Source organism: Salvelinus namaycush, chromosome 3, assembly GCF_016432855.1.
Source record: "Salvelinus namaycush isolate Seneca chromosome 3, SaNama_1.0, whole genome shotgun sequence".
NCBI lineage: Eukaryota > Metazoa > Chordata > Actinopteri > Salmoniformes > Salmonidae > Salvelinus > Salvelinus namaycush.
The window spans coordinates 86183391-86235875 of NC_052309.1; the positions used below are offsets into that span (position 1 = coordinate 86183391).

The window sequence follows — 52485 nt, forward strand, 5'->3', positions numbered from 1 at the left end:
TCAACACTAGGGTTAGGGTACACCCTCTCTCCTCAACACTAGGGTTAGGGTACACGCCCTCTTCTCAACACTAGGGTTAGGGTACACCCTCTCTCCTCAACACTAGGGTTAGGGTACACCCTCTCTCCTCGAGACATACAAGCTAGGGCATGTTAGGGCCATACACAAACATACACACACACGTCCATGCGACTGTGTACAGTATGTATGAAGTGTACACATGTGTTTGTTATACAGTGTTGTTAATGTTTGTGAGTAGCATATGTGTTTGTAAGTCTTCATGATTTGTGATTGACTGTTAGCATGTATTGCTAGTGTTTATGAAAATCCTACACAAAATCCTACACACTATGAAATGACCTATCAGATACTGACAATATTTTGAAATGGAAAAATACTCCATGTTTTCTCCTGTGCTGTTCTTTTAAAGTGGTACTTGTATGTGGTACATCCAGTGGTTTAGCTACAGTACTGCTACAGCAGGCCAAACAGTCTGAGAGAATCCTACTGGGCGTATAACTGTAGTTCAACCTTATAGTATGGGCCTGAGAAGAAAATAGTTGGAGGGAAGACAGAATATTGGGAGGCTGAGTCATCGTGGGCTCAAACAGAACGATGGAAACCGGGGGGGGGGGGGGGGGTGACATGATCTGACATGATCCTGACGTACCCTCAAAGGGACATTAAAGATTGATGCTGAAGTCCAGACTCACTCCACCCTAAAAAAGCGACATCAGCCAAGGCCCAACTCAATCACCCACTGTCACCACCACTATAATCACCAACGAGACCTGTCGTTGATAATCTTAGATTTGTGCATGCTGGCATAGGGTGTTGCCATTATTCTCTCAGTGTGTTTTTATTTTTCTGTTGTTAACAGAAGATGAGTGTTATTATCAAATTGTGTGTGTGTGTGTCTGTGTGTGTCTGTGTGTGTCTCTGTGTGTGTGTGTGTGTCTCTGTGTGTGTGTGTGTGTGTGTGTGTGTGTGTGTGTGTGTGTGTGTGTGTGTGTGTGTGTGTGTGTGTGTGTGTGTGTGTGTGTGTGTGTGTGTGTGTGTGCGCGTTTCAAGCCATGGTTACAGTGAAGATTCTGTTTTGTTTGTTTCCTTCCAGGTAAGACGAGAGAAAACTAGCAGTCCAAGCATCAGAGCACATCAGGATGAATATGAAGGAGACCACCTTAACATACAGCATCACACATCAGAAGAACTTTCCAAGTTTCTCATTGCTGACCTCAACCCTTTTAACACAGTCAGAATGATATCAAGCCTACCTTAATGATACAAAGGACCTACCAAAGGAACATATTGTAGTGACCTAAACCCTTGTAATTTCTGACTCTGTTGAAACAATATCAGTCCTACCTTACTGAATGACATCAACCCTACCTTACTGAATGACATTAACACTACCTTACTGAATGACATCAATCCTTCCTTAATGAATGACATCAACCCTTCCTTACTGAATGACATACACACTACCTTACTGAATGACATCAACAGTACCTTAATGAATGACATCAACAGTACCTTACTGAATGACATCAGCCCTTTCTTAATGAATGACATCAACCCTACCTTACTGAATGACATCAACAGTACCTTACTGAATGACATCAAACCTTCCTTAATGAATGACATCAACCCTACCTTACTGAATGACATCAACCCTTCCTTAATGAATGACACTGCATCTCAGTGCAAGAGGTGTCACTGCAGTACCTGATTTGAATTCAGGCTGCATCACATCCGGCCATGATTGGGAGTCACATAGGGCGGTGCACAATTGGCCCAGCGTCTCCCGGGTTCGGCCGGGGTAGGCCGTCATTGTAAATAAGAATTTGTTCTTAACTAACTTGCCTAGTTAAATAAAGGTTAAATAAAATTATTTAAAAATACCTTAAATGACATCAACCCTACCTTAATGATACAAAGGACAACATATTGTAGCGACCTTAACCCAATGTCTAACAACCTCATCAAGAGGTTCGGATATCTTGGCGTGACAGCTAAGGTGTTGAGTTGACAGTTGCTGAACCTGGGTTTGTATCTTGGTCGGGCTACCCCCACATTTGCTATAATATTTATTTTATTATTATCATAGATATTGGATTTTGAGTACGTTATTCTGGAAAAAGCTTATTGAAATGGCTGTCTTTAAAGGCCTTTCTTGGGCCGGAGAAGAGGCCCTCAAACATAGCAGTCTGACGTTCTCTCACTTAATATATATCTCTCTCTCTGTCTCTTTCTCTTTCGCTACTTGTTTCTGTAGAGAACAGAGCTCGAGGAGAGGCCAGGCATGGCTACTGCTGCTTCCATAATGTCAGTACAGATCATGACGGCCACCATCACACTAACAGCCACGAGCAGGGCCTCATCCCACGTGTGTCCAAGACCAGTCATCGGGATTGGAGACGGATCAGTGTGTGTCTCCTGGTAAAAGCCTCCTTGCTCCGGAGCTTCTCCAATGCGTCTGGAATGGCCTGTGTCTCAAATGGCACCACCTTATTCCCTACGTAGTGCACTACTTTTGACCAGGGCCCAGTAGTGCACGGTGGAGAAAAGGGTGCCATTTGGGATACAGACATGGGCTGTCGACACTCCCTAGCCTTTAATGTACGATCTAGAAAACCTTAAACTCGTTACTCTCTTCGACGATCCTCCCTAGTCTCGTCCTAACTGCTTTCATATGTTTAGTAACGCTGCCTTCAGATGTCATTAGTTCCACTAAGATGCAGAAGGAGAAAAGTGGTGGGGTAGCTCCACTACTTCACTACCATTACAGAGATCTTCCAAGAGCACTTCAGTGAAGAGTTGCAATAGTACTCAGTATTGGAGGTTGACTACAGTTAATGTTTATGCATCTCAAATATCTCCGGACAGTAGGCACAATCATTATATCAAAGGGAACTGTAAAGTTAACTGTCTCTGTGGAATCATGTCTTCTCATATAATAAACACATTGCGAATTGACATCTTTATGATTAGTTACCGTATCTTTGTGGCAATTGTAATGCAATACTTTGAAATGGTTCAGTTACTTACACATTAGGAAACTAAATCAATAGTTTTACATATGCAGTGCATTGGGAAAGTATTCAGATCCCTTGACTTTTCCCACATTTTGTTACGTTACAGCCTTATTCCGAGTCGCTATAGAGTTACTCCAAGCGTCTGCCGACGTAACTCCATCCGTTGTGCAGGCCGGACGTCGGAGCAGACGCTTCTACTAGCCCCGGCCCTGCTAACTTTGAACGCCGTGTCTCCCGCTTGCTAGCGTAGCAACGACTACCCAACGGCTTCCCTGTTTCATCTATTGCTGTTCACTGGACCCTATGATCACTTGGCTACTTAGCTGATGCCTGCTGGACTGCTCATTAATCACGGTACCCCATTTTGTTTATTTTTTGTTTATCTGTTGGCCCCAGCCTCAAACTCAGGCCCTGTGTGTAGTTAACTGACCCTCTCTGCCCATTGATCGCCATTTTACCTGTTGTTGTTGTCTTAGCTGATTAGCTGTTGTTGTCTTACCCATTGTCTTAGCTAGCTCTCCCAATCAACACCTGTGATTGCCTTATGCCTCGCTTCATGTCTCTCTCAAATGTCAATATACCTTGTATACTGTTGTTTAAGATAGTTATCATTGTTTTAGTTTACTGCGGAGCCCCTAGTCCCACTCAACATGCCCCAGATACCTCCTTTGTCCCACCTCCCACACATGCTGTGACCTCACCCAGCATAACTAGTGCGTCCAAAGATGCAATCTCTCTTATCGTCACTCAATGCCTGGGCTTACCTCGACGTACCCACACCCTACCATACCCCTGTCTGTACATTATGCCCTGAATCTATCCTACCACGCCCAGAAATCTACTCTTTATTCTCTGTCCCCAATGCACTAGATGACCAGTTTTGATAATCTTTAGCCGTACCCTCATCCTACTCCTCCTCTGTTCCTCGGGTGATGTGGAGGTTAACCCAGGCACTGCGTGTCCCCATGCACTCTCATTTGTTCTGTAACCAAAAAAGCCTTGGTTTCATGCATGTTAACATCAGAAGCCTCTTCCCTAAGTTTGTTTTACTCACTGCTTTAGCACACTCCGCCAACCCTGATGTCCTTGCCGTGTCTGAATCCTGGCTTAGGAAGGCCACCAAAAATTCTGAGATTTCCATCCCCAACTACAACATTTTCCATCAAGATAGAACTGCCAAAGGGGAAGAAGTTGCAATCTACTGCAGAGATAGCCTACAAAGTTCTGTCATACTTTCCAGGTCTATGCCCAAACAGTTCGATCTTCTAATTTAAAAAATGTATCTCTCCTGAAATAAGTCTCTCACTGTTGCGGTGACCCTAACCCTAACCCTAACCCTAACCCCAACCCTAACCCTAACCCTAACCCTAGACCCCCTCAGCTCCCAGCTGTGCCCTGGACACCATATGTGAATTGATAGCCCCCCATCTATCTTCAGAGTTCGTTCTGTTAGGTGACCTAAACTGGGATATGCTTAACACCCCGGCAGTCCTACAATCTAAGCTAGATGCCCTCAATCTCACACAAATGATCAAGGCACCCACCAAGGCACCCACCAGGTACAACCATAAATCCGTAAACATGGGCACCCTCATAGATATTATCCTGACCAACTAGCCTTCAAAATACACCTTCGCTGTTTTCATTCAGGATCTCAGCGATCACTGCCTCATTGCCTGCATCTGCTATGGGTCCGCGGTCAAACGACCACCCCTCATCACTGTCAAACGCTCCCTAAAACACTTCTGCGAGCAGGCCTTTCTAATCGACCTGGCACGGGTATCCTGGAAGGATATTGACCTCATCCCGTCAGTCGAGGATGCCTGGTTGTTCTTTAAAAGTAATTTCCTTACTATCTTAAACAAGCATGCCCCTTTCAAAAAAAGTACAACTAAGAACAGATATAGCCCTTGGTTCACTCCAGACCTGACTTTTCAGGGAAGTTAGGAACCAATACACGCAGTCAGTCAGGAAAGCAAAGACGAGCTTTTTCAAACAGATATTTGCAACCTGTAGCTCTAACTCCAAAAAGTTTTGGGACACTGTAAAGTCCATGGAGAATAAGAGCACCTCCTCCCAGCTGCCCACTGCACTGAGGCTAGGAAACACTGTCACCACCGATAAATCCACGATAATCGAGAATATCAATAAGCATTTCTCTACGGCTGGCCATGCTTTCCTCCTGGCCACCCCAACCAAGGCCAACAGCTCCGCACCCCCCGCAGCTACTTGCCCAAGCCTCCCCAGCTTTTCACCCAAATCCAGATAGCAGATGTTCTGAAAGAGCTACAAAACCTGGACCCGTACAAATCAGCTGGGCTAGACAATCTGGACCCTCTCTTTCTAAAATGATCTGCCGCCATTGTTATAACCACTATTACCAGTCTGTTTAACCTCTCTTTCGTATCGTCCGAGATCCCTAAAGATTGGAAAGCTGCCGCGGTCAGCCCCCTCTTCAAAGGGGGTGACACTCTAGACCCAAACTGTTACAGAACTATATCCATCCTGCCCTGCCTTTCTAAAGTCTTCGAAAGCCAAGTTAATAAACAGATCACTGACCATTTCAAATCCCACCGTACCTTCTCCGCTGTGCAATCCGGATTCCGAGCTGGTCACGGGTGCACCTCAGCCACGCTCAAGGTACTAAACGATATCATAACCGCCATCGATAAAAGACAGTACTGTGCAGCCGTCTTCATCAACCTGGCCAAGGCTTTCGACTCTGTCAATCACCGCATTCTTATCGGCAGACTCAACAGCCTTGGTTTCTAAAATGACTGCCTCGCCTGGTTCACCAGCTACTTCTCAGACAGAGTTCAGTGTGTCAAATCGGAGGGCCTGTTGTCCAGACCTCTGGCAGTCTCTATGGGGGTACCACAGGGTTCAATTCTCGGGCCGACTCTTTTCTCTGTATATATCAACGATGTCGCTCTTGCTGTGGGTGATTCCCTGATCCACCTCTACGCAGACGACACCATTCTGTATACATCTGGCCCTTCTTCGGACACTGTGTTAAAAACTTCTTCGGGATAGGGGGCAGTATTCGGAAGTTCGGATGACTGAGGTGCCCAAAGTAAACTGCCTGTTACTCAGGCCCAGAAGCTTGGATATGCATATAATGGTAGTATTGGATAGAAAACACTCTGAAGTTTCTAAAACTGTTAAAATAATGTATGTGAGTATAACAGAACTGATATGGCAGGCAAAAACCCAAGGAGAATCCATCCGGAATCTTTTTATTTTTAGCTGTCTGCCCATTCAAATGCTTGTTTATGGTAAAATCAAAGGAATACCTCCCAGATTGCAGTTCATAGGGCTTCCACTAGATGTCAACAGTCTTTAGAAAGAGTTTCAGGCTTGTTTTTTGAAAAATGAGCTAGAATTTGTTGTTTTTCTAGGTGGCTCTCATTTTGACTGTAGTCTTGTGGCGGGCGTGGATGAGGGCGCGCACTTCGTTATTTATCTCCAGTAATGAACATAGTATTCTCCGTCTTAAATTGTATTGTTTATTTACATAATAGGGTACCTGAGGATTGATTAGAAACGTTGTTTGACTTGTTTGGACAAAGTTTATTGGTAACTTTTGGGATTCCTTTGTATGCATTTTGAATGAGGGAAACAAGTGGATTACTGAATCAAGCGCACCAACTTACTTTTTTGGGATATAAAGAAGGACTTTATCGAACAAAACGACCATTTGTTATGTAGCTGGGTCCATTGGGATTGCAAACAGAAGATCTTCAAAGGTAAGTGATTTATTTTATCGCTATTTCTGACTTTTGTGACGCCTCTGCTTGTTTGGAAAATGTTTTTAATGCTTTTGTACGTGGGGCGCTGTCCTCAGATAATCGCATGGTGTGCTGTCACCGGAAAGCCTTTTTGAAATCTGACAAAGCGGCTGGATTAACAAGAAGTTAAGCTTTTAAACAATGTAAGACACTGGTAGTTTCATGAATGTTTAATATTACGATTTTTGTATAAAAATTTTTTTGCGCTCTGCAATTTCACCGGATGTTGTCGAGATGGTGCGCTAGCGCCCTACCTATCCCAAAGAGGTTTTAACAAACATCCAAATGAGCTTCAATGCCATACAACACTCCTTCCGTGGCCTCCAACTGCTCTTAAACACTAGTGAAACTCAATGCATGCTCTTCAACCGACCGCTGACTGCACCCGCATCACTACTCTGGATGGTTCTGACTTAGAATATGTGGACAACTACAAATACCTAGGTGTCTGGCTAGACTGTATACTCTCCTTCCAGACTCATATTAAACATCTCCAATCCAAAATTAAATCTAGAATCGTCTTCCTATTTCGCAACAAAGCCTCCTTCACTCACGCCGCCAAACATACCCTCTAAAACTGACTATCCTACCGATCCTCGACTTCGGCGATGTCATTTACAAAATAGCCTCCAACACTCTACTCAGCAAACTGGATGCAGTCTGTCACAGTGCCCTCCGTTTTGTCACCAAAACCCCATATACCACCCACCACTGCGACCTGTATGCTCTCGTCGGCTGGCCCTCGCTACATATTCGTTGCCAGACCCACTGGCTCCAGGTCATCTATAAGTCTTTGCTAGGTAAAGCTCCGCCTTATCTCAGCTCACTGATCATGATAACACCCACCCGTAGCATGCGCTCCAGCAGGTATATCTCACTGGTCATCCCCAAAGCCAACACCTCTTTGGCCGCCTTTCCTTCCAGTTCTCTGCTGCCAATGAATGGAACGAATTGCAAAAATCGCTGAAGCTGGAGACTTATATTTCCCTCACTAACTTTAAACATCAGCTATCTGAGCAGCTAACCGACCGATTTTTTCCTTTGACTAATGAATCAGGTACAAGGAAGGAGTGAAAACCAACAGACACCGCCTTCCATGGAATGAGTTGGACACCTGCACTTTAGGAGAATTGTCACCTATACCTACCAAAATGTGTGTGGTTGACCCTTTTCATAGTTTAGTTTAGTCTCTGCTGTGTGGTGCACTGCAGACATACGCTCAATAAACACATCACTTTTAAGTTGCTGAGTAAAAATGGTTCCATAAATGTGCAGTGCTGGACATGGGATTGTCTAGATCTAATTCTCTACCTAAAAGGGGCTGGGTCATGTTATGTTCTGTTAATTACTGATGTCCCCTTTAAGAATGGAGCACCCTTGGTCCCGTGTGGCTCAGTTGGTAGAGCATGGCGCTTGCAACGCCAGGGTTGTGGGTTCAATTCCCACGGGGGGACCAGGGTTCAATTCCCACGGGGGGACCAGGATGAATATGTATGAACTTTCCAATTTGTAAGTCGCTCTGGATAAGAGCGTCTGCTAAATGACATAAATGTCATGCGCAGTGTTGTTATTCTGGTACTAACTTGTTTTAGTAAATGTGAAGCTCCAGTTCAACTCCTGGTATTCAGAGTCTTTCTTATTATATAAATAAGTAATAAGAGCTAAGACACTACAGGTCAAACGCCAGGTGTTGTATCCTTGAGCACCCAGCAGGGCTAGCTATGACTCAAATCCCCCCCACGTTACTTCCAGCTGTATATGTTAGCAGCAGTTGTAAGCCCAGTGAGTCATTTATCAGCTCCACAAATAAAGTGTGAGGTGCTGTACAGCTATGCTGACTCACAGTGAAACCATGCTGGCTAGGGCCTGTCCCAAATGGCACCCTATTCCCTACATGGTGCACTACTGTCGACCAGGGCCCAAGACCATGTGTTGTAACTTTAATGGGTTACAGAGTTACTGTTTGAGTTAATTCATCGAGCTCTATCTAAAGATGTTTGTAATTGTATTAGAATTTGTGTGTTGGAGATTGAGAGAACTACATACATATTTTGTACTGGTTAGGCTTTTGACAACAAGTTCCAGAATGCCTTGCGACAGGAAGTAGAGAGACAACGCGCAAGTTAAGTGCAATTGACAGGTGATTATCCTGACTACCTTTCCGCTAGCAACTCATTATTCATTGTTCTGTAGAATCTAAAGTTTGTAAATGTAACGTGAACAAGTATTATTACTAAAAGAAGCTTTCATATCAAACCCGACATCCCGAGTCATTACTTTGAAGATAGTTATTCTATACCATGCAAGCTAGAAAGCTCTCTCAGGTTAGAATAACCCACAGTCATCAGGCTCTCTCAGGTTAGAATAACCCACAGTCATCAGGCTCTCTCAGGTTAGAATAACCCACAGTCATCAGGCTCTCTCAGGTTAGAATAACCCACAGTCATCAGGCTCTCTCAGGTTAGAATAACCCAGTCATCAGGCTCAGGTTAGAATAACCCAGTCATCAGGCTCTCTCAGGTTAGAATAACCCAGTCATCAGGCTCTCTCAGGTTAGAATAACCCACAATCATCAGGCTCTCTCAGGTTAGAATAACCCACAGTCATCAGGCTCTCTCGGGTTAGAATAACCCAGTCATCAGGCTCTCTCAGGTTAGAATAACCCACAGTCATCAGGCTCTCTCAGGTTAGAATAACCCACAGTCATCAGGCTCTCTCAGGTTAAAATAACCCACAGTCATCAGGCTCAGGTTAGAATAACCCACAGTCATCAGGCTCTCTCATGTTAGAATAACCCACAGGCATTAGGCTCAGGTTAGAATAACCCAGTCATCAGGCTCTCTCAGGTTAGAATAACCCAGTCATCAGGCTCAGGTTAGAATAACCCAGTCATCAGGCTCTCTCAGGTTAGAATAACCCAGTCATCGGGCTCAGGTTAGAATAACTCACAGTCATCAGGCTCTCTCAGGTTAGAATAACCCAGTCATCAGGCTCTCTCAGGTTAGAATAACCCAGTCATCAGGCTCAGGTTAGAATAACCCACAGTCATCAGGCTCTCTCAGGTTAGAATAACCCACAGTCATCAGGCTCTCTCAGGTTAGAATAACCCACAGTCATCAGGCTCTCTCGGGTTAGAATAACCCAGTCATCAGGCTCTCTCAGGTTAGAATAACCCACAGTCATCAGGCTCTCTCAGGTTAGAATAACCCACAGTCATCAGGCTCTCTCAGGTTAGAATAACCCACAGTCATCAGGCTCAGGTTAGAATAACCCACAGTCATCAGGCTCTCTCATGTTAGAATAACCCACAGGCATTAGGCTCAGGTTAGAATAACCCAGTCATCAGGCTCTCTCAGGTTAGAATAACCCAGTCATCAGGCTCTCTCAGGTTAGAATAACCCAGTCATCAGGCTCTCTCAGGTTAGAATAACCCAGTCATCGGGCTCAGGTTAGAATAACTCAGTCATCAGGCTCTCTCAGGTTAGAATAACCCAGTCATCAGGCTCTCTCAGGTTAGAATAACCCAGTCATCAGGCTCAGGTTAGAATAACCCACAGTCATCAGGCTCTCTCAGGTTAGAATAACCCACAGTCATCAGGCTCTCTCAGGTTAGAATAACCCACAGTCATCAGGCTCTCTCAGGTTAGAATAACCCAGTCATCAGGCTCTCTCAGGTTAGAATAACCCACAGTCATCAGGCTCTCTCAGGTTAGAATAACCCACAGTCATCAGGCTCTCTCAGGTTAGAATAACCCACAGTCATCAGGCTCTCTCAGGTTAGAATAACCCACAGTCATCAGGCTCTCTCAGGTTAGAATAACCCAGTCATCAGGCTCAGGTTAGAATAACCCACAGTCATCAGGCTCTCTCAGGTTAGAATAACCCAGTCATCAGGCTCTCTCAGGTTAGAATAACCCAGTCATCAGGCTCTCTCAGGTTAGAATAACCCACAGTCATCAGGCTCAGGTTAGAATAACCCACAGTCATCAGGCTCTCTCAGGTTAGAATAACCCAGTCATCAGGCTCAGGTTAGAATAACCCACAGTCATCAGGCTCTCTCAGGGTAAAATAACCCAGTCCCCCCCCACATGCCTAATTTATTTACCATCACAATTACACCCTGCTCTTCCCCTGTGGGCCATGTTCCAATTCCTTCTGTTTTGCTTCTTCTTTTCAAATGGAAGATCTATGCGTGTGGTCTCTGCAATGGTTTGGCTGACACACACACACAGAGAGACAAAAACACACACTCATGCACACACACTCCATTCAACTTTCCCCTGGCCTGTACCTCGAAGTCCCATTCCTCCCCTCCCCTCCTAACTAAACATCGCAGGACAGCAGAAGGGAACTTCAAAGTGTCCGGAGGGGGTACTCCTTTTTTCCTGCCACTTGTCATCATCCAAGGGCCTGGCTGCTCCCCTTATTACTCTAATTGCTTCCAACTGCTCCAGGAGCCTTTGATGGGGGGGGGGGGCGAAGCCAGCCAGAGAGAGCATGCTGCAAGCACCTGTTGTTGCAAAGCCAGACACAGGTGGGCTGTAGTGTGGCGGTGCTGTATAAAAGAGTGAGGACTGCACTACTGGGGTGTATTCATTTATGCAAAACTTTCTGGGGTGAAGGTTCCCAAAAACATAAAGATCATCTTTAGAGCTAAGATCATCTGACGTCAATTAATAGGAAATGTACAAACAATGACCTTAATGCATAAGACAATCATATCTGTTCCACACAATTTCTATCTAAATGTTCTGTAATGTTTCTTAGTCCTGAACATGGCCCCTGGTTTCTGTTTCTATTGTATTAAATACATATAAACATATTCAGTGCCCTCCGTAATTACAGGGACACATTATTTTGTTGTTTTGGCTCTGTACTCCAGCACTCTGAATTTGAAATGATACAATGACTATGAGGTTATAGTACAGACTGTCAGCTTTCATTTGAGGGTATTTTCCACATTAATGTGGACGATACCATGATTACAGATAGTCCTGAATAAATCATGAATAATGATTGGTGAGAAAGCTGCACAAATATCATAACCTCCCAAAAAATGCTAACCTGACATTATTGTAACGGTGTCGTATTATTATTGTTAGCATTTCTTAGGGTTATGATATTTCTGCATCTAACTTTCTCACCAATCATTATTCACGATTAATTCAGGACTATCCGTAATCATGGTATCCTCCACATTAACGTTGAAAATACCCTCAAATTAAAGCTGACAGTCTGCACTTTAACCTCATCATTACTCACGATTCATTCAGGACCATCCATAATCCTGGTAGCATCCATATTAATGGAGAAGTGTTTAGAAACATTCTACTCTTATTTACAATAAAAGTGACTCCAAGTTGACACAATACATTATTTACCATTCACTTCTATTGGGCACAAAATGAATCTGAAACACAACCAATACGAACAGCAAATGCATCCTACAAGTTTGTTGAGTCACAAGCTTGATGTAATCATTGCGTGCTAGGAATATAGGACAAAATACTCAACTTTTGACTACTTTAATACACAACTGAATTTGTCCCAATACTTTTGGTCCTCAACAAAGAGGGAACTATGTACAAAAAAAACATTAATTTCAAAGCGTTTCACCTGATATGAATTTAAAAACTTTCAAATGAAAGCGGCCCGTCTGCACCTTAACCTCAGTCATTGTATCATTTCAAATCCAAAGTGCTGTCCCAATAAGGTCACTGTATATGTTTTATTGTCAAACACCAGATCCTCCCCCAGTGCTGCTGGAGTACTAGATGGGAATTCCTGTCACACAACTGACTAGAATAAAGCACTTTTAGGTTTTCAATACATGTCTCCCCAAGAAAATAGGTGTCACAGACTGATGTAAAAAACATTTACAGCATGCAACAACTTTTATGAGTTAGCAATGGTTTCAAATCATTTCAAACAACAAACGGAGGCAAAATGTACAGAGTTCATTAGAGACCGTGTGCAATGTAACTCAAATAATTACAATATAATATCCTAAATGGGCTGAATGGAGGACTGGGGGAAGAGAGCACCGCTCCTACCTCTCTCCAACCATCTCCAAGCATGAATTAAGAAGTAGAGGAGATTCAACCACTCTTGGAGGACAATGGAAGTAAATAAAAGTGCTTATTTACTTTTACAAACAAAACAGAAGCCTTTTTCTTTACTTCCATTGTCCTCCAAGAGTTGGTCAATCTCTCAAATTCTGAATGGACGACTGGATAGCTCTCTGGCTCCATCTTCTGGCCTGAAGTCATACTAGAAATCCAACAGCTGGGGAAGAAATGAAATATGTTATGACTGTTGATTCTTATACTGTCATTCCATGACAATAATAGGAGAGGATATTTCATAGAATACAGGGGTATATTTACACACCAGTTGAGGCAGGATCTTCTCAAAGTGTTCTATGTCCAATCTGTCACAGTCCTCTGCCTCAGCCTGTTTTATCGTTCTTTGTGCAGCTTCTGAGCAACAAAGAGTCAGGGTCTGTATTCCTAAAGCAACTCGGGGTAAAGACTGCTGATCTAGGCACAATTTTGCATTCAGCATTTTATATCATAATGAATACGATTATATGGATAGGGGGACATCTGATCCTAGATCAGATTTCAGATCAGATCCTAGATTGATTTCCATGTACATTACAGCCACAATCATTCGTTTGAACTTACCTTGAACAAACACATGTAGCATCTCTGCCATAAGGATGACAGCATCGGCACCGACTTGAGAAAAACAAAGAAACAAAGGTCAAATGGCGATGACTTAGCTATATGCCTACAACTGTTGCTTCATTTGACTAAACATGATCAGGTCCAAATCTTTTCCAGGATAGCTACATTAAACAACTCCACTAGCAAGCAACTCGCCTTTAGTTTTCTCCTCCTTGAAGAAGCTTGACAGGAGTTTGCTTACCGTCTCCTAAAAAGAAAGAGAAAACCCATGATTCTGAATAACACTATGCTCGACAACAGTACGTTAGTTACTGTAGTGAATTGCTTCCAAAAACAACTGCCATTGTTGTCAAAAGTATCCAGTAGGCTGATCATTTAGCTAGCTACCCCGCTGAATTTGCTCCATACAGTCCGCTCAGTCTAACTTGAAAATGAGGGTTGTGATCTTGCTTTAGTCGAAATGATGTGACTCACAACATAGAATAATTAATAGTATTTTGGGTGCTTTCTCTTACATTTTTGAATGTGATTTCCGCGCTGCTTTCCGCCATTTTCAGTTCTGTCGATCAACGCTCTCTCAGCAGTGATTGGCTGCATCGAGTCCGTGATTCTTTACGTAAAACGCATCGCGCAACGCAAGAGGGAGTGACCACTTCTATTCCAAAGGAAAAATAGTACCAAATAGAAAAGTAGAAAATAGTAAATGTCTTAAGAAAATGTGTGTGCTTGCTAGTTTAAAGTGCATTTACAGTTTTAACAGATGTAACTATCCAAGCAGAAGAGAAATCTCCTTCAACCAAACTCAATTCAATATCACGTTTGAAATACAATAAATAGCCTAGCCTATATTTTAAATGTATTTATTTATTAATAAATAGCCTACTAACTTTTCGACAAGTTAACACATTACATGTTGGATTAACGTGTCCAACTCAACAATACAAGTTAAAGAATGCTATTAAACTAGTGGCTCAGATGGAACTATCCAAGCAGTAGACACATCTTCTTAATATGTTGATATGTGGTTGCCTTGTCAACCAAACACAATTCAATAATACTTTTGTAATACAGTAAAGAGCCTAAAGTTAAGGCTATCTTCTAAATTAATGTAACAATAAACCTTAAATGAGTAACACACCCATAGTTAATGTAACAATACATTTCTTCTTATATAATCATATAAAGCGTGCAGGTTGATAGCGATAGGTTGTTGAAGGTTTGTGGAGATCTTCACAAATGTGAAAATAATCTGTGCATTTTGCACTTTTAATGTAATTTCAACTGTAATCCAGGTGATTTGGTTCTGCTATTAAATGAAGCACAGTGATAACACATTCATCTGTTGTATAAACAAAATATCATTGTTTTCCCATTTGAACTTTGCTGTGGTTTTAAATGGTTGAAAGCGCAGTGATAGATATTTGGGTGACTAAACCAAAAATCAGACATTGTTTTTCCATTGGAATTTTGTTGTGCTTTTAGATGGTTGTAAGCATAGTGATACAACATTGGAAATTCAACCAACTTCTAGCTGTCTTTTTGAGTGGGTAATCTCATTGATTAACGTCTCAACCCAATATTAACCAATTATCCACGTTGAAAATATGTGGTGTGCCCAGTGGGATACAGAGGTGAGTGTATTTCAGTGTGTGTGTGTGTGTGTGTGTGTCACAGCAACGGTTTTACCAGGTAGGTGTGACAGGGTTTGAATTTTATGTGTTTGCCCTCGACACCTCTTCTGACAGGTGAACCTTGTAGTGAAATATCTTCATATCCACCTTCAGAGACACAGAAAAGTCACAGGGTTAGAGGAGAGAGAAAGAGAAGATGAGAGAGGGAGAGCGAGCGAGAGAAAAGAGGTGAGGGATGGTTGAGTTTCATTTTACAGCCAGTAGGGGGTACAACGGCTCTCCTGTAAAGTCCTAAGATTATCCACAAGACGGCTTTCCCAAGGAAAACCAGTCAGATAAACATGCTGTATTAGAGGTAGAGAATTACACTGGTCAAGAGATCACAGCAATCACAGCCACCAATTATCATACACCATCTAACCGCTCACTTCCTCAGGCAACAGTTCAGACCACCAGACTGAGGATTCATATTTTCCATACACAGAAAATTGCAAGTCTTTCCCAGGCATCCCAAGATTTCCGTTCATACGGGAAATGCTATTTAAAAGTACACCAGACCACACCAAAAAAATTGACATAATCGGACATAATTATACCACTGTAAATTGAGAAATATACACAGGGAACTAATTGTTTGTTGTATTTGTTGCAAATTCATCAACTCAGTTCTCTCAAAGTCCAAACTATTTTTTTGTATGTAGCCTAGTTTTAATGTAGGCCCATGAACCACTGTTGGCCGACTGGTAAGATATTATGAGGTTATTATAGCCTAGTGAAAATGGCATTTATTAGCTAATAACCCACTAATTGTGTTGACTGGTGAATATCCCATGCATGCTGTGCTAAACAACCAGACAAGCAAATGACTGCTATAGTGGAGTTTCAGCACCATGGACAGAGGTCAATCAATTACCCACTAATCTGACTACAGTTAGATCTGTGCTCTCGCTTTTATTAGTAAATGTCTATTTCCTATTGTAGAGGAGAGTGGGGTAAGTCGAGCAACGTTTTTTACATTCAGCATCACCCCATCAAGGGAAACATAGTATTCTTTCTAACAAATATATTTGCATATATTTCAGGATCATGTGTATCCCTGGAAATAATCAGAATTCATGTAAATATTACAGTTTTGAAAACATAGCTTGTTGAAAAAAGTTATTGTGGAACAATATACACCTTACCCAGGGTAAATTAAGCTGCGGGACAGGGTAAAATAAGCTGCTTACTTGGTGTAAATGTGTTTTTAGGACACAATGTAAAAACAGAGAGTGGGAGCTCGTCTGAGCGGTTGGGTTCTGTTTGATGTCATATTGATATGTTAAACAAATGTGTAATTAGTGATTCCCTCGAACCTGCACATGAACCTGTTTTTCATTTGTTTATTGTATATTAGCTGTGTTCTCCTTCACTTTAACCAGGCTAAAAAGAGAGAAGCTTGAATGATTCAGGTTTTATACTAATGGTGGAGGAGAAATACAACTTGTAAACTGTTATAGACTTATTTATTTTGCCACTCAACCCAAAGTTTAACAACCCGTATGTGTGTTAGGCAGAGCGCCCCATGCTCTTGTATAAACCTGGGGTGGCATAGTGTGGCAGTTTGACTTGTGCATTTGGTGTTCTTTCAGATGAGCTAACAGTGGCATTTTCTGATGCTATCAAATAAAAATCAAATCAAATTTATTTATATAGCCCTTCGTACATCAGCTGATTTCTCAAAGTGCTGTACAGAAACCCAGAAACCCAACGTGATTCAACATGATTCTTCTTTGCTTTCACCACAAATGGGAAGAGAATAAAGACATCTCTGCATGAACCAGAGAGCGTACATTGCTCCAAAACATTTTTCTCTGCACATGTACACACAGGTGTGAAAAATTACATGTTAAGCTGTATCGGCCCTTACCCAGAATCACCAACCCACATTTTTAATGATCATGGTCACAGTATGGATAAGGTCCACATGGTGCAAAATACATTGATCCTTAGTGGTTTTGGAACACTCAGCATTTCATTAAAACAAACAACTAGCAACATCTGAGAGCTAATATGCCCTTTTAACCAAAGCAGTAGAGCAGAGCTTCATATTTCACTACCTAACCAGTTTGTCCAGAACCCATAGCCTATGAAAACCCTATTAGTACCATGAGCATACCACTGTGCAACCCGCTGCTGGCTTGCCTATGAAGCCAAGCAGGGTCATTCCTGGTCGGTCCCTGGATGCTGCTGAAAGTGGTGTTGGAGGGCCAGTAGGGGGCACTCTTCCTTCTAGTCTTAAGATCAAAATCCCAATGCCCCAGGGGAAGTGATGGGGACATTTCCCTGCGTAGGATGCTGTCTTTCGGATGAGACGTTAACGTGTCACCTTACTCTCTGTCACTAAATATCCCATGGCACTTATCGTAAGAGTAGGAGTGTTAACTCTGGTGTCCTGGCTAAATCCGGGTGGCAGGTAGCCTAGCGGTTAAGAACGTTGGGCCAGTAACTGAAAGGTTGCTGGTTTGAATCCCTGAGCTGACTAGGTGATATCTGTTGATGTGCCCTTGAGCAAGGCACTTAACCCTATTTGCCCCTGTTCTGGATAAGAGCATCTGCTAACATGTACATTTCCATCATGGCACACATAACCTTCCCCTCATTTCTAATTGGCATGTATCACTCCTCACCTCTCCAGCTGTGGTGAGCGTTCTGGCACAAATGATTGTCATCATCTGGAAAGGCACTATATAAATGTTGGGCCCTATAAAATATGTATTTTTTTGTGCCTGATTCCGATTAGTCTTTTTCCAAATTCCGTTTCCTCCATTTCGTTTAAGGTTTCTGTTCCCCCGCTTTTTCCCCTTCATTTTATCAAGAAAAGAACCCAAGAAAAAAAAAAACGTTTTAATAGAAGACAACTAAATTGGACATGGTCCAAGCACACCAAGAGAGTTGTGAACAGGGCACGACAAAACCTATTCCCCCTCAGGAGACTGAAAAGATTTGGCATGGGTCCTGAGATCCTCAAAAGGTTCTACAGCTGCACCATCGAGAGCATCCTGACTGGTTGCATTACTGCCTGGTATGGCAACTGCTCAGCCTCCATCCACAAGGGTAGTGCGAATGGCCCAGTACATCACTGGGGCCAAGCTTCCTGCCATCCGGGACCTCTATACCAGATGGTGTCAGAGGAAGGCCCTAAAAATTGTCAAATACTCCAGCCACTCTAGTCATAGACTGTTCTCTCTGCTACCGCACGGCAAGCTGTACCGGAGCGCCAAGTCTAGGTCCAAGAGGCTTCTAAACAGCTTCCACGCCCAAGCCATAAGACTCCTTAACATCTATTCAAATGGCTACCCAGACTATTTGCATTGCCCCCCCCCCCTTCTCTACACCACTGCTACTCTCTGTTGTCACCTATGCATAGTCACTTTAATAACTCTACCTACATTAACATACTACCTCAACTAACCGATGCCCCAGCACATTGACTCTGTATCAGTGCCCCCCTGTATATAGTCTCGCTTTTGTTATTTTACTGCTGCTCTTTAATGACTTGTTACTTATTCTTATCTGTATTTTTTTTGTAACTGCATTGTTGGTTAGGGGCTCATAAGTAAGAATTTCACTCAAAGGTCTACACCTGTTGAATTCGGCACATGTGACTAATACAATTTGATTTGATGTTCTAAGTCTAAAGCAAAACAACATCAAGAGACCACTTTTGAGGTCTGGATTAATTTAGCAGATTTTTGATTTTGGGGTGTATTTACCCTTTAATTCCAGTGTGCACCTACAGTAGCAAGAGGCAGTTTAGAAGTGTTTTTGGAGTGCGCACGTGATGGCAGAGTTCGCAAAACAAATACCCACTGTATTGATTGGTAAGGTAAGCATAGGCTACTTTGTAGTTAACATCTAATTGAAAAGGTTTATGGGAAAGCCTTTCCATCTACCAGAAGACTTTTCATTAGAATCTTCGCTAACAGCTACACAAAGTGGCAGGCTTGCCCACCACACATACAGACAAGGAATTCAAATCAAATCAAATGTTATTAGTCACATACACATGGTTAGCAGATGTTATTGCGAAATGCTTGTGCTTCTAGTTCCGACAGTGCAGCAATATCTGCAATAACAAGTAATCTAACAATTCCACAACAACTACCTTATGCACACAAATCTAAATAAAGGAATGGAATAAGAATATATAAATATATGGATGAGCAATGACAGAGCGGCATAGGCAAGATGCAATAGATGGTATAAAATACAGTATATACATATGAGATGAGTAATGACTAAAGCTAAAGCTTGTATGTAAACATATGTAAACATTAAAGTGCCATTATTAAAGTGACTAGTGATCCATTTATTAAAAGTGGCCAATGATATCAAGTCTGTAGGTAGGCAGCAGCCTCTCTGTGCTAGTGATGGCTGTTTAACAATCTGATGGCCTTGAGAAATAGCTTCAGTCTCCCGGTCCCAGCTGTGATGCACCTGTACTGACCTCGCCTTCTGGATGGTAGCGGGGGGAACAGGCAGTAGCTCGGGTGGTTGTTGTCCTTGATGATCTTTTTGGCAAACCTGTGACATTGGGTGCTGTAGGTGGTGTCCTGGAGGGGAGGTAGTTTTCCCCCGGTGATGCGTTGTGCAGACCGCACCACCCACTGGAGAGCCCTGCGGTTATGGGCGTTGCAGTTGCCGTACCAGGCGGTGATACAGCCAGACAGGATGCTCTCAATTGTGCATCTGTAAAGGTTTGTGAGGGTTTTAGGTGACAAGCCAAATTTCTTCAGCCTCCTGAGGTTGAAGAGGCGCTGTTGCGCCTCTGTACGCAGAGGAACTTTAAAAAAACTTTACACCTTCTCCACTGCGGTCCCGTCGACCCAGGGCCTCAAGCTTAATGATGAGCTTGGAGGGTACTATGGTGTTGAATGCTGAGCTATAGTCAATGAACAGCATTCTTACATGGGTATTCCTCTTGTCCAGATGGGATAGAGCAGTGTGATGGCGAATGCAATTCTCATTGCCCTCTAGAAGTTTGCAGAAAATATGAATCACTGATGCATTGTGTTTTGGGCAAATGTATTAATTTTCAATAGGCTACATTTTGTTGATCCTTACTAAGTTATATACATTTTTGAACATTGATAAATTCTGTTTTAATGTCTGGATTCCGTCAGCGTCCATATCGCAGATTTACAGGGCCCTATAAATGCAATCAATCAATCAATCAATCAATCATTACTACTACTGCTGTCACTATCATAAATACTTCTAGCAAACACACATTTTCTTTAGGAAATGTCCCTTTCTAGTAATATCTTCGGTTATCCTACTAAAAGTTAAACCTACTCGAATTACAAAACAGAATATGATGCAACATAGGCCTTATAATGTTCACAACATTGAAAACAATTGGCATTTCATTACAAATCAGTAAATCAAGGTACGTAAGACATCTGAAAACAAATTGTTACAATCAAACCAAATCATATGAAAAAAAAACGTATAATCTACATTTATTTTTCAACAAATAATCCATGTATCCCATCCAGTTTGGATTTCTTTTAAATAATGTAGGTACAGTATCATCCGGCCTCTGATACATTCTCGAAGATGCTCAATTGATGAACAGACCCATGGACCGTCTGCGGATAGACCTGGCTGGGATGACCTCAACCTTCTGGGTCATCCATCTATATGAAAGATTAGATTTTAGCATGGTAAAAGAGTTGCAAAAACAGTGACTTCTGTTGGACTCTTGCATATGACTTTAGACTTGACTCAGTGTTTTAATAGTCAAGGATTGAATCAAAGTATATTTTTAAACAAATTGACCTTTGACCTAGAAGAGTCTACGCAATGTTAACCTGCATGGATCATAACACACATCTGTTTATGAAGAGAGAGACTTGAGATTTGACTCAGACTCGCCCTGTTGAGACTTAAGACTTGACTGGTGCTGAAAGACCTGTGACCCAGACAGTGACATGTTGATAAGACTGGCTGCATGTGCTGGATAATAGCAACCTACACACAACCGTGTCAACGCAACACTCATTAAAACATGTTTTCAATGTGTAATCACAACAACAAAAAAGTCAGAGGATTAAAGTGAAAAAATACAAAATTCCTAACGTTGATGATTTTTGTAAATCCAATCAGTTTTCCACGTTGATTCAACATCATCATATTTACTTTTTTGGTTGATATGACATAGAAACATTGCTGATTCATTCAACAAGTCTTTGCCAAATGTTCTGTTTTGATTTACCTTCAGACTGACAACTCTCTTGACCTCCACTTCCATTCCTCCTATATAGTGAGGACCCGCCCAGTCTGCCGTATCTGCCTCCTCCTCAGAGGAAAACATCACGAATCCGAAAGCACTGGCACTCTTTGAGTCAGAGTCCTGTGGAGTCTTCTTGATCTGTTTTCAGAGGATGGACCATCACCATAACCAATAAAAACACCAATAATCCAAAAAAATACTTTGATTTAAAGGGGTCAATATGTGATAGCTACATCCATTTATGGACTTTTAAATGACTGATATAGAGCCATTGATTCTTGAAGAATATAACTTATAAATACCTGGTGAGATTAGTTCAACTGTCTTACTGTCTTGTCCCATTAGAATGCAAAATATAAGCTTGTTTTACTCCACTGACTGGAGCGTAAAAAAGGTGGAGGGGTGAATGCTATGTTGTTTAAAACTAGAGGTTTCCCCTTTAAAAAGGTATGGTTTAGGCCTTATCCACGTGAGGCTAATATTACAATAATTGATATAATGACTTATCAGCCTACCGTGCATGCTGTAATGCTGCCCCACTGTCGGAAGTAAGCTTGTAGGTATCCTTCATTTATGTTAGTGATCAGATCCTTAATAAAAAGCCCGTGATCCTGTCCAACAGATACAAAATAAAGCCAGTCATATTTTAAAATGTAATCATAGTAAAGTAACTATATCGTGTGTCTGTAATAGGAATACTATGAAAATACACTACATCCATTCATAGGCTACTAAGAACTACAGATGTCAGACCTTAATTTGATAACCCTGTTGTTGCAGCAAATCAAAGACTTGATTTGGCATAACTAAAAAATGTCCATTAATTATAATCCACATTTCCTGTTGCTGCAGGATTATTTTCCTGCTGTGACAAACTGGTCAAATTAAGACCCTACACCTGTAAGTGTGTTTTAGGATGGTCAGAAAAATAAGTGTTTGTTACCAGTTTACACTTTTTGGCCAAAGCAGCCATGTATTTTTTAGGGAGGGATATGTACACTCTCCTTTGAGGCTCCATTTTCTCCATAACTAGAGGGAAACAGAATAAATCAATATTTAATTTAACCCTGTGAAAAGCTGTAGTCTTTGGATATTTGCTTTAGACAAAAATCAAAATCGATCAGTGTAACTTCTTCTATGCTTTATAAAATATATTTAAAAAAATTATCATAATTAACTTAACATGAAAATAACCTGTTAGAGTAAGATAAAACTAATGTTTCATTAGTAGACTTTACTTTCTGCAATAAAAAGCCCAAAATGTGATCTTTCACTAGAAGTATAATGATATATATATTGTCTTACATACCAACAGAGGTCGTAGAGATGTACTTCCACCCGTTTGTTTGGTAGCCCTAAGAGCATTGCCTAGGTAAACCCATTCTAAAATAGAATTCAACAGGTGGATTTGGGGTGGGTACAAAGTTTCTCTTCCTGCTTCACAAGAAGATGTTGCAATCCTACTCTTGGCTTTCTACAAGTTCCATGTTACTCACCCGGCAGCATAGCTCACATATTACTGGATTGAATTCCACAGAAATGTCTTAGTAAAAGGGCATTGTTCCCCCTCCTCCCCATTGTGATATGTTGTCTCCTAGGAATGAATGTTAAGTAAAAATCTAGGTAATGATGAGGGTCATCTCGGGGTCATGATAGGGGCTGCACCAAATGATTGATGTATTCTAATAATTGATTATGATTATGTTGTATTAATAGAAGGGGAAGGGCTATAATACCCTCCCCCACTACATTTATAGGGTCCTGGACCACAGATTAGCAATATATGCATTATAAGGTTTAATAATGTTCCACAGTTCTTTTCTAGTCTCTGCCTCTTATAAGAAACGGTCTGAGCAGATGTGTGAGCCATTGCGGTCAAAACAGGGTGTCTGTGAGAAAGCGCCTCAAGGCTAAAAGAGATACATAGACACAGACCCCTGCAGAGTAAATAGATAAGAGACAAGTCAGACACACCACTGTAAGCCACACGGGAATGGAAAATTACTGCTGAGCCCTTAGAAAACACAGGACTATTGTTTTCTCCTGCAAGTTTGTATAACTGCATATGCATGGGCTTGGTCTCATGAGTAGAAGGTGTTGACGTAGGCAGTTACATCACTAGGGGTTGACTGCAAGCATATTAAAGCAACTTTTACCTTTTATATTTTACAGAACTTACTCTGAAACATGCGTGCTGTGTTTCCATTGTCAGCTTCTGTCTGCAGTTGCATTAATACAGGTTTGATTGATTTACTTAAAGAAGATATTTTCTGATTTCTGATTTCACCAATAAGCCAATGATTGACAAGGAACAAGGAACCTACCCCAACAGTAACATTAGGTGACAGTAATGTTAGGTGACACCAGAACTGGGATTACTCACCACGGACTGGAAGAAGCTTTTTCCTTTAACGAGTCCGACGAGAAAGATATACTGCTCTCCCGGGAACAGGCCCAGATCCACATAATTTGCGTGAAGGATGGAGGAAAAGAGGACGCAGATCAAGCTGCCTTTTGAGATTCCGTAGGCGAGCAAGTCAACTCCCATTGCCATCAATTCTACTTGCAATCATTGGAAAATAAAATGGATGACCTACAATTATGATTATCCTACCAACGGGACATTAAGAACTGTAATATCCTATGTTTCACATAGTTGTGGCTGAACAACGACACGGACAATATAGAGCTGGAGGGATTTTCAATGCACCGGCAGAACAGAGAAGCTACGTCTGGTAAGATGAGGGGTGGGGGTGTGTCTTTTTGTCAATAACAGCTGGTGTGCGATGTCTAATATTAAAGAAGTCTCAAGGTATTGCTTGCCTGAGGTAGAGTACCTTATGATAAGCTGTAGACCAGACTATCTACCAAGAGAGTTCTCATCTATATTATTCGTAGCCGTCTATTTACCACCACAGACCGATGCTGGCACAAAGAGCGCACTTAACCAACTCTATAAGGCCATAAGCAAACAAGAAAATGCTCACCCAGATGTGGCGCTCCTAGTAGCAGGGGACTTTATTGCAGGCAAACTTAAATCAGTTTTAACAATTTTTTACCAGTATGTCACATGTGCAACCAGAGGATTTAAAAAATATATATATATTTTTAACTCTGGACCACCTTTACTCCACACAGAGATGCATACAAAGCTCTCCCCCGCCCTCCATTTGGCTAATTCGACCATAATTCTATCCTCCTGATTCCTGCTTACAAGCAAAAACGAAAGCAGGAAGTACCAGTGACTTGCTCAATACGGAAGTGATCAGATGGAGCGAATGCTATGCGACAGGACTGTTTTGCAAGCAGACTGGAATAGGTTCCGGGATTCATCCAATGGCATTGAGTATACCACCTCAGTCATTGGCTTCATCAATAAGTAAGTGCATCGCCGACGTCGTCCCCACAGAGACCATACGTACATATCCCAACCAGAAGCCATGGATTACAGGCAACATCCGCATCAAGCTAAAGGCTAGAGCTGCCGCTTTCAAGGAGCGGGACACTAATCCAGATGCCTATAAGAAATCCCGCTATGCCCTGAGACGAACCATCAAACAAGCAAAGCGTCAATACAGGATTAAGATTGAATCCTACTACACCGGCTCTGACAGGGCTTGAAAACTATTACGGACTACAAAGGGAAACCCAGACGCGAGCTGCCCAGTGACGCAAGCCTACCAGACGAGCTAAATGCCTTTTATGCTCGCTTCGAGGCAAGCAACACTGAAGCATGCACGAGAGCACCAGCTGTTCTGGATGACTGTGTGATAACGCTCTTGGTAGCCAATGTGAGCAAAACAGGTCAACATTCACAAAGCGGCAGGGTCAGATGGATTACCAGGACGTGTACTCAAAGCATGTGCGGACCAACTGGCACGTGGCTTCACTTACATTTTCAACCTCTCCCTGACTAAGTCTGTAATACCTACATGTTTAACTTCATAGTGATAGGGGGCAGCATTGGGAAGTTTGGATGAAAAGCGTGCCCAGAGTAAATTGCCTGTTACTCAGACCCAGAAGCTATGATATGCATATAATTAGTAGATGTGGATAGAAAACACTCTAAAGTTTCAAACACTGTTAAAATAATGTCTGTGAGTATAACATAACTCATATGGCAGGCAAAAACCTGAGAAAAATCCAACCAGGAAGTGGGAAATCTGAGGTTTGTAGTTTTTTTAAGTGATTGCCTATCCAATATCCTGTGTCTATGGGGTCAGATTTCACTTCCTAAGGCTTCCAGTAGATGTCAACAGTCTTTAGAAGTTGTTTCAGGCTTGTATTGTGAAAGGGGAGAGAATAAGAGCTGTTTCAACAAGTGGTCAGGCTGAAAGCCTTTAGTTTAGTCTCGCGCGTGGCCGTGAGCGCGCCGCTCGTTCTCTTTCCTTTCTAATGACAACGGAATTGTCCGGTCGGAATATTATTGAAGATTTATGATAAAAACATTCTAAAGATTGATTATATATACATCGTTTGACATGTTTCTATGAACTTTAATGGAACTTTTTTGACTTTTCGTCTGGACTTTGTGCCCGTGCTTTGTGCATTTGGATTACTGGACTAAACGCGCGAACAAAAAGGAGGTATTTGGACATAAAGATGAACTTTATCGAACAAAACAAACATTTATTGTCTAACATGGAGACCTGGGAGTGCCATCAGATGAAGATCAAAGGTAAGTGATTCATTTTAACGCTCTGACTTTTGTGACATCTCTCCTTGGTTGGAAAATGGCTGTATGGTTTTCTGTGACTAGGCGCTGACCTAACATAATCGCATGGTGTGCTTTCGCCGTAAAGCCTTTTTGAAATCGGACACTGTGGCTGGATTAACAAGAAGTTTATTTTTAAAATTGTGTATAATACTTGTATGTTTGAGGAATTTTAATTATGAGATTTCTGTTGTTTGAATTTGGCACCCTGCAATTTCACTGGCTGTTGGCGAGGTGGGACGCTAGCGTTCTGAACGATCCCAGAGAGGTTAGAGCAGACCGCCATAGTCCCTGTGAAATGCTTACTTACAAGCCCTTAACCAACAGTGCAGTTCAAGAAGAGTTAAGAAAATATTTACAAAATAAACTAAAGGAAAAATTATAAAAAGTAACACAACAACATAACAGTAATGAGGCTATATACAGGGGGTACCGGTACTGAGTCAGTGTGAGGAGGTACTGGTTAGAGGTAATTTGTACATGTAGGTAGGGGTGAAGTGACTATGCATAGATAATAAACAGAGAGTAGCAGCAGTGTACAAAACAAATGGAGGGGGGTGTCAATGTAATAATCCGGTGGCCAGGCCTACCCATGACTGTGCCCCTGCCCAGTCATGTGAAATTCAGATTAGGCCTAATGAATTTATTTCAGTTGAGTGATTTCCTTATATGAACTGTAACTCAGTAAAATTGTTGAATTTGTTGCATGTTGCATTTATATTTTTGTTGAAGCTTGAAAGCGGTGACAGGCAGCCCAGATACAATAAATATATTTTAAAAAATATATTCAGAAAAGGCAATTAGCCATTTATGGCCCACATTGGAAATACCATACTATTACAAAACACACCTACGATGGTCTTGAATACATATCAGTCTCAGTTACTTTACATTCCGATATTCTTGAACACATATCAGTCTTAGTTACATTCTACAAGAAATGGCTCAATGTCCTTCACCACACACATCACTCCACTTTGAGTTCACTTTGACTCGTTGATAGCAGCCAAATATCCTTGATGTGATGGGAGTCCAAAATTCAACATGCAGCATCCAATGAAGACTCCGGAATAATTGAATCTTCCATCAAAACATATTAAACCTGAAATGACATAAGGGAAACCGATGTAATATTTAAAAGAAAACTCCACAAATAACCTGAATCTGTTCAGACTAACATATCAACCGGAATCTGTTCAGACTAACATATCAACCGGAATCTGTTCAGACTAACATATCAACCGGAATCTGTTCAGACTAACATATCAACCGGAATCTGTTCAGACTAACATATCAACCGGAATCTGTTCAGACTAACATATCAACCGGAATCTGTTCAGACTAACATATCAACCGGAATCTGTTCAGACTAACATATCAACCGGAATCTGTTCAGACTAACATATCAACCGGAATCTGTTCAGACTAACATATCAACCGGAATCTGTTCAGACTAACATATCAACCGGAATCTGTTCAGACTAACATATCAACCGGAATCTGTTCAGACTAACATATCAACCGGAATCTGTTCAGACTAACATATCAACCGGAATCTGTTCAGACTAACATATCAACCGGAATCTGTTCAGACTAACATATCAACCGGAATCTGTTCAGACTAACATATCAACCGGAATCTGTTCAGACTAACATATCAACCGGAATCTGTTCAGACTAACATATCATCCGGAATCTGTTCAGACTAACAAATCATCCGGAATCTGTTCAGACTAACAAATCATCCGGAATCTGTTCAGACTAACATACCAACCGGAATCTGTTCAGACTAACATACCAACCGGAATCTGTTCAGACTAACATATCAACCGGAATCTGTTCAGACTAACATATCAACCTGAATCTGTTCAGACTAACATATCAACCTGAATCTGTTCAGACTAACATATCAACCGGAATCTGTTCAGACTAACATATCAACCGGAATCTGTTCAGACTAACATATCAACCGGAATCTGTTCAGACTAACATATCAACCGGAATCTGTTCAGACTAACAAATCATCCGGAATCTGTTCAGACTAACAAATCATCCGGAATCTGTTCAGACTAACATACCAACCGGAATCTGTTCAGACTAACATACCAACCGGAATCTGTTCAGACTAACATATCAACCGGAATCTGTTCAGACTAACATATCAACCTGAATCTGTTCAGACTAACATATCAACCTGAATCTGTTCAGACTAACATATCAACCGGAATCTGTTCAGACTAACATATCAACCGGAATCTGTTCAGACTAACATATCAACCGGAATCTGTTCAGACTAACATATCAACCGGAATCTGTTCAGACTAACATATCAACCGGAATCTGTTCAGACTAACATATCAACCTGAATCTGTGTTTGCAGGACAAGACAGATCTGTCAGAAGACAACACCATGGGTTTTGGTACAGACTAATCATAGCAGCAGCTCTTGGAGGTCATACAACAGGGTCATGTTCATTAGGTACCAAACAGAAGAAAGCACACAAGCAGGGAGGGCCTACCTGGACTTCATTTTCTGTTGCTGAACATTTACATTTTCTGTTGCTGAACATTTTCCGTTGCGTACGCTAATGAACACGGTGCAGTCAGGATCACTCACCTCACTGCCCTGTGGCTGAGGCCTGGAGGAAGGGGACAGTGGATACTGCCTCTTCTCATGGACGGCCTGCAGTCTAGTAATTAAGAACTTCTTGTCCTTCCCCTCCTGGTGATGAGAAGGAACAGATGAGTAACCATCAACACACAGATCACAGTACTCTTTGTAAGAATATTTAATGAAACAAGTTTTTTTGTCTATACATATACACACACACATTTTCTATTTGATCCTGTAGCAGACTGATTATTTTCCTTTGGCCGTCTAAAATTTGGGTCTGAACGTAAATGACCATTCTGAAAAAAAAGAGAGGAAAGATGAACTGCCAGGTAGGTGAACGTAACACACTTAAAACATACACTGTACTGTTAGTGGCTTTGCATAATAGTGTCAGCCAAACGGCACATAACAAGAAATATCCAGAGCAGTCCAAAGAACGTCCTTGTTGGATGCTGACTCACAGAAAGACACCTGCCATCAGGAACAGGAAGAAGGGGTTCTCCACCAAGCAGCCGTGTACCCAGTTGAGCCAGGCCAGCTTGGGGTTGGTACTCTTCAGCTCCTGGGCCCACTGTTTGCCTGAGTGGAACATGAAGGGGAGGTTCCTGAAAGGACCACAGCCAGAGGAGGGCTTAATCCTATGGGGGGGGAGAAGGGAAGAGTGGAAGCAACATGTGGACCACAACATACTGCAGTGTCAACCTGAAGCGTACTGTTCTGGCTCAAATATATTTTCTGTTCATGTTGTCCTTCCCAGCACAATTCCAGAGGTGCGTACTTTTGAAGGGATGTAGCATTTTAAAAGGTGACTTCCAGACATTTTTTTAAATGTTCAGTTCAGAAATTATATCCCTAATAGAACTATGGTAACTTACTCACATTTCAGCATAAAAAAATGTTTGAGAAACATAGCAACAGACTCAAAAGTGAAAAGGTGCATGTGTATAGGTTGATATATTTGGTATAGGTTGATATATTTGTGTGTGTGTGTGTGTGTGTGTGTGTGTGTGTGTGTGTGTGTGTGTGTGTGTGTGTGTGTGTGTGTGTGTGTGTGTGTGTTGGACAGACTCACGTCCATATGGTGTAGGTCACAGACACGGTGGCCCCGAGGAAGGAGGGGAAACACAGCAGAGAGATGAAGAGGGTGCTCATCTGACTGGCTCTCCACGGCTTCCTGGATGCCTGGCAGTTCACCAGTAGACTGCTCTGAGGAGGGAGAAAAGCGACAAAAGAAGAAAAACTAATGAGTCTAACACCGCTGAGGTTTCCACTGAGTGCGATAGCTGGCAACAAAATGGCGGATCCTATTCATTTTCAACTGAAGGAAGTGGCTCGGGCCAAAGTGAACAAGGTGAGAGAAGACAGGCAAACAGAGCATGAACGGGTGGGAATTAAGTTGGGGACCTTAAGTTTCTGGACGGGACCTTTACTTACCTAATCGTTTGTCAACACTTTTTGGGCCTCTGGTTATGACAAGTGCAGAGTTTAGACATGATAGTTTGACCTCTTTTGAGGAGTGTACCACTGTCACTGAAATAGTCACACTGGTTGAGCTCTGAGCTGGGGCCTACCTACCTTTTTCATATGGAACAGCAACAACAGCTTGAGGATCTGCACAGCTGGGAGTAAAGGAGTGAAGAGCACGCCTAGCCTGTGGGAAAAGATGACAGAAGGAGACATAAATACCACAGAAACCTCAATGACATTATCATCAAAAGAAAGAGAGAGACGACCCAGGGCTGACGGCACCTGCAGCATCTAACGTAGCATGACAAAAACAATTATGTCACAGAGATACGAGGTGAGACGACTCATGGCATGCGAACAGGCATTTTACCAGGTGAGGGTTTGCCCATAGATGAGCTCGAGTACGTTACGGGCGATATCAAACACGGGCTTCCTCCTTCTCCTCAGCACTCCTTGAGAAAACAGCCTACGGGGGGGAAACGGAGTGGAGTATCAGTACATTTTACAGGAATTCTAAACAACATGTTCAGCAGGTCTGCCACGCATAACTTCTATAAAAAATGTATACTTATTTACAATTTCCCTTTCACAAATACACTTTGGCAGTTACAACTTGAACATACTATACAGAATGTATTTCTGTTCTTGTCATATTTGCAGTCAATCATATACAAATACTACAAAAACCTGTATTGGTTACTGTTTAGCTGTCTGACTAATGAAGGTAATGGACTCTTGAACCATTCTTCAAAAGACTGGAGAGCACAGTCAACATTAAAACAGTCGTGTCAGTACATCTCACAGTGAATATGAAACAAACAACCGCTCAAGCAGTTCTGGCACAACTTCACTACCCACTTCCTCACAAATTACCCAGAGAGCAAGCACAGTGAAAATTAAAATAGAATACCAGTTACATCGCACATGAATTATCAACATAAACATCTCCAAAACATGCTCAGCTGGTCAGTCACTCAAATATTTCAAGATAGAATCTCCAAAGAGCAAGTAGAGCGATTATGAAAATAGTAGAATATACAGTACCAGTCAAAAGTTTAGACACATTCATTCTAAACCTACTCATTCAAGGTTTTTTCTTTATTTTTACTAATATTCTACATTGTAGAATAATAGTGAAGCCATAACTATGAAATAACACATATGGAATCATACAGTAATCAAAAAAGTGTTTGAGATTCTTCAAAGCAGCCACCCTTTGCCTTGACAGCTTTGCACACTCATGGTATTCTCTCAACCAGCTTCACCTGGAATGCTTTTCCAACAGTCTTGAAGGAGTTCCCACATATGCTGAGCACTTGTTGGCTGCTTTTCCTTCACTCCGCAGTCCAACTCATCCCAAACCATGTCAATTGGGTTGAGGTCGGGTGATTGTGGAGGCCAGGTCATCTGATGCAGCACTCCATCATTCTCCTCCTTGGCCAAATAGCCCTTACACAGCCTGGAGGTGTGTTGGGTAAATTTCCCACAAAGTTTAAACCAGATGGGATAGCATATCTCTGCAGAATGCTGTGGTAGCAATGCTGTTTAAGTGTGCCTTGAATTCTAAATAAATCACTGACAGTGTGTCGTGGAAATTGCAAGATTGTGTTATAATGCTTGTATTGCATTATAATGGTTGTTTTATTCGACAGAATAGAGTGTTCTGTTAACTATTGTGTGTGTGTTCTACTGAGGATGGGCCTCTATGAGATAACACTGACAGAGGAGATTTACGATGTCTTTGGGTGATAAAACCTAAAGAGCATTCCAGATAACATGAGTTAATGTTTCTGTTCTATACCGTACCAGGGAGAGACGGTTCCAGTTTGGAGTAGGAGGACCAGACACTGGTCTATACAATGAAAACTGTTGACACAGCAGTTGCTGTCTGCTATGTATTATAGATACCTTTCATACAAATCTTAACCTTGTGACCATTCTATGTATCTGTTGTTCGTCACGTAGGTTGAGAGGAGTGTATCTTTGCTATAAAAGATCTCAGTATCCATTGTGTTGCACCATTTCTAATGAACCATTGAAAGTGACATCATTGAAAGTCATTGCTATTGCAAAGCTCTTATTATTAAAGATGTAGTTTAAGTATAACTTGTGTGTGAAGTTTGCCTCTCCTCATTTGGTAATACAGAAATTAACCACCACAAGTGTCACCAGCAAAGCACCCCCACACCTCCTCCTCCATGCTTCACGTTGGGAACCATACATGCGGAGATCATCCATTAACCTACTCTGCGTCTCACAAAAACACGGCGGTTGGGACCAAAAATCTCAACATTTGGACTCATCAGACCAAAAGACAGATTTCCACCGGTCTAACGTCCATTGCTCGTGTTTCTTGCCCCAAGTAAGTCTTCTTCTTATTGGTTTCCTTTAGTAGTGGATTCTTTGCAGCAATTCGACCATGAAGGCCTGATTCACTCAGTCTCCTCTGAACAGTTGATGTTGAGATGTGTCTGTTACTTGAACTCTGAAGCATTTATTTGGGCTGCAATTTCTGAGGCTGGTAACTCAAATGAACTTATCCTCTGCAGCAGAGGTAACTCTGGGTCTTCCTTTCCTGTGGCGGTCCTCATGAGAGCCAGTTTCATCATAGCGCTTGATGGTTTTTGCGGCTGCACTTGAAGAAACTTTCAAAGTTCTTGAAATGTTCCGGGTTGACTGACCTTAATGTCTTAAAAAGTAATGATGGACTGTTGTTTCTCTTTGCTTATTTGAGCTGTTTTTGCAATAATATGGACTTGATCTTTTACCAAATAGGGCTATCTTCTGTATACATCCCCCTACCTTGTCACAACACAACTGATTAGCTCAAACGCATTAAGAAGAAAATAAATTACAGAAATTAACTTTTTAATTGAACTGCATTCCAGGTGACTACATAGAGAATGCCAAGAGTGTGCAAAGCTGTCATCAAGGCAAAGGGTGGCTACTTTGAAGAATATATTTAGATTTGTTAAAAAAACATTGGGTTACTACGTTTCCATATGTGTTATTTTATAGTTTTGATGGCTTCACTCTTATTCTACAATGTAGAAAATAGTAAAAAATCAAGAAAAACGTTTTCAAAGTAGTAGGTGTGTCCAAACTTTTGACTGGTACTGTAGGTTAACACAAACAAATCTCCACAACATGGGGTTACAGAGGGGAGTATCAGTACATCTTACAGGAATTATTACCACAAAACACTTCTTACTTCCAAATAAATTCTCCGAAGACTGTGTAGAGAACCGTGAATATGAAATCCACGAGCAGGAAACGATACAGCTCCTGACCAACAAAACTCTCCCAGCACTGTAGAAACAGACCAAGATACCAATGCCAAAAGTTACATTACGACAACTGTGGTGGGAACTCATTAACAGACTAATTGTCATCTGAAAGAGTCTATACTATCCCAAATATGGGAACTCATTTTGTGGGACAGCAAAATTGCTTCACTTGCAAGGCCTACATTAGGAGGTGGTGTGTGTGTGGAGGGGGGGTTCCAAAATAATGGAGGGTTTTTCAACAAATATATATATTTTTTAAGTGCTTTGGGGAGGGTTGTGTATTTTTTTATATTGGGCACAGGGGAGGGTAGTGAGTTTTTAAAATATATATTTTGTATTGGGCACAGGGGAGGGTAGTGAGTTTTTTTATGTATATTTTGTATTGGGCACAGGGGAGGGTAGGGAGTTTTTTTCCACAGGTTTACATTTGTCTTTTGCAGGTTTTATAATATAATTTCTTCCATCCTTGCCAAATGTCCTCATGCAAGCAGATGAGCCTCCCCTATATCAAGGAGTTTTGGTACTTCCCTTATGCACTAGGGTTTTCTGCGCTCTGTACACCATTCAGTGACAATAGTTGTAGTTGGATCGTATGGCAATCATACCACACATAAAAGCTGCATACATTTTCAATATGAATCCAGAAGAACAAAAAGGAATAGCTGATAGGCAGCAGAGAGGCCGGGTGCATCATTGCGCATTTTTTTTATTTTATTTCACCTTTATTTAACCAGGTAGGCAAGTTGAGAACAAGTTCTCATTTACAACTGCGACCTGGCCAAGATAAAGCAAAGCAGTTCGACACATACAACAACACAGAGTTACACATGGAGTAAAACAAACATACAGTAGAAAAATAAGTATATATACACAATGTGAGCAAATGAGGTGAGATAAGGGGAGGTAAAGGCAAAAAAAAGGCCATGGTGGCGAAGTAAATACAATATAGCAAGTAAAACACTGGAATGGTAGATTTGTATTGGAGGAATGTGCAAAGTAGAGATAGAAATAATGGGGTGCAAAGGAGCAAAATAAATAAATAAATACAGTAGGGGAAGAGGTAGTTGTTTGGGCTAAATTATAGATGGGCTATGTACAGGTGCAGTAATCTATGAGCTGCTCTGACAGCTGGTGCTTAAAGCTAGTGAGGGAGATAAGTGTTTCCAGTTTCAGAGATTTTTGTAGTTCGTTCCAGTCATTGGCAGCAGAGAACTGGAAGGAGAGGCGGCCAAAGGAAGAATTGGTTTTGGGGGTGACCAAAGAGATATACCTGCTGGAGCGCGTGCTACAGGTGGGTGCTGCTATGGTGACCAGCGAGCTGAGATAAGGGGGGATTTTACCTAGCAGGGTCTTGTAGATGACCTGGAGCCAGTGGGTTTGGCAACGAGTATGAAGCGAGGGCCAGCCAACGAGAGAGTACAGGTCGCAGTGGTGGGTAGTATATGGGGCTTTGGTGACAAAACGGATAGCACTGTGATAGACTGCATCCAATTTATTAAGTAGGGTATTGGAGGCTATTTTGTAAATGACATCGCCGAAGTCGAGGATCGGCAGGATGGTCAGTTTTACAACAGTGAAGCCATGAAACACACAGGTCAAAAAGCTCACCTCTTGATCTTGTTATTAAGGGACAATAGAATGATCCCACCTAGACCACAACACTACAATGCAATTAATAATTGCATTATTGTTTTCAAGTGAGCACAACATTCTACACTAGGCTGCAGTGAATATGTACAGTAACTCGATTAATGACGCAAAAGCCCTGTGATTTGAATGTTTCATTCCATTTGGATCAGTTGTGGGTCTACTCTGGACAGTTTAAAAGGTCTAGAAATGCACAGTAGTAGACTAGTCTGGCTGTATTTTGACTTCTGATCCTGAGATGTGTTATCTGTTGCAGATCCTCCTTCTCCCAAGTCGTCCTATTATAAAATATGGCCACATACAGTATTCTCCTGGCAGGCTCAGTTATTCAGGAAAGATTCATGTGTGCTCTGACTCCTCTGCAATCCAAGCTACTATTCCTCACGCACCTACAGTGCATTCAGAAAGTTCAGACCCCTTCACTTTTTCCACATTTTGTTACTTTACAGCCTTATTCTAAAATGGATTAAATCGTTTTTTCCCCCTTCATCAATCTACATCAAGAACCAATGCTTTAATGTAGCCTAAATATTTATAATTTTACTTTTAACATGCATTACCTTTTATATGTGGAATTAACACACCCAGTCAATGTTTTAATCTGATTAGGCTACTTCAAAACTCTCCTGTAGATCTGCGCACATTTGTCCAAAATATCATTCCAGCATCGTCAAAATGGCTTGACATTAACCAGGTTTCCATCCAACCTTTTAATGCAAGTAAAGTACATGTTGGATAAAAAAAAACGTCACGACGTCATGGGAACGCATGCTGTTTATTAGGCTACAGATGAAATAAGTTGTGATAAACTTCACCGGGAGTGAAAGTGCACAGTGATGAGCTTGATGCTCCTTTTCAATAAATATCGAGGGTCTTATTCTGGTGACATGATGATCGATGATTGGCTGATGTTTGACAAATATAAATGATCTCATCATGTAGTAAGCTATACACCCACTGTATCTACGAGCTGCTGGCTACAGTGCATGTGCCAGTACTAGAGTTGGTACATTCACTACAGCTACGCAGACTTTGTGACACAGCCATCAGTAGGCCTAGAGTTGAAAATGCCATGGAAACCCATTTCACTTTATTTATTTTTTATTTGGTACATGGGAATTTAACTGTAAAAGTAAATGATGGAAACAACTCTGATGGGAAAATGAGCATATAGTTTTGATGCAGATTACAGAATATTAACATGAAAATCTGATGCCAATTGGATGGAAACCTAGCTAGACACCATAAAGAGTCTGGCAAGTGCGCTAGTCCAGTGTCACTTTGATTATGCTGCACATCATGGTTCACCAGCAGTCCCAAACATCTAAAGAATAAGCTACAGACCAGCCAAAACAAGCTTGTAAGAATTGCACTTAAACTTCCCCCTCATACGGATGTCAAGCATTTTGTTGTCTTCTCTAATGTGCCTGTATCGCTGTAATGTGTCTGTATCTATGTAAATGTATTTGTTAAAAATAGGGACCACAATGTAAAATAAGTCACCGACTTTATTGTGCAATACCGGTCACTTAAAAATCTTTGTACTGTGTGACACACACACACACACACACTACCGTTCAAAGTTTGGGGCCATTTCAAAATGTCCTTGAAAGAAAACATTTTTTTTGTTTCTGTGTAGATATTATTAATGTTGTAAATTACTATTGTAGCTGGAAACGGCTGATTTTGTATGGAATATCTACATAGGCCCATTATCAGCAACCATCACTCCTGTGTTCCAATGGCACGTTGTGTTAGCTAATCCAAGTTTATAATTTTAAAAAGGCTAATTGATCATTAGAAAACCCTTTTGCAATTATGTTAGCACAGCTGAAAACTGTTGTGCTGATTAAAGAAGCAATAAAACTGGCCTTCTTTAGACTAGTTGAGTATCTGGAGCATCAGCATTTGTGGGTTCGATTACAGGCTCAAAATGGCCAGAAACAAAGAACTTTCTTCTGAAACTCGTCAGTCTATTCTTGTTCTGAGAAATGAAGGCTATTCCATGTGAGAAATTGCCAAGAAACTGGAGATCTCGTACAACGCTGTGTACTACTCCCTTCACAGAACAGTGCAAACTGGCACTAACCAGAATAGAAAGAGTGGGAGGCCCCGGTGCACAATTGAGCAAGAGGACAAGTACATTAGAGTGTCTAGTTTGAGAAACAGACGCCTCACAAGTCCTCAACTGGCAGCTTAATTTTAAATAGTACCTGCAAAACAACAATCTCAACGTCAACAGTGAAGAGGCGACTCCGGGATGCTGGCCTTCTAGACAGTGTTACAAAGAAAAAGCCATATCTCAGACTGGCCAATAAAAAGAAAAGATTAAGATGGGCAAAAGAGCACAGACAATGGACAGAGGAACTCAGCCTAGAAGGCCAGCATCCCGGAGTCGTCTCTTCACTGTTGACGTGAGACTAGTGTTTTGTGGGTACTATTGAAGCTGCCAGTTGAGGACTTGTGACAAATATAAATTAAAAAAATCTATCAATCCAAACTGTGCAACGGCCATTTGACAAATGGAAAGAGACATCTGTTACAAAACACCAAAATGACAGTTTAATGACATTCGGAGATTGTCAACACAAGCGTTCAATAGTGGGTAGGCCTACAAGGTAGGGAGGGATGTATTTCCAGTTGGTCAAGATTGTCAGTCTATCTGTTGTGGTGTTGAAAACACAAACCATGATATTGAAATACATGAAGTTGGTATGCTTTGTTTATTGGTTGTGTGGTGCATTGGCACAGAAACCTGTTGGTGGAAAATGTGTCGCATATATTTGACATAGCTATACATATGGTATTAAAATGTTAAATCTGATTTCCCCCTAGCTGATCATTGTCTGCATCCGGCTCTGATGGTAGTGTAATGAAACAGACAGGGAGCTCCGTGGTGGTCGGCCAACCCTCAACCTGCATGGCATCAATCGTGCCACAAAAGCATGCTGAAGTGGCAAAGTTGATATCCATGTTTATAAACACAGGGTTAATACAGTTATTGTGATTTGTGGTCGTAAACATTATTTTGAGTTAATTCTATGAGGGGGGAGGGTGTGCAATTTATTTTACAGTGAAAAGGGGAGGGTCATGCGGAAATAGTTAAGCTGAGGAGGGAGGTACATCTTTTGTATGACACCCTGAGTTGGACCACTACTACTACTTTGGGCCATAATTTCTTAGCTACTAATGTTTCCATGAAATTGGACCTTCATTTGAAGGTGACATGTTGTTTTATGACAGACAGCATGGTGACAAGTATCAGGTGTCTTACCTGCAGACCATGTTGCTGTGGTTCAGCTGCAATTTTCCCCAGCCAATGGTAACACAGTACTCCAAGAATGCTCACCTTCAGCAGTAAGTTCCTGTATAGAAACAGGATGTACAGTATCAAGTGTCTCAGAGTAAGAGTGCTGTTTAAGGTCCGTTTAGCCCAGCCATACTCAAATGGAGGACCGTGGTCCGGACCCAGAACGGGGTCAATACACACAGCGGGTCCTGACTTTTTTGGGGGGGGAACATAGTCAGGCTTTCAACTTGCTGCTGTTGAGTTATAATAGAATGCACAATTTGGAAATGTGTAAGTGTATGGGCAGTTTTCTTCTTCTGTCATTCACTGACAGACCTACAGCTATTTACAGCTGACAAATGTTCCGTTGTTAAACTACTAGCCCATGTAAGATAGACACACTGCATTCAGAAAGTATTCAGACCCCTTGACTTTTTACACATTTTGTTGCAGCCTTATTCTAAAAATGGATTAAATAAATAAAACTCATCTACACACAATACCCCATAATGACAAAGTGAAAACTGGTTCTTACGTGAGTAATTTGAATTCGAAATTGAGCTCAGGTGCTTCCTGTTTCCATTGATCATCCTTGAGATGTTTCTAAAACTTGATTGGAGTCCACCTGTGTTAAAGGCACACACCAGTCTATATAACGTCCCACAGTTGACAGTGCATGTCAGAGCAAAAACCAAGCCATGAGGTCAAAGGAATTGTCCGTAGAGCTTCGAGACACAATTGTGTAGAGGAACAGATCTGGGGAAGGGTACCAAAAAATGTCTGCAGCATTGAAGGTCCCCAAGAACACAGTGGCCTCCATCATTCTTAAATGGAGGAAGTTTGGAGTTCTTCTGTGGAGATGGGACAACCTTCCAGAAGGACAACGATCGCTCCAGCACTCCACCAATCAGGCTTTTATGGTAGAGAGGCCAGACGGGAGCCATTCCTCAGTAAAAAGGCACATGACAGTCAGCTTGGAGTCTGCCAAAAGGCTCTCAGACCATGAGAAACATCATTCTCTGGTCTGATGAAACCAAGAGTGAACTCTTTGGCCTGAATGCCAAGCGTCAAGTCTGGAGGAAACCAGGCACCATCCCTACAGTGAAGTATGGTGGTGGCAGCATCATGCTGTGGGGATGTTTTTCAGCAGCATGAACTAGTCAGGATCAAGGGAAAGATGAACGGTGCAAAATTCAGAGAGATCCTTGATGAAAACCTCCTCCAGACCGCCTAGGACCTCGGGCTGGGGTGAAGGTTCACTTTCCAACAGGGCAACAACCCTCAGCACACAGCCAAGACAACGCAGGAGTGGATTCGGGACATCTCTGAATGTCCTTGAGTGGCCCAGCCAGAGTCCGAACTTGAACCTGATCGAACATCTCTGGAAAGGACCTGAAAATAACTGCGAAGCAACGCTCCCCATCCAACCTGACAGAGCTTGAGAGGATCTACAGAGAAGAAAGGGAGAAACTTCCCAGATACAGGTGTGCCAAGCTTGTAGCGTCATACCCAAGAAGAATCAAAGCTGTAATTACTGCCAAAGCTGCTTCAACAAAGTACTGAGTAAAGGGTCTGAATACTTAGGTAAATCTGATATTTCAGTTTACATTTTTTATACATTTCAAACAAATTCTAGAAACCTGTTTTTGCTTTGTCATTATGGGGTATTGTGTGTAGATTGAGGGGGGAAAAACAACTGAATCAATTTTAGAATAAGGCTGTAACGTAACAAATGTGTAAAAAGTCAAGGGGTCAGAATAGTTTCTGAATGCACTGTAGGTAAGTTAGGCTAACCAGCTACATGTCAGCTAGATAACTGTTTAGCCTAATTTACCTATCTAAAGCTTGCAGTTATCGTGGCTGGATTACGTGTCCAGGGCCCCCATTGACTTTGTTGAGTCACTCATTTATCATATGAACACACATTAGACATGTAGAATTGCAGGAAATTAGCTTTAAAGACAGCAAGTAGTCCCTCTGTTTCAGTTCATTTCCTTCCGTTTGATGCCTAATGAACATGACCCTGCTGTACTACTTTGGCCGTTGGATGGAGAGCTTTATTACACACACACACACACACACACTCCTATTGGGCCTCTGTTAACCACTTTGATAGGAGCATCTAAAAATGTTTACTCTGAAGTTATGGTATCTGTAGTATAGTATACTTTTGTGAAGGGCCTCATCCCTTTGTTGGTCCATTGACAACACCCTCCCATTTGTACTTCTTGTTTACACATGGAGGGAGCTTACTAGCTCACTAACTGTTGTCCAAACCAGTTGTTAGACCTCTTTGCCTAAGCTGTTGATGGTTTCTTTGTTGCTATCCCTAGTTTTGCTTAGCCCTGTTTATTTTCCAATATCCAACATTTATTTTTATCAATTTCCCCTACCGCTGTTGAAAAACAACTTGCCCAGTTTTCCAATAGATTTTTACGTCTTCCACTTCTGTGTTTCATCACTAGGTGGAGACATTGACCATAGTAACCCACACCCTGAGTACCACCCTGTACGGTCCACCACTGTCTCTCATTAGCACCATCAGCTGAAGCAGGTTCTCCCTAACTGTCTTCCCCATGCCCTATATGAAAACTTGTCCATTCCCTTTGTGATTATTCTGAAAGCCGAAATGTCAATCTTTTAAACTTGCCTAATAAAACTAAGACTTTTGAATGGTGAGCCAGCGTTGGGCCTTTTCCTGTCCAATGATGTTTACACATTTTTAGGTTGCACCTCGACTCACGTTGGTTGAGCACCCTCTACTACTATCCAAATGGTATCTTATTTTTTTAATATATTTTTTTTAAATATGATGAAAAGTAAACAAGACTCAATGGTTGTGTCTGTGTGAAACATCTTGTGATTGTGTTATGGGCTCATGTACAGACCAGTTAACTTGACATCCGAAATAACCCCCCACTTAACTCAAGACGAAACTTCACAAGACATTCAGAATACCTCCCATTGGTTTCCACTGTGCACCATGTACCGATACAGGCACTTGTTGGATTGGCTTTCTGTCCACGTAAGAGCCAACAAAATGTTCCCTGTGCTACTTGATTACATGGGAATGTCACTGGAGAAATATGCATACATTTGAACCTCCTTAGATCGTTTTCTGAACGTTTGTTGCTTGTCAGTCATGCTTTGAATTAAGAAGGGACATTACACTCGTCAGATGTCTGTAGTCTAATATCAAGATTTGTCCACATTCCACACTAGCGGTTGTGTAGAGCTAGCAGTATGCTTCAACCCCAAAACGGTTTTAAAATGTCATCTTTATTTAACTAGGTAAGTTAGTTAAGAACAAATTCTTATTTTCAATGACGGCCTACACCGGCCAAACCCGGACGACGCTGGGCCAATTGTGAGCCGCCCTATGGACTCCCAATCACAGCTGGTTGTGATACAGCCTGGAATCAAACCAGGGTGTCTGTAGTGACGCCTCAAGCACTGAGATGCAGTGCCTTAGACCGCTGCGCCACTCGGTAGCCTGTTAATGTCACAATCCAAAATTAATGGTAAATATAGGCTAAGTAACATGTAATTTACATATTTCCATTCATATTAGATTGTGACATTAGCTTTGGTAAGATAATTCACCAACTTAATTTGATGGACAACCAGGGTTGTACATTTTTCATTTTCACCCAAATTAGCTGTTTCTCCAGAAATCCCAGCTGGAAGATTCCCAGAATCAGGAGGGAATAAGCAGGAAATCCAGAATCCTTCAACCAGGATTTCTGGGAAAAATATTAGAACTCTGGAACTTACCAGAATGTACTAATATGTGTTAAACACTGAACATCTCTGAACGCAGTTCTAGTGGTATTTACCTGAAGATGGAAACATAGAGACGTACAATGGGCGAGTTGAAGTTCTCCATCCAAGACACGAGGTTGAAGAGACCAGGGAGGAGCAGGTTCCCACAGGACACAACCCCAGGCAGAGCCAGCAGACGAGCCTCATGCACCAAACTGACCTCCCCCTCTACATCCTCAAGTCTCCTCTGGTCATATTGAAGGAAAAAACATTAAACAAAGGACTGTCTTGTCAAGAAGAGAGAGTGTAACAAAATAGTAGGAGTGTTGCATAGGCCTACAGTAGAGACCAGGGGTGCTGGAGTTATCCTTTGGGCACAATGTTCAGAACATTGTTGCTATGAATATTAGTTGGGTGGGCAGTGGTCGCAGATCTTCTCAACTCCTATGGTCATTGTCAAACGTACAACCATAGGAGTTGGCTATACAGAACAAACAGATCTGGGACCTGGCTGTAGAAACACTGCAGTGCAGACAGACATTAAGGTAAGAACAAGCAAGGCTCTATATCGCTGACTATAGTCTGGTCCTTCCAGATCTGTTTGTGTTATTTGGCATGACAAAGTCCATAGGAGTGGGCTATACACCACAGATCTGGGACCAGGCTTCTGACCTACTCCAACATTGAGAATGTTGCATTCCCTTCGAGTAGGCCCCGAGACATCTCCCTGTCTTGTTTTGCAGGCAACAACATGTCTTAAGCTGCTTTCTGATTTCACAATGTGATTTCCTCTGTTGACTCACCAAAGTATAATTCTTCAACAAAACAAAAAACGTTCCTGTCTGATTCTCAGAGATAAACTCAGAAAAAACCCTATCCCCCAAAAACTGTGGCAATACTTGAAAGTAAAGTGGCGATAGCCCTCTTCCAATATCCACCCACTAACTCACTACTTAGAAGGAAGTTATGTATTGCCAATATCCACCCACTAATGTTCTACTTAAAAGGAAGTTGTGTACAGTGTTGGGCAGGGTATTCTATGTGGTATGCTAGTATGAAAATTGGAAGGTAGCTAATGGGCTGGTGTGACAGCAGCAGTGGGTCAGTGACAGAGTAAGCTCTCTCTCTTTCCTTGGTAAAGGCTCATCTACCTTTGAGAGAGCAGCCACAAGAAACTCTGGCAGTAATACCCCTATTGTGCAAACCTGAACCGTACTGTGCTGGTCCGTATAGCCCGTTTTCTTTCCACATTGTCCTCTCCAGCACAGTTCCAGCAGCTATAGAGGATGCCTAACCAGGCCAGGCCAGTGCAGCTCATGCTTGGCTCGGCAGTGTGAACAGGGTGCAACAGTTTAGCTGCGGTTGGATTTGCATAGCGTTCTATGGTGTGATACGAGTCCCCCCCCCCCCCCCTCCCTACCACACACACACACACACACACTAACCAGGTGCATGTGCTTGGCAAAGCAGTGGATGCCGAGTGCACAGAAGAAGGTGCTCCCCAGAGAAATGCTCCATGCTAGCAGGTGCACCGCCATCCCAGACAGCCTGCCCTTCTCCTCCTCTCCGCCTTTCACCTCCGACAACAGCTCCTGGAAACAACGAAGAGACAGTTTATTTATTTAACAAGGACAGTACACAATAACCAACAATACAGCTCATTTTCATCAGTAGCCAAACAGTGTTTATGAATGTAGAGTCAGTGAAACTCCAACACTGAAAAATAACTTTCCCAGTCAGTATTTTAATATGCGTCATAATGTAGTTCCTTGTAGCTAACTTAGTCTTATTTGCACATGTTAAAATGGTTGCATATTCTTGTTAATTTTCTGTTGACACTGGGCAAGAATGTAGCTTTCTATAGACATGCTACACCCCAAACACCTAGACCTACATCCTGTGTGTATTTCAATACCAGCTAGAACAGTAACCTAAAGGACACTGTAGATATGCAGATCTACCAGAGGCAAATTGACGGACTGGGAGTGGTATTCAGCCTCTGACTGTGAGCATAAAATATGAGCTTGATCAGGCCTCTATCCTATCTGTTCTATTTTGTTTGTTACAGTCTACGCAGGATTTTGCTCCTGCCCATCACTAACATGCCTGATTCAAACATGCCTGATTCAAATGATCAGCAAATGATCATGGCTCATCACACCGAAAACAAATGATCATGGCTCATCACACCTAAAACAAAAGATCATGGCTCATCACACCTAAAACAAAAGATCATGGCTCATCACACCTAAAACAAAAGATCATGGCTCATCACACCTAAAACAAAAGATCATGGCTCATCACACCTAAAACAAAAGATCATGGCTCATCACACCTAAAACTACAGATCATGGCTCATCACACCTAAAACTAAAGATCATGGATCATCACACCTAAAACAAATGATCAGTGAATCATGGACCACATTTGGCTGAATAAGGTGTATTAGTGATGGGCTCGTCAAAAACTTGCACACCTGTTGACGATAGTTCTCCAGCACTGGAGTTGGAAACCCCTGGGTCGTGTTCATTAGGCACAAAATGGAATAAACAGACTGAAACAGGGAGGGACTACCTGGATTTGTCCAATAAGAAATGCTTATTTGAGTTTTTGGGCTGGAATTGTATTTGTATTTTTTCATTGTGAGCCCTAATGAACATGATCCTGCACCGTACCTTGAGCTGGGTGGTGATGTTCTCCGACTGCAGCCTGACAGACATCTTCTTGCTGACTTTGAAATCCCAGGAGCAGAAGACCTTTATGGCCAAGTTTCCCTGAGACTTGAACACACGGAAACTCCTCCCAAAGGACTTGGACATGCTAAGACAAGTACAATGAAAACATTTTATTATTCCCATGAAAGACCAACAAAGAGAAAAAGGTCACAGATCTGTCCTGCCAACTCTTATGTGCATTTTCATACCAACACGGACCATAGCAGTTGGCTATAGAGCACAAACAGATCTTGGACCAGGCTAACAAAGAGATTCCAAATGAATAGATCAGGGTCGTATTCACGTTATGATCAATGGCTGCGTTTACACAGGCAGCCCAATTCTGACATTTTGCCGGTAATTGGTCTTTTGACCAATCAGATCAGATCTTTCGCCAATAATATCAGAATTGGACTGCCTGTGTGAACGCAGCCTAAAAACGATAATCTGATCCTATATCAGCACTTCAAAAGGTTTGAGGCGGTTGTTCAACCTGTAAACGAGGACGATGCCGGTGATAAAGAATGTTATGCAGATGGTGAAGAAGTAGGCTAAGGGAATGTTGTAGGCCATCATGTGAGGGTCACTGGTGGTGCTGCAGCCAGTCCCGGCGGTGGCTTCATCAGGTCTACAACTGGTGTTGATGGTGGAGTTGGTGTAGTAGCCATAAAACATTACAGAGTTAGAGAGATAACCCTGAGAGGGAAGAGAGGTGGTGTGGTTTCAGAAACAGACTGACAACACTGATGTAGTGTTTTGATATAGAAGTGCTCTTGCAGGTGCTTTACATTTGTATGCGTGAGCATTGCGTTGTGACTTTGCTAGGTATGTCAGCAGCAGTTGTTTTATTGGCATAGGCTGGATTTACACTCCACTAGGTGTACTCTGTAGAGGCTCAACAGCCACTTTGTGCTTTCACCGCACACAGCAGAGATTTTGGGGCATGCCAGAAATTGTAACCTAACGCAATCGGTGACATTTTGCTCGGACGATCAGTGGAGTTTAAACTTTAGAGTGAATCACATTAAAGTCAAAACCTTGTGGATGAACATAAATCAACCAACCAATCATATCCCTCATTTTACCGTGCCGGTGAACAGCTCCAGGCCTGTGACTCTGTGGGAGCTGGGGGTGTGAAGGGGCGGGTGGATGGCCTGGGGGAGCACCAGGAACAGGCCGTTGATGAGGAAGAGGAAGACGTTGAAGAGCAGAAGAGTCCTGATGAAGAGAAAGTAGGAGAGCACACCAGTGCCGAAGCGGCCGCCCAGCCTCTTCAAAGCCACCTGCCACAACTGCAGGGAACTGACGATGAAGAGACATCCGAACAAGATGTGATACAAAGCCTGTGGACACAGGACGCAGAGTTACTTTCATGCCTAACATCTCTGTGCAGAGGTTAACGTCAGGCTTGGAGCACTTTCCTCACATTTTACATCTGAATGATAGCCATGAAATTGCCAACAGCATGTTTTATGCTAGTGATAGCTTGGTTATACTCACTCGCTTAAGGAGGCTACAGCAGGGAACCTGGCTGCTCAAGAGGGACTGTCCAACTTTGTCACTGAATACACGTTTCCTGAAGAGAGATGTTGACTGTAAAAGGGGTCTTTGAAGATTCAGCAATGATGAGAGAGAAGGGTTTAAGTAGCTTTCGTGTAATTAGTTTGTTGTCAAATTTGACATTGGCATCATGTAAAGCAAATGGTGTCCTGGAACAATTAAGATAATCAATTACAAACAATGAAGAGAATATGGCACACACCTCAGTTTAGTCTTCTCAGCCAGACTAAGGGGCGTGGCACGCAGCATACGCACACGGTCACCGGCCGACAGACTCTGAAGATTGTTGACCAGCTCCTGTCTCTTGGTCTCTGTAATCCACACAAAGTTAAAAGGATACCGTAAAACTTCAATTAAATAGCCCAGGCATTTATTTGCTTCAATCACTGAACACAACCGGCGAATATTAGAGACAGGCTTGTATTTGCCTGGCTATTAAGGGAGCATGCAACTGGCATGCTGACTGCAGGAATGTCTAACAGAGCTGTTGCCAGATAATGTAATGTTAATTTCTCTACCATCTACCGATTTATCAACATTGTTTTAGAGAATTTGTCAGTACATCCAACCGGCCTCAACCACAGATCACATGTAACCACAAAAGCCCAGGACCTCCACATCCGGCTTCTTCATCTGCGGGTGAAACTGGTCTCATCTGAGACCTGCCACACCAACAGCTGATGAAACTGTGGGATTGCACAACCGAAGAATTTCTGCACAAACTGTCAGAAACCGTCTTAGGGAAGCTCATCTGTGTGCTCGTTGTCCTCACCAGGGTCTTGACCGGACTGCAGTTTGGCATCGTAACCGACTTCAGTGGACTAATGCTTACCTTCGATGGCCACTGGCATGCTGGAGAAGTGTGCTCTTCACAGATGAATCCTGGTTTCAACAGTACCAGGCAGATGGCAGACGTGAGGGAAAGCGTTTTGTTGATTTCAACGTTGTGAACGGAGTGCCCTATGGTGGCGGTGGGGCTATGGTATGGGCAGACATAAGCTATGGACAACAAACACAATTGCATTTTATCGATGGCAATTTGAATGCACAGAGATATCGTGGCGGGATTCTGAGGCCCATTGTCGTGCCATTCATCCAACGCCATCACCTCACGTTTCAACATGATAATGCACAGCCCCATATCGCAAGGATCTGTACACAATTCCTGGAAGCTGTACATGTCCCAGTTCTTCTATGGCCTGCATACTCAACAGACATGTCACCCATTGAGCATGTTTGGGATGCTCTGGATTGACATGTACAACAGTGTGTTCCAGCTCCCGCCAACATCCAGCAACTTCGCACAGCCATTGAAGAGTGGGACAACATTCCACAGGCCACAATCAACAGCCTGATCAAGTCTATGTGAAGGAGATGTGTCGTGCTGCATGATGCAAATGGTGGTCACACCAGATACTGACTGGTTTTCTGATCCACGCACCTACCTTTTTTTAAAGGTATAGGTGACCAACAAATCTGTGACTAACAAAAAAAAACATGTGTTTGATACCATTCCACTTATTCCGCTCCGCCAAAACCACAAGCCCGTCCTCCCCAATTAAGGTGCCACAAACCTACTGTGATTCCCAGTCATATGAAATCGATAGATTAGGGCCAAATGAAATGTATTTCAATTGACTGATTTCTTTATATGAACTGTTACTCAGTAAAATCTTTGAAATTGCTGCATGTTGCATTTATATTTTTGTTCAGTATAGCATTTTCTAACCAAACCTTGATATCTTTAACTTTTAGCAGCAGAGTCGTTCTTGTTGGTACAGGCCATCTCAGCAGAGCACACAAAACAGACACTGACTCCCAGCGGAGGGACAGTCAGGGAATGTTCACTCTATTCAAAGGTTGAACAAGAGGAGCTCACCTCGTACAGCATTGGTAAAAAGATCTAAAACTGTCTGGTTTCAAATGCCATACACATTGTCCTGTGTCTGTAGTGAGGATGGTAGAAGGCCCCTCAAAGCTGGTGAAAAACTATTGCCTTCAGGGGTGGATGGTGAAGTGGATTTGGGGATGGCACTCACCTTCCTCACAGACATCCTCAGAGTCTGCCTCGATCCCATAGCCACGGATACTAGGTCTGGAGGAGAGGGAAACGTCTTGGGTCTGGCGGTGGTACCTGCGCAGCTGAGTAGAACGGATGTTGCACTGGGAGATTATTTCAAGACGACTCTGCTGCCCTGAGTGAGGAGAGACCATTTCCTGACGTTTAAAAGGAGGAAGATTACATTTACTACCTGGGTGTATTCACTAGGAACCAAACGGAAACAAACGGCCGAAACAGGGAGGGACTAACCTGAACTTGTCCAATAAGTATTCTGTTGCACAGCATACATGGTTCGCTACGGTGTGCACTAATGAATACACCCCAGCAGTTTATTCAAACGTCAACCACTTGTGAGGTCAGTGGCTTTTACGTAGGCCATATTCTCCTCCAGTAGTTTTCTGAAACTTCTGACACAGTAAGACAAGAGACAGGAAACTATTCTAATGACTTATTAATGTACATGTACCATTTTGACCATCCAAAAACATTGCTGGTATTAAAACAAGATAATTGGATTATACCCCCAATAGATGTAGATTTCAGAACCATTGTACGTATTTAAAATGTGTGTGGTGCGTTTACACTTGTCCAGAGCGACTTACAGTAGTGAGTGAATACGTTTTCATACTGGTCCCCGGTAGGAATCGAACACACAACCCTGGCGTTGCAAGTGCTATGCTCTACCAACTGAGCCACATGGGTAACAGGGTAGATACAAGAGGAACTGCAACATTTTTGTGCGCTCTCAAAATATCACCTATAGTCTCTTTGGTCTGGGTCTTCTTCATTAGAGCACAACGTCGCAAAACCGTTTGCAAAGTCAAACTAAAACAAGCATTTATTTGGAGAAATTCAGGTAGTACCTCACGGTTTCAAGCCGTTTTCTTCCCTTCTGTGTCTAATAAACACAACCCCGAAGGTTTCCCCTTAACAAACCAGCTTGTGACCGAAAGGATTGTCTCACCGACGCTGCGACTGGGCATGGAGGACAGGACCCTCAGGGTGGCGGCAGACCAGCGGTTCCTGACCAGAAGGTTGGTCTGCATGGATTCCTCACTCCTCTCATCTGCCTGCTCTCTGACATCACTCATATGGCTGGCCAACCTATCTATGGGGAACATATGATTGAATATGATTAATCAGATGATAAAATATATTCAGTAAGACACACTGCACTGGCCTTGGTCGTGTTCATTGGGGCATGCAATGGAAAATTATTTTAAAAAATGTTTCAACTGCAAACATTTCTTATTGAACAAGTCAAAGTAGCCTCTCCTTGTTTCATTCAGTTTTGTTACATTTAGTGCCTAATGAACACGACCCTGGTGGTAGTCTGCTTGTGCTTTATCCAACTCCTCTGTGTATTATGTGCTTTGTCATACATGTAGGCATGGCAACAATAAAGACAAGTTGGCTACAGCACAGTATGGGACCAGGCTAACACTGTTATGGACGTAGTGGTTATCAGAGGGAGTTAGAAGATTTCAGTCCTCACCTCAATGAGCATATCAGTTCACTGGAAAACATTCACTTGTAACAAACTGGCTACGTCCTAAAAGGCAACCGATTGCCCACATAGTGCACTACTTTTGACCAGGGCCCATAGGGAATAGGGTGCCACTTGGGATACAACCACATATAGAAGTACCTCTGCCTTCCGTTGTAAGGACCTCCATTTCCAGGGTTTCAGGACTGCCACTCTCCAGACCTGTTCCCGTCACCGTAATGAGCTGGCACAGAGTCCTGGGCCGTATCATCACCCCTAAGACTCCTGGTGAACGTTGAGCAATGGAATAGAAGAGGGTTATACCAGACAGAGGGCTATGGTACACGTGCATGTATAAAAGGACGGCTGGACGGATGAATGGACAGATACTTGTAAATGCGTAAACAAATGCGCACACACAGCAGTGTTATTCTAGTAGTTAGAGCGTTGGGCCAGTAACCGGAAGGTTGCTGGATCGAATCCCCGAGCTGACAAGGTAAAGATTTGTTGTTTTGCCCCTGAGCAAGACAGTTAACCCACTGTTCCCCCGCACCTCTCTGATTCAGAGGGGTTGGGTTAAATGCGGAAGACACATTTCAGTTGGACAACTGACTAGGTATCCACCTTTCCCTCATTCTTGGTTTTATCTACATATAAAACACATTCAATATGAATTATGCAACGATTGAGGAAAAAAATAGCCCGTGTTTGTCGGTGTTATGTTTTCCTATTCTCAGGACAATGATTAATCGAACAAAAGGCTCCGATGTTCCCAAGGCAACTGGGGTCACTGGAACATATCCAAGAGAGAGAAACAGACTAGAGGACAAATAGCACTGCAGGCTTCAATAACTAAAACATCTGCAAAGACCATTAAAACTAGAGTACCCGTAACATGCAGGCTCACTGCAGAATACAGAATATATTCTGGGCCGCCACTGACACCATTCTGTATACATCTGGCCCTTCTTTGGACACTGTGCTAACAAACCTCCAAACGAGCTTCAACGCTATACAACACTCCTTCTGTGGCCTCCAAATGCTTTTAAATGCTAGTAAAACTAAGCGCATGCTCTTCAACTGATCGCTGCCCGCACCCTCCCGCCCGACTAGCATCACTACTCTGGACGGTTCTGACCTAGAATATGTGGACAACTACAAATACCTAGGTGTCTGGTTAGACTGTAAACTGTCCTTCCACTCACATTAAGCGTCTCCAATCCAAAATTAAATCTAGAATCTGCTTCCTATTTTGCAACAAAGCCTCCTTCACTCATGCTGCCAAACATACCCTCGTAAAACGGACTATCCTACCGATCCTTGACTTTGGCGATGTCATTTACAAAATAGCCCCCAACACTCTACTCAGTAAATTGGATGTAGTCTATCACAGTGCCAACCGTTTTGTCACCAAAGCCCCATACACTACCCACCACTGCGACCTGGCCCTCACTACATATCCGTCACCAAACCCACTGGCTCCAGGTCATCTACAAGTCTCTGCTAGGTAAAGTCCCGCCTTATCTCAGCTTACTGGTCACCATAGCAACACCCACCCGTAGCACTCACTCCAACAGGTATATTGCACTGGTCATCCCCAAAGCCAACACTTACTTTGGTCGCCTTTCCTTCCAGTTCTCTGCTGCCAATGACTGGAACGAATTGCAAAAATCTCTGAAACTGGAGTCTTATATCTCCCTCAGTAACTTTAAGCATCAGCTGTTAGATCAGCTTACCAATCACTGTACCTGTACACAGCCAGTCTGTAAGTAGCACACCCAACTACCTCATCCCCATATTATTACTTATCCTCTTGCTCTTTTGCACCCCAGTATCTCTACTTGCACATCATCTGCACATCTATCACTCCAGTATTAATGCTAAATTGTAATTATTTTGCCTCTATGGCCTATTTATTGCCTACCTCCCTACTCTTCTACATTTGCACATAGATTTTTCTATTTTTCTTTTCTATTGTGTTATTGACTGTACGTTTGTTTATGTGTAACTCTGAGTTGTTGTTTTTGTCGCACTGCTTTGCTTTATCTTGGCCAGGTCGCAGTTGTAAAAGAGAACTTGTTCTCAACTTGCCTACCTGGTTAAATAAAGGTGAAATAAAAATAAAATAAATCGAAAATCATTTTTCTGTAAAAAAAAATTGTGTACACTTTAACTACTAAAACCACATATAACGTATGTAGAACAGATAATAGAGCTATATATTTTAAATAAGATTGTCTTTGAAAACTAACATTCACTAAACAAACACTAGACAGTCTGGGAGAATCTAACATTCACTAAACAAACACTAGACAGTCTGGGAGAATCTAACATTCACTAAACAAACACTAGACAGTCTGGGAGAATCTAACATTCACTAAACAAACACTAGACAGTCTGGGAGAATCTAACATTCACTAAACAAACACTAGACAGTCTGGGAGAATCTAACATACACTAAAC

At 42.2% G+C, this 52485-nt stretch overlaps 3 protein-coding genes across 4 annotated transcripts; all 3 read right to left on the reverse strand.

Moving 5' to 3' along the window:
* Positions 1 to 11797: 11797 nt before the first annotated feature.
* On the reverse strand, positions 11798 to 14078 carry LOC120044687 (centromere protein X-like). Of its 2 annotated transcripts, none has more exons than XM_038989363.1 (5): positions 14028 to 14078; positions 13708 to 13759; positions 13510 to 13563; positions 13214 to 13302; positions 11798 to 13108 (listed from the first exon to the last, which is right to left on the reverse strand). In XM_038989363.1, the coding sequence occupies exons 1-5, from the start codon at positions 14061 to 14063 to the stop codon at positions 13094 to 13096; spliced, it is 246 nt and encodes an 81-aa protein (XP_038845291.1). In that variant the 5' UTR covers positions 14064 to 14078; the 3' UTR covers positions 11798 to 13093. The 2 variants fall into 2 exon arrangements, with proteins under 2 accessions (XP_038845291.1, XP_038845290.1); XM_038989362.1 differs by having other exon boundaries at positions 13214 to 13332.
* A 6127-nt stretch (positions 14079 to 20205) lies between these two features.
* Positions 20206 to 22769, reverse strand: LOC120044689 (heterogeneous nuclear ribonucleoprotein A0-like). Its single transcript, XM_038989364.1, has 5 exons — positions 22730 to 22769; positions 22364 to 22449; positions 21936 to 22031; positions 21403 to 21558; positions 20206 to 20824 (listed from the first exon to the last, which is right to left on the reverse strand). Exons 2-5 carry the CDS (start codon positions 22445 to 22447, stop codon positions 20804 to 20806), a joined length of 357 nt encoding a protein of 118 aa, XP_038845292.1. The 5' UTR covers positions 22448 to 22449; positions 22730 to 22769; the 3' UTR covers positions 20206 to 20803.
* Positions 22770 to 26645: 3876 nt separating this feature from the next.
* On the reverse strand, positions 26646 to 50292 carry LOC120044690 (transmembrane channel-like protein 6). Its single transcript, XM_038989365.1, has 19 exons — positions 50185 to 50292; positions 49501 to 49644; positions 48514 to 48669; positions 46677 to 46785; positions 46415 to 46490; positions 46000 to 46257; positions 45408 to 45610; positions 44876 to 45020; positions 43646 to 43792; positions 42275 to 42447; positions 38424 to 38514; positions 33427 to 33524; positions 30586 to 30681; positions 30324 to 30399; positions 29821 to 29954; positions 29210 to 29386; positions 28966 to 29044; positions 28752 to 28856; positions 26646 to 27236 (listed from the first exon to the last, which is right to left on the reverse strand). The coding sequence occupies exons 1-19, from the start codon at positions 50210 to 50212 to the stop codon at positions 27231 to 27233; spliced, it is 2301 nt and encodes a 766-aa protein (XP_038845293.1). The 5' UTR covers positions 50213 to 50292; the 3' UTR covers positions 26646 to 27230.
* Positions 50293 to 52485: the final 2193 nt, after the last annotated feature.

Excerpts from the sequence above, each read along its gene's own strand:
- LOC120044687 (XM_038989362.1), bottom strand. The coding sequence starts at position 14,063 with ATGGCGGAAAGCAGCGCGGAAATCACATTCAAAAAT. Across the intron at positions 13,760-14,027 it reads CGGAAATCACATTCAAAAAT|GAGACGGTAAGCAAACTCCT; the intron begins GTAAGAGAAAGC and ends CTTTCTTTTTAG. Across the intron at positions 13,333-13,509 it reads GCTACATGTGTTTGTTCAAG|GAATACAGACCCTGACTCTT; the intron begins GTAAGTTCAAAC and ends GAGTTGCTTTAG.
- LOC120044689 (XM_038989364.1), bottom strand. The coding sequence starts at position 22,447 with ATGGAGAAAATGGAGCCTCAAAGGAGAGTGTACATATCCCTCCCTAAA. Across the intron at positions 22,032-22,363 it reads TGGCCAAAAAGTGTAAACTG|GATCACGGGCTTTTTATTAA; the intron begins GTAACAAACACT and ends TCTGTTGGACAG. Across the intron at positions 21,559-21,935 it reads GCAGCATTACAGCATGCACG|ATCAAGAAGACTCCACAGGA; the intron begins GTAGGCTGATAA and ends CTCTGAAAACAG.
- LOC120044690 (XM_038989365.1), bottom strand. The coding sequence starts at position 50,212 with ATGGAGGTCCTTACAACGGAAGGCAGAG. Across the intron at positions 46,491-46,676 it reads GCTGAGAAGACTAAACTGAG|GAAACGTGTATTCAGTGACA; the intron begins GTGTGTGCCATA and ends ATCTCTCTTCAG. Across the intron at positions 45,611-45,999 it reads TGGAGCTGTTCACCGGCACG|GGTTATCTCTCTAACTCTGT; the intron begins GTAAAATGAGGG and ends CTTCCCTCTCAG.